This window comes from Manihot esculenta, chromosome 12 (assembly GCF_001659605.2).
Source record: "Manihot esculenta cultivar AM560-2 chromosome 12, M.esculenta_v8, whole genome shotgun sequence".
Taxonomy (NCBI): domain Eukaryota; kingdom Viridiplantae; phylum Streptophyta; class Magnoliopsida; order Malpighiales; family Euphorbiaceae; genus Manihot; species Manihot esculenta.
This window is the reverse complement of record NC_035172.2, coordinates 14769344-14841432: the sequence shown is the minus strand read 5'-3', so window position 1 is coordinate 14841432 and position 72089 is coordinate 14769344. Positions and strand designations below refer to the sequence as shown.

Below are 72089 nucleotides of genomic sequence, written 5' to 3'. Positions count from 1 at the left end.
TAGAGATAGTGTATATGTACAGTGTATAGAATAGTGCTTGACTTATAAGAATTGTAATCCCTTTGTGGAGTCACATGATCAGTTTATGTATGTTTCTTTATTGTTGTATGTTTATGAGCAAAACCAGGCTTAACATTATGAGTTTGATCCGCCTAGAGCCATGAGGAGCTCTAGTAGGGATTAGTAGAGAACAGAGAGAGTGCATGCACAGGTTAAGCCTTGGAATGAAGAAAAGTTTTATGTTTTTACAGAAAATGTATGATCATGTCTGGGATTTCACAGGTATACAGACAGGGTAGCAGGCTTACTACGGGTCCCGGCGACCTTAAGTCGATCTGGATCCTAGTGCCGGTGGCAGTTCGGTTTCCGGGCTGTTACAATGTATGGGATTGATCAGGTACACAGAGTTCAGTTTAGGCTTGCTACGGGTCCCGGCGGCCTTAAGCCGATCTGGATCCTAGCGCCGAGCAGTGTGGCCCGTTACAGAGGGGTATCGGTTTCCGGGCTATTACACTAGCAGGTGGTAAACCTGGCAGCTCGTCTGGGAAGACGTCTAGAAACTCTCTAACCACTGGCACCGAGGCGGGCTCTCTAACCTGACTGCTAAGCTCTCTCACATGAGTCAAATACCCCTAACATCCCTTCCTAAGCAACCTACGAGCCTGAAGAGCTGATATCAGACCTCTAGGTATACCCCTCCTGTCTCCCCTGAAGACAACCTCTGACCCATCCTGACCTTTGAACCTAACTACCTTGTCCCTGCAGTCCAAGGTAGCACCATGGGTAGATAACCAGTCCATCCCTAGAATGACGTCAAAATCTGTCAAATCTAGAACCACCAGGTCGGCGGACAAGCATCTTCCCTCAACAAATACAGGACTACACTGGCAGACTGACTCTGCCACTGATGGATCACACTTGGGTCCACTGACCCAGAGAGGACACTCTAACTCAGAGATCATCAACCCCAACCTCTGAACGGCTCTCGGAGCAATAAAAGAATGAGATGCACTAGGGTCCATCAAGGCAAACACATCTGAACAACCAATGACTAAATTACCTGCCACCACGGTGTTAGATGCATCTGCCTCCTGCTGAGTCATTGTGAAGATCCGTGCTGGAGTTAATGGACCTTTGCCTCTGAAACCCACTGAAGAAGAGGCTGCCCCTCTCCTTCTGCCTCTGCCACTGGCCTGAGTCATGGCTGGAGCTGCTGGCTGAGCCACACTACCAGAAGCTGTCTGCTGAGACTGTACTCCAAAAGCTACCCTAGGACACTCCCGAGCCATGTGTTCCTCTTGCCCGCATCTGAAACAGGCTGTTGTCCCAGATCGAAAAACTCCCCTGTGTGGCCTACTACACTTTGCACAGACTGCATTATCCGCACCAGAGCTAGAGCCACTCCCTAGTCCCAGACTAGACTTGACCTTGTTCCAAAACTTGTTCTTCTTGGGCTTCCTAGTGGTGTTACTCCACTTTTTGCTACCTGAAGCTGTTGCACTCAGAGAAGAAGAGCCTGGGGTCTTGGAACCAGAAGGCTGTGCCACAGACTGTCTGACTGTTCCCTGAACGATGGCACTGGCCTCCATTTTCCGGGCCATATCCACTATGGCATGGAAGCTCTCCCTATCTGCTGACTGGATCAAGGAGGAATATCTGGAGTGGAGTTTCATGATATACCTCCTTGACCTTTTCTAATCCGTGTCAAGGTTTTGCCCTGCAAATGGCAACAGCTCCAAGAATCTGTCTGTGAACTCCTCTACACTCATATCATCGGTCTGCCTCAACTGCTCAAACTCTATCATCTTCAGCTCCCTTGAACTATCTGGGAAAGCCCATCCTGCAAACTCGTTTGCAAACTCCTCCCAAGACATGCTGTCTACTCTGGGGTTCACATAATTCTTGAACCACTCTCGTGCCTTCTTACACTTAAGAGTGAACCCAGCCATCTAAATGGCTCTACTGTCATCAGCCCCAATCTCATCTGTGATCACCTTAACCCTTTCAAGATACACAAATGGGTCATCCCCTTTTTCATACTGAGGAGCACCCAATTTCATGTAGTCGGTCATCTTGACCTTGCTCCCACTGGCTGAGCTAGGTCTAGAAGGTTGGGTAGCTGGGGCTGTTGGTTCTGTAGGTGGTGGAGGTGGTGCAACATTTTCTGACGTAGGGTTTGGATAGTAAGGTGGGGGTGGATACATTGGGTATTGTGAATATGGTGGGTAGTAGGGTGGGTATGGCATCTGTGTGGGATAAGGGGTGAAGCTAGGGTAATCCGATGTACCTCCCATCGAATACCCGGGATTTTGTGAGAAGTGTGGGTAGTGGGGTGGCTGAACAAATCCCGAGGCCTGAGTGCCTCCTTGGGACTCTCCCATTCCCTCTTCTGACATGCTAACTCCCAAACTGCCATCCCTCCTCTGCTCTACATCCATATCATCCCCCATGTCTTCTGACATTCCTCCCTGAACTGTTCCTCTGACTGATCTGGTCCTACCCATATCCAGAGACCTTCTAGGGTCTCTTACTACTCTTTCTTTGTTAGACCTACTAGACATTGCCCTAGGCAATGTAGGAGGACGGGCGCTCATGCCCTCATCCTCAGGTGGCACTCCAGTCAATCTTGCTGATCTACGAGTTCTCCACATCCTGTTTTCTGAAAGGCAGCACATAACAAGCAAACATTAGCATCATATGGTTCATGTGGCCACACATGAACCCTCATCACATACATCACATATCATTAATGCACATGCATATAATCATGGCATTTCACATCATCAAACAAGACAGGACTCCACATCCTATCCTAGTGGACATGATCTTCCTATTGTGCTTGACCTTCTATAACATCTATGAGCCCGACACTCTAGGTCCGACCATATGAACCTAGGGCTCTGATACCATTCTGTAACGACCCGAAAATCGGACCGCTACCGGCGCTAGGATCCAGATCGGCTTAAAGCCGCCAGGACCCGTAGCAAGCCTGACATGTAACCTGTAAACCTGTTTAATCCCATACATGATCAACAATCATACATAAAAATTGAAACTTTTATGTCATTCATTCCTCATACACCAAACTCAACCTGTGCATGCACTAAACATAGCCGTAATCATAAACTTGACCCCTCTGTGGGATCTCATCAATGCCCCCAATGGGTGGCATAACAAGTGTTGAGTTGGCTTACATAAACATCATAAACTATCTAAGATCATGTATTAAAAAGGGATTACAATATACTATGGTCAAGCACACTTCTAAACCTCAATATCATTATACATAACATGACTATTCAATTTTACATCATTATACAATTTGTCATGTCCACATTCTAACTATTACATACATAAGACTTCATTACTCTTCTCGACTTCTCTGTCTAGCCCGTACCTGCAATCCTGGGGGATTAGGGAAAAGGGGTGAGCTACTAGAGCCCAGTGAGCAGAATAGTAGAAAACAACATTTAAATCTCATGCCATCATGTAATGCAACACATCACAACAAATCACATCTCGGATGGTATTGTCACCAATAGTCCTCTACATTCCAAAGTGTCGGGACGTAGAATGGGTACAACCGGTCTTTCTCTTAACATAACATATCATAACATACCAATGTGCCAGGGACGTAGAATGGGTACAACCTGGACTTTCTCTTACATAGTGCCAGGGACGTAGAATGGGTACAACCTGAACTTCCATACCATATCATGCCGTAACATCATCATGTCATATGAGGACTAAAGGGTCATCCAATAACCAATCCACATCAACATCATAAATGCAATGCAACATATTCGTGATTTCTAATGCAAACAACCTAATTTATCACATGGCATTCATGATGCATGAACATGCTCAACTGTATAATTCATTTGCTTTAAAAACATAAAGGTTTATTCTACTCACCTCTGGCTGAAGCTCTACTAACTCAGAAGCAGCTGAACTCAATGCTGGGGTCCTCGGTTCCTCGGGTCCGAACCTACACAGGTGGACTCAAATGAGGGACCAAACAACTAGAACATAACTCTAAAAACATCCCCCAAAAACCCCCTAAAACATCTCAAAACATCCATGCAAGAACATGCAAAGGAAGGCTGGACAGGGCACTTTCGGCGGCAGGTTCGGCGGCCGAAAGTCCCTCCAGAGCCGAAAGTCAGGCAGGTTCGGCGGCACCTTCGGCGGCCGAAACTCCCAGACAGAGGCGAAACTCATGCATGTTCGGCGGCACTTTCGGCGGCCGAAACTCCCAGACAGAGACGAAAGTCTCCTTTCGGGGGCAAGCTTCGGCAGCCGAAAGCTGCCTCCACAAGAGGGTTCGGCGGCCGAAAGTCCCTTCGGCTGCCGAACCTGGTTTCTCCCAAAGGGCAGAAACTTGGTTTAAACATGCACAAATGCCTCCAAACTCAAACCATCATGCATTTAGCTCAACCAAAACATGCATACAAGCTCCTAGGGGTCTCAAACTACCTTAAACCCCAACTACAACACATCAAACACACATTACAAGCCACATTGCTCAAAAACTCATCAAAAACCCATAAACTCAACATAAGCTTATTCATGCATTTTCTACCCCATGAACTTGCATAAAACTTGTTTAAAACATAATGTAAGCTAGAGATCGACTCTTACCTCTTGAAGATCGAGAGTAGAGGCGATCCAACTTGGAGTTGGGAGAGATTTAGCTCCTTGGGCCTCCAAGTCCAAAACTTGCTCAAAACTTGAAAATCTTCAAAGGAAAGCAAAAACTTGTGAAAATCTTGAAAGATCTGAAGGAAAAGACTCAAGATTGGTGAGGAACGGCGGAGAACTCACCTTGGCCGACAATGGGGAGAACTCACCTTGGCCGACAATGGGGAGAAAAGCTAGCCCATTTTTGGCTAAGGGACCCTTTTATAGTGGCTGGCCAGGCCACGTTCGGGGGCCGAACGTGCCTCTGCATGCATGCCATGTTCGGCGGCCGAACTTGAGGTTCGGCGGCCGAACCTGGGCTTTCCTCACTTATGCCTTCAGGGGCCTAAGGCTCACCCGAAGTGCATGCATGTTCGGCGGCCGAACTTTGAGTTTCGGCGGCCGAACCTGAGTTTTCCTCCAAGGTTGTTTTCATGCAAAAAAACTCATTTCCTTCTCATTTAAAATCATGAAAAACATTTAAAACATTTTATGAAAACATGTTTCTACCCTACTAGAGGCTTCCGACGTCCGAGATTCTACCGGACGGTAGGAATTCCGATACCGGAGTCTAGCCGGGTATTACAGCCCCCCTTCCTCTGCCTCTGCCACTAGCCTGAGTCGCGGCTGGAGCTACTGGCTGAGCCACACTACCAGAAGCTGTCTGCTGAGACTGTGCCATAGAAGCTACTCTAGGACACTCCCGAGCCATGTGTCCCTCCTGCCCACATCTGAAGCAGGCTGTCGTCCCAACCAGACATACTCCCTTATGCGGCTTCCCACACTTCATACATGCTATAATACCTACACCCGAGCTCGAGCCACTTCCTAATCCCAGACCTGACTTGATCTTGCTCCATAACTTGTTCTTCTTGGACTTCCGGGAGCCTCTGTCCCACTTCTTACTGCCTGAACTCAGAGAAGAAGGGTCTAATCTCCCCTCACCTGGGGTCTTGGAACCAGAAGGCTGTGCCACTGACTGCTTAACTTTCCCCTCGATGATTGCACTAGCCTCCATTCTCCGAGCCATATCCACTATGGCATGGAAACTCTCCCTCTCTGCTGACTGAATCAAGGAGGAATACCTGGAATGGAGCCTCATGATATACCTCCTTGACTTCCTCTGATCTGTATCCAGATTCTGCCCAGCAAACGGTAACAGCTCCAAGAATCTGTCTGTATACTCATCCATGCTCATCTCATCTGTCTGCCTCAACTGCTCAAACTCAATCATTTTCAGCTCCCTGGAACTGTCAGGGAAAGCCCATCCTGCAAACTCATTGGCAAACTCCTCCCAGGATAGACTATCCAACCTCAGGTTCACATAATTCTTAAACCATTCTCGGGCCTTCTTGCATTTTAATGTGAACCCAGCCATCTGAATGGCCCTACTGTCATCAGCTCCTATCTCATCTGTAATTGTCTTGACCCTCTCAAGGTACACAAACGGGTCATCACCGGTTTCAAACTGGGGAGCACCCAGCTTCATGTAGTCGGTCATCTTGACCTTGCTCCCCCCAGATGAGCTAGGCTTGGGGTCTTGGGTTACTGGGACAGTAGGTGCTGCTGGTGGTGAAGGAGGTGCAGCATCCCCTGGGGTAGGGTTTGCTGTACCTGGATGGTAGGGTGGGGGTGGATACATAGGGTACTGTGGGTACGGTGGATAGAAAGGTGGGTATGGCATCTGAGAGTGATAAGGGTTAAAACTAGGGTAATCCGATGTACCTCCCATCGAATACCCGGGATTATGTGAAAAGGGTGGGTAATAAGGTGGCTGAACAAATCCCAAGGCCTGAGAGCCTCCTTGGGACTCTCCCATTCCCTCTTCCGACATACTTACTCCAAGACTGACATCCCTCCTCTGATCCACGTCCATCTGATCTCCCACAACCTCTGACATATCCTCTTGTACTGTTCCCCTCACTGATCTACTTCTACCCAAATCCAAAGACCTTCTAGGGTCTCTTACTGCTCTTTCTCTGCTGGACCTACTAGACATTGCCCTAGGCAATGCAGGAGGACGGGCATCAGTGCCCTCGTCCTGGGGTGGTACTCCAGTCAATCGTGCAGATCGACGAGTTCCTCTCATCCTGTTTACTGAAAAACAGCACACATCACATAAACATTAGCATCAAATGGTTCATGTGGAAGCACATGAACCCGCATCACATACATCACATACATAGCATATCATTAATGCACATGCATAAAATCATGGCATTTCACATCATCATTCAAGACAGGACTCTACATCCTATCCTAGTGGACATGATCTTCCTATTGAGCTTGACCTTCTAGAACATCTATGAGCCCGACACTCTAGGTCCGACCATATGAACCTAGGGCTCTGATACCACTCTATAACGACGCGAAAATTCGGACCGCTACCGGCGCTAGGATCCAGGTCGGCATAAGGCCGCCGGGACCCGTAGCAAGCCTAACATTCATCCTGTGAACCTGTCTAATCCCATACATGATCAACACATACATAATAATTTTAAACTCTTCCTTACATTCATTCAATCTTTCAATCATTCACCAAACTCAACCTGTGCATGCACTATACATAAACATAATCATAAACATTAACCCCTCTTTGGAGTCTCATCAATGCTCCAATGGGGTGACATAACATAAATTAAGTTTGGTTTACATAAGCATCACTAAAATCATGTACTCAACGGAATTAACAACATACTAGGGTCAAGCACAACTATAAACCTCAATAGACATCATTACATTACATTTCTATACCATACTTTTACATGACTGTACTCAACATAACATATCAACATTTTTCATGTCCACACTAGCTATTACATGACCATGACTTCATTACTCTTGCTGACCTCCTGGTCTACCCTGTACCTGCAAACCTAGGGGTTAAGGGAGAGGGGTGAGCTACTAGAGCCCAGTGAGCAGAGTAATAAAACATAGTATTTAAAACATATGATATCATGGAATGCATCACAGCACAAATGTAATACCCGGCTAGACTCCGGCATCAGAATTCCTACCGTCCGGTGGAATCTCGGATGTCGGAAGCCTCTAGTAGGGTAGAAACATGTTTTCATAAAATGTTTTAGGGTATTTCATGGTTTTAAGTAAAATGGAAATGAGTTTTTGCATAAAAACAACCTTGGAGGAAAACTCAGGTTCGGCCGCCGAACATGCATGCCTTCGGGAGCACCTTTAGGCCCCCGAAAGCATAAGTGAGGAAAGTCCAGGTTCGGCCGCCGAACCTCAAGTTCGGCCGCCGAACATGGCATGCATGCGGAGGCACGTTCGGCCCCCGAACGTGGCCTGGCCAGCCACTATAAAAGGGTCCCTTAGCCGAAAACGGGCGAGCTTTTTCCCCATTTCCGGCCAAGGTGAGTTCTCCGCCACCCCTCACCGATCTTGAGTCTTTTCCTTCAGATCTTTCAAGTTTTTCACTAGTTTTCATCTTGTTTTGAAGATTTCCGAGTTTTGAGCAAGTTTTGGAGCTTTGAGGTTCAAGAACTCAAATCTCTTCCAACTCCAAGTTAGATCGCCTCCACCCTCGATCTTCAAGAGGTAAGAGTCGATCTCTAGCTTACTTTATGTTTTAAGCAAGTTTTATGCAAGTTCATGGGGTAGAAAATGCATGTGTAGCTTATGATGAGCTTATGGGTTTTTGATGTGATTTTGAACAATGTGGTTTGCAAATGTATGTTGGATGTGTTATAGATGGGGTTTTAGTTAGTTTGATGCCCCTAGGAACTTGTATGCTTGTGTATGAGTGTTGTAGAATAGGTTTATGCATGTTTGGTTGAGATTGTAGGCATAAATGCATAAGGGAGCTGAGTTTCTGCCATTTTGGGAGAAACCAGGTTCGGCAGCCGAAGGAACTTTCAGCCGCCGAACGTGCTTGTGGAGGCAGCCTTCAGCTGTCGAAACTTGCCCCCGAAAGGAGACTTTCGTCTCTGTCTGGGAGTTTCGGCCGCCGAAAGTGCTGCCAAACATGCATGAGTTTCGCCTCTGTCTGGGAGTTTCGGCCGCCGAACCTGCCTGACTTTTGGCTCTAGAGGGACTTTCGGCCGCCGAACCTGCCGCCGAAAGTGCCCTGTCCAGCCCTTTCTTGCATGTTTTTCTATGATTATTCTATGATGTTTTAGGGGGTTTTTGGGGAATAGTTTAGAGTTATGTTCATGTATGTTTGGTCCCTCATTTGAGTCCACCTATGTAGGTTCAGACCTGAGGAACCGAGGACCCCAGCAGTGAGTCTGTTGCCCCAGTGTCTGGTCAGAGCTATCCAGAGGTGAGTGGAATAAACCTTTACGTTTTAAAGTAAATCAATTGCAAGGTTTGAGCATGATCATGCATCATGAATGCCATGTGATGAATTAGGTTGCTTGCATTAGAATTCACGAATATGTTGCATTGCATATGTTAAATGTTGATGTGGATGAATGTTGGATGATCCATAGCCCTCGATCTATGATACGATGATGTGATATGTACGGTACGGAATGTAAGACCAGTGGGACCCATTCTACGTTCGCTGGCACTATGTAAGGGAAAGACCAGGACCCATTCTACGTTCTGGCACAGTTGGACACTGTTATGTTATGATATGTAAGGGAAAGACCAGGACCCATTCTACGTTCTGGCACAGTTGGACCATGTAGAGGGCTATTGGTGACAAGTTCATCCTTGATGTGATTAGCTGTGATGTGATGCATTCCATGTTATCATACGTTTTAAATGTTTTATTATTCTGCTCACTGGGCTCTAGTAGCTCACCCCTCTCCCAATTTCCCCAGGATTGCAGGTACAGGGTAGACCAGGGGGTTTACAAGAGTAATGAAGTCTGGTATATGTAATAGATAGTGTGGACATGATAGATGTATTAATGTTATGTAAAAGTACAGTTTCAGTCATGTAATGATATTAAGGATTAGAGATTGTGCTTGACTTTATGTATGAGGTATCCCTTTTAATACATGATTTTAAATCTTTGTATGATGTTCATGTAAGCCAACTCATCTTATGATGTATCGCCCATTGGGGCATTGATGAGATCCCACAGAGGGGTCATGATTATGATATTGAGTATGTTCAGTGCATGCACAGGTTGAGTTTGGCTTAAGAGTGAAAGAAAAGTTTTAAATTTTTTATGTATGTTGTTAATCATGTATGGGATTAAACAGGTTTTTCAGGTTGTATGTTAGGCTTGCTACGGGTCTTGGCGGCCTTAAGCCGACCCGGATCCTAGCGCCGGTAGCGGTCCGATTTTCGGGTCGTTACAACAAACATTTCACATCAAGGATGAACTTGTCACCACTTAGCCCTCTATACAGTCTAATTATGCCAGGGGCATAGTGCAGGCTCGCTTGGACTTTCATAGCATACCATACATATCCAGTCATGCCGGGGGCGTAGTGCAGGCTCACCCGGACTTCCGTAGTCTGTCATGTCATACCATATAAGGGCTAATGGATCATTCAACATTCATCCACATCAACAACATAATCTGCAATGCAACATATTCGTGAATTCTAATGCAAGCACCCTAATATATCTCATGGCATTCATGATGCGTGAATTATGCTAAAACGTTCATTATTTACTTTGAAAACATAGAGAGTTATTCCACTCACATCTGGCTAGCTCTGACAAGACTCGAAAGCAGCTATCTCACTGCTGGGGTCCTCGGTTCCTCGGGTCCGAACCTACACAGGTGGACTCAAATGAGGGACCTAACAAACATGAATATGACTCTAAAAATACTCCCCAAAAACCCCCCTAAAACACCTCAAAACATCCATAGAAAACATGCAAAGGAAGGCTGAACAGGGCACTTTCGGCGGCAGGTTCGGCGGCCGAAAGTCCCTCCAGAGCCGAAAGTCATGCAGGTTCGGCGGCACCTTCGGCGGCCGAAAGTGCCCTCCAGAGACAAAAGTCCATTTTCGGGGGCAAGCTTCGGCAGCCGAAAGGCTTGCCTCACAGACAGGTTCGGCGGCCGAAAATCCTTTTGGCTGCCGAACCTGATTTCTCCCAAAGGGCAGAAACTCAGCTCTTCACTGCACACTTTCCTCCCAAACCCTCCAAACAAGCATCCAACTCTCTCAAATCATGCATACACACATACATCAACATCTAGGGGTCTCAAACTATCCTAAACCCCAACTACAACACATCAAACATATAAATACAACACACATTGCCCATATAATCACATAAAACCTAACAAAGTTCAACTAACCTAAACATGCTTTTCTACCCCATGAACCAACTTAAAACTTGTTTAAAACATACTATAAGCTCAAGATCGGCTCTTACCTCTTGAAGATCGAGAGAGAGACGATCTAAACTTAGAGAACCAAGGAAAAGAGCTCATGAGTCTTCCAAGCCTCAAAACTTGCTCAAATGCTCAAAATCTTCAAAACAAAGTGAAATCTCATGAAAATCATAAAAGATTTATACGAAGAGACTCAAAATCGGCGAGGGACGGCGGAGAACTCACCTTGGCCGAAAATGGAGAGAAAAGCTCGCCCATTCGGACAAGGAGACCCTTTTATAAGTGGCTGGCCAGGCCACTTTCGGGGGCCTAACGTGCCTCCACATGCATGCCATGTTCGGCGGCCGAACATAAGGTTCGACGGCCGAACCTGGACTTCCCTCACTTATGCCTTCGGGGGCCTAAAGCACTCCCGAAGTGCATGCATGTTTGGCGGCCGAACCTGAGGTTCGGCGGCCGAACCTGAGTCTTCCTCTCAAGACCATTTTCATTCAAAACTTAATTTCTTTCTTGTTTAAACCCATGAAATACATTAAAACATTTTATAAAAACATGATTTTACCCTTCTAGAGGTTTCCGACATCCGAGATTCCACCGGACGGTAGGAATTCCGATACCGGAGTTTAGCCGGGTATTACATTTTTAATCTTCCTTTTATCTCTTAATTTTTGTTTCATTTTCTTTATTTTCTCTTATATTTTTTTCTTTCATTTTCTTCTATTTTCTTTCATTTTCTTCCTTTTTTTTTTATTTTCTCTTCCACTTTCTATCATTTTTCCCTACCTTTTTCTTTCATTATTCATTCATTTACTTTCTTTTCTCTCATATATATACTCTTTTTTCTTTCATTCTTTTCTATATCTTCATTTTCTATTTATTTTTCTTCATTTTTTCTTCATCTTTCTCTCATTTTCTTTTCTTTTTTTCTCTTTTTTCTTCCTTTTTTTTTCTCATTTTATTTAATTTCCCCCTTTTCCTTATTTTCTCTTCATTTTTATTATTATTTTATTTTTTTCCTTTTTTTCTTTTGTATCTCATTTTTTTCCATTCTCTCACACTTTTTTATTTTTTAGATTTTTCTCATGTAATTTTGTAAGAATTTTCTTATAAAATTAATAAAATTTAAAATATTAAAGTTAATATTTAATGTAAAATACAATGAAAAAATTAATAGTTTACCATAATTAAATTATTATTTAATGTAAAATATAATGAAATAAATTAATAATTTAATATAATTTTTTAAATATTTTTAAAAAATTAACCACAAATTTAATAATGGAATATAAATTTAATATATTTTTTTATTTTTTATTTTATCAAATTAGTAACGGATTAGTAATGGATTTCTATCCGTTACTAAATTTAGTAACGGATTTAATTTATATATATTTATATATTTTTTAAAATTTTTATTAAATTAGTAACGGATTTTGAATCCGTTACTAAATTTCATTATGAATCTGCTATTAAATCCGTTATAAAATTAGTAACGGATTGCTAATCGGTTACTATTGCATTAGCAATGAGGTTCATAGTAACGGATATAAGTCCGTTACTAATCCGTTACTAAACAAATTAGTAACGGATTTTTCATTGATTAGTAACGGAAAAATCCGTTACTAATCCGAAAAAATCTTGTAGTGTAATAGCCTCCTTCCAAAAAAAAAGTATCCCTTGGCTGTATTGCTTCTTGAAATATTTTAGGATCATCCTCTACATTTAATAAAATAGAAATTTTATTAAGAATATCAGTTCTATTGCCTTCAACTAGAAAAACAATAAACTATGAGGATATAAAATTCGAACGTTCTTTAAAAGTTCTAGCACGTTGACTTCTTCTAACTTCACTAGAAGGATTATTATTATTTTCAGTGGTACTTGAATTTGGTTCCAAATCAGTTCTTAGTTCAATAATAGAATTATTATTATTTATAGATTTTTTATTGAAATTTGAATCATTGTGGAATTTATTTTCAATAAATTCAACATCTCTTAATTCTATAATCACATTAGAACCTAAATCCAATATTCTGTAAGTTTTAAAATTTTTTGAATATCCAATAAAAACTCATTTCAAGGCTCTAGGACCCAATTTGATTTTCTTTAAATCAGGAACTTTATAATATGCTAAGTGATCAGTCCAAATTTAGACCATTTTATCATGATGTTATTAATGTTAATTTACACTTTTTCTGCTTAATTTTGTGGTTTTGATCTTATTTTGCAGAAAATGGTATAAAGAGGTAATTTGAAAAAATGCTCTTAAAACTGCCTAAAATAGGACAAAGGAGAATAAGCATGCTTGCACAAACCAAGTTGCAGCTAAAGAGAAGATAAATAAGGAAAGTGGTAAATAAGGAAAGTACAGTCAGCAGAATAATTTGAAATTAAAATTTCAAATTTTCAAGAAGTCTCTTCCTTATTGAGGAAGCCAAATCTCAAAGAGATGCACATTCAAAATTTAAAATTCAAAATTCAGCTTGTTCAAGAAGCCAAATCTCAAGAAAATGCACTTGCCTTTCAAGAATTCAAAATTTGAAATTCAAAAGAAGGCTCCACCTCATCAAGAAGACCTAGGGCAACACTTGCCTATAAATACATCTCCAAAGTGGCCAAACCTTGACTCGCGGTTGTCGAAACCGGTCAAAAATAATATTTCTGGTTATCAACAATCTTACAACTGCAGATAGTGGTGAAAGGATCGAATCCATAGGGAATTGAAAACTTACCTATCTTCCTTATCAAAACCAAGAAAATAAACTGAAAGCGAATAAACTGAAAGCGGAATAAACTGAAAGTGGAATAAAATAAACTGCAAGTAAAGTAAAAGGGGGGTTTTGAGATTAATGCAATTAAACTACTACTGAAAGCAATAAAGTAAAGCAAACCATAAAATAAAGGAATTCAAATATGAGAAAAGATCTAGTTGAAGAATTGGATCCACTTCAGTTGTTGGGATTGATCATCGATACTTAGGTTCTTTTGATTAATTCAATAAATTAGTTATGGAGATGGAAGAAGCTTCTCACCACCATGTCTCTCCTTAAGCATAAACCAATTAGGGAACATCTTCTAATTAATTACTAATCAAAAAGTTGCCAAGGAACGTCCTTGGGCCTTAGGCATCAAAACAACTGTCAATTGCATTAAGAAATAGAAAGACCTAATTCTAACTACCCAAACGCATGGTGATATCGCTAGATCATGCAATTTTCTTAGTTTTTACACCAAGTGTTCTTGTGTTTGAACAATTCAAGCAATTACGGACTTAAAACTATTCAAACTAACAATATATCAATTTACAATCAAGAATCAATTGGCCATATTGATCAAAATAACAAAGCAATAATGGAATCAAGCATGAAATTGCATAAATATTGAATAAACAAAAGTTAAACTATATGTGTTCAGATCTCCCAATCCATAAAACAACTAAAGTATCAACCAATCTTCAACTAGAAATAAAGGTTTCAGCCACTTATGGCTGAAACAAAAACCAAAAATAAAGAAAGAGATGAAGAAGAGATGTGACCACTTGCAATCCCGTAGGTGTGTCCAAGGGGGTGTTGAAAACGCATGGGGAGGTTCCTCATGTGTCTTTTTATAGTTGAAAGTGTTGCCCTAGGTCCTTACTTGCTGCCCAAGAGGCTGCTTACTGCCCAAGTTGTGTCTGAAAAGGAAGGAGGCGTGCGGCAAGGCTTTCAGAAGGAAGTAGGCGCACGCTTGTCTTCAAAATAGGTGTGGTGCGCGGCTAGGGTTTGCAGAAGAGAAGAGGTGCTGTCCAAACTTTCCTTTTTAGGTGGAGCCTTCCTTTGAATTTCAAATTTTGAATACTAAATGCATGAGAGGCAAGTGCATCTTCTTGAGATCTCGCTTCCTGAATAGGAAGAGCTGACTGCTGAGATGTCTGCACATCTTTAAACAAGAAAAGAAAGATATGCAAATTTGAATTTCAAATAATCTGCTGACTGCGCTTTCCTTATCTAACACTTTCCTTATTTGAAGCTTTCCATATCTGGCGCTTTCCTTATTTGACATTTTCCATATTTGACACTTTTTGGCAGTTTTAAGAGCATTTTCACAAGATTGTCTCTTTACACCTATCTTCTGCAAAATAAGATCAAAACCACAAAATTAGGCAGAAAAGGTGTAAATAAACATCAATAACATCATGATAAAATGGTCTAAAATATGCTCTATCAAACCTCCCTAGGCTCTTCTCCCTTCTCCCATTTGGCCACACAAGTCTCTTCTCCTTCCAAGGCCGCCTGCCACCTTCTCCTTCTTCCTTTCTTTTATTTTTTGGTTTTGTTTCAGCCATGAGTGGCTGAAACCCTTTTTTCTAGTTGAAGATTAGGTAAAACTTTGGTTGTTTTATGGATTGGAAGATCTAAACATACATTTTTATCTTTTGTTTTTCAATATTTATGCAATTTCATGCTTAATTCCATTGTTGCTTTGTGGTTTAGATCAATAGGGCCAATTGATTCTTGATTGCAAGGTAATAATTTGTTAGTTTTGATAGTTTTAAGTCCGTAATTGCTTGAATTATTCAAACACAAGTAACTCTTGGTGTAAAAACTAAGGAAATTGCATGATCTGGCAATATCACTATGCATTTGGATAGCTAGAATTAGGTCTCTCTATTTCTTAATGCAATTGAAAGTTGTTAGATGCTAAAGTCTCAAGGATGTTTCTTGGCAACTTGTTGATTAGTAATTAATTAGAGGACGTTCCCTAATTGATTTATACTTAAGGAGGGATTTGATGGTGAGAAGCGTCTTCCATCTCCATAACTAATTTATTGAATCAAACAAAAGAACCTAAGTGTCAATGATCAATCCCAACAACTACTTTAATTATTTGTTTTACTTTATTGCTTTCAGTATTAGTTTAATTCAATCAATCTCAAAACCCCCCTTTTATTTTACTTTCAGTTTGTTTTCTTGGTCTTGATAAGGAAAATAGGTAAGTATCAATTCCCTGTGGATTCGATCCTTTTGCCATTATCTGCAGTTGTAAAATTGTTGATAATCAAAAAGGTTATTTTTGACCGGTTTCGACAATCGCACAATCACTAAGCAATTCTAAACTCTAAGATAATTTAGGTTTGGTCTTCTATTCTTCCAATTCTCATATGGAGAAATTTTATATTTTCTTGAAGGAATTCTATTGTGAACATGACAAGATGTAAGCAACGCCTCATTCCACAGATTCTTTGGCAATTTAGAATTTATTAGCATAGCATTAAGCATATCAATTAAAGTTTGATTTTTTTTCTTTCTGCCAAACCATTCTGTTGAGGTTTATATGGAGCACTAATTTGATGAATAATTCTATTTTCTTCACAAAAGTTAGAAAATTCCAAAGGAAAATATTCACCACCTCTATCACTTCTTAAAGTTTTAATTTTCTTTTCCTTTTGATTTTCAACTTCAGATTTATAACTCTTAAACATTTGAAAAGCTTGATCTTTATTTTTTATTAAATACACGTAAGTATATCTAGATGCATCATCTATAAATGTAATAAAATATTGATTTCCTCCTTTGGTTAATATGCTATTTAACTAAAAAAGTCAGAATGCACAAATTCTAAGATTTCTGTATTTCTTTTAATTTTTGGAAAAGGTTTATTTATCATTTTTGCTTGAATTCAAACTTCACATATCCTTTTATCATCTTGTGTATAAGAAATTAATCCATGTTTAGACATATATTTCAAGGATCTAAAACTAACATGTGCTAATCTATTATGCCATAATGATAAAGGTAACTCAGCAATATAAACAGAAGATTCGGTCTTATTATGCTTAGTAGATAGTTTGAACATTCCATCACAGCCATATCCCTAGCCCATAAATAGTCCATTCTTGGATAAAATTATCTTATCAGACTCTAGGATATACTTAAATCTTTTCTTACTTAATATACTAGCAGAAATAATATTTTTTCTCATTTCCGGTACATGAAATACATTAAACAACATCAATTTCTTTCCAGAAGTAAAGTCCAACTCAACAGCTCCTTTGCCCATTACCTTTGCAGCATTGTGATTTCCTATCAAAACTTCTTGTCTATTATCTATATTTGTATAAGTCCTGAATCGGAATTTATTGTTGCAGACATGAACAGTGGCATTGGAATCAATCCACCAATAATTTACACTCTTAGATGGAAGCCATATTAAGTTATAGTTCTGTAACCATTCCAATGCGCAACTTAGATATCATTGCAATAAGATCTTCATTTTTTGTTCCAGTACATTTGCTTTGTTGGAATTTTGGGCAGAATTATCTTTCTTTGATTTCTTCAGAAGCCTGCACTCACATTTGTAGTGCCCTTTCTTACCACAATGGTAACAAGTTTTTCCTTTTTTTGAACTTTTGAAGTTTCTAGAATTGGAAAGACTTGCATTATAAAAAAAATTCCTCTTGTTCTTCTTATTGTTATTGTTATTCTGATTACCTTCAACAAAGTTAACCTTTGTTGCAGATTCAGTAACAACACTTTTAACAAGAATTCTTGTTTCTTCCTCCATTCGTAAGTATTTCTGAATCTGTTCCAGAGAAAAGTCTTCTATTGTATGCAATAGTTTTTTCCTGTAATCTTTCTAACTAGGAGTTTTACTATTATTCCTCCTACTTGTAATGCCTCAGGAACAACTATCTTTAAATCTTTCAATTTAGATACAAGGACATGCAATTCATGAACTTGATCCATGATAAAAACATTCTCAACCACAAAAAACTCAAAATATTTCATTATAAGAAATTTAACCACACCTTATTTTTCAATGTTGTACTTGTACTCCAATGCCTTTCAGATTTCTTTTGGAGATGATTCAGAGATGAACAAATTGTAGAGCCTATCTAAAATATTATTAAGAATGTGTCCTCTATACAACAATTTATCTTCTCCCGGTTTAGTACATTTTGCCTTGATTTGATTAGTAGCTTGAGGCGTTGGTGCAGGCAAATTAGGCAAGTCAAGATCCAATACCATGAGATCTTCAGAGCAATAAAAAAAAAGAGCATTTTGTCTTTCCAACGAACAAAGTTTGTTCTATCAAATCGGTCCAACTTTATAAATTCTTGATTCATAATAAAAATAACCTTTGATTTCATAATTAACTCCTGAAAATTGTTAGATCAATGGGTGTATAAACTAGTTTTGAGATGTGAAAAGAAAAACACTTTCTTTCAGGAGTTAATTGCCCCTCACTATGTTTGCTGCAAGGTTGTGGCAATACTCCTTTAGTATACAACAAAACTAAGAAAATCACAGACAATAATTCTGTGATTTTCCAGAAGAAATTTAGATTAAAGATTTAAGGGAGAATAATAAAGTATATATAGAGATTGAAGTAACTGTTTATGGTTGTTGGAGGTACATTTCCAAACAAATATGTCTGTATGTCTGTCAAGTATCAAATCTTTTATTTATAGATTTCTTCCAAAATATTTCTCCAAAATACTTTATATTTAAATTAATTTTTTTTACAATATAAATATTTGAAAAGTTTTGTAATCTTTTTATATTGAATTTTTTATTTTTATTCTCACAATTTATTTAAAACATGTTATTTTTATAACAATCTCTCACTTACCTTATTTTAAAAACATTAATTTAATATTTTCACTACACCTTTTACCACATCGGTAATGTGACTCTATTCAGTATTTATGGCACCGGATGGAGTCAGTGTGTTCCATACAACATTACAGACGAGTTTATTCCACGTTATTAATGTCAAATAAATTTTTCTTCAGAAAAAAATAATAAATTTCTTCAACATTTAAAATATCAAACAAATTTATTGACCACTCTATTCCGAAAAATATTTTTCGAGAACTTTTGATTTTCATATTATTTTTACCTTTCTGCATTATTTAAAAAAAAAAAACTATAACAGCCATTAGTGAGCAAAGGATTATTAAACCCTATCAAGCTGTGCATGTGGAAGGCATTTGTCAACTCTAATTTTTTTTGGTTTCAGTGCATTACTCATCCATTTATCGGACAGCTAATCAACTCGCTGATGGTTTGGCTAAAGTGGCCCTTCCTTCCACTTCCAAATGTGTTTGGTTGGAGGAACTACCTCCTTTGCTTTTACATTTGGCTGAAACTGATGTAGCTTTGCTCTAATTTCTCTATATGCAATATTTTATTCTAAAAAATATATAAAAATATCTTTTCATTGTATTTTTATAGCTTCTGAAACTTTCTATTGTGTAAGATACAGTTTAGGATCTGTTAAACAGTAAACGCACTTTACGCGCCCACATCCCGTTTACCTTTCCATCCTCTCGTTCCTATTTTCGCGCCTTCGCAACGCACACCTTCTCTGCGTCTCTTTCACCTTTCTCCTTTGCATCTCTTTCACAACACAATCCCTGAGAAAAGTCTCGTATTCCCACGCGCCGATCCCATGCAATGTCCTCGCTCCGTCACCGCAGTCCTCCTGGGCCGAACCGGTCCAACCGGGCACAAGAACCGGACGAGGAGCCCTACAACATCATCCCCATTCACAACCTCTTAGCCGACCACCCCTCACTACGGTATCCTGAGGTGCGCGCTGCCGTTAATGCTTTGCGCACCGTCGGGAACCTCCGGAAGCCACCTTATGCCGAATGGCATCCTTCTATGGACCTCCTGGACTGGCTTGCTCTTTTCTTTGGATTTCAGAAGGACAACGTCCGGAACCAGCGGGAGCATATTGTCCTTCACCTTGCTAATGCCCAGATGCGCCTTACTCCGCCTCCTGACAATATTGATACTCTCGACGGCACTGTGCTGCGGAGGTTCCGTCGGAAGTTGCTAAAAAACTACACTAACTGGTGCTCTTATCTCAATAAGAAGTCCAACATCTGGATTTCTGACAGTTCAAGTACTGATGTCCGCCGCGAGCTATTGTATATATCTTTATATCTCTTAATCTGGGGCGAGGCGGCTAATCTCCGTTTCTTGCCTGAATGTATCTGTTACATTTTTCACAATATAGCCATGGAATTGAACAAGATACTCGAGGATTACATCGATGAGAGCACAGGGCAGCCGGTGATGCCTTCGTTTTCCGGTGATAACGCGTTTCTCAATAGCGTTGTTAAGCCTATTTATGAGACGATCAAAGCGGAGGTGGAGAGCAGCAAGAATGGAACGGTGCCACATAGCGCTTGGAGGAATTATGATGATTTAAACGAGTACTTTTGGACGAAAAGGTGTTTTGACAAGTTGAAGTGGCCAATAGATGTAGGGAGTAATTTCTTCGTGATTTCTGGTAAGCAGAAGCACGTAGGGAAGACGGGGTTTGTGGAGCAGAGGTCGTTTTGGAATTTGTTAAGAAGTTTCGATAGGCTATGGCTTATGCTGATACTGTTTCTGCAGTTCTCGATTATTGTCGCCTGGGAAGGGAAGACGTATCCATGGCAGGCATTGGAAGACCGAAGTGTTCAGGTTCGGGTTTTGACTCTGTTCTTTACTTGGAGCGGGTTGCGGTTCTTGCAGTCTTTGCTTGATGCAGTGATGCAGTATAGTTTGGTTTCCAGGGAGACAATGTGGCTTGGGGTTAGAATGTTTTTGAAAAGTGTGGTTGCCGCTGGGTGGATTATTGTGTTTGGGGTGTTCTATGGGAGAGTTTGGAGACAAAAGAACAGTGATGGCCGGTGGTCTGTTGAGGCTAATAAGAGGATAGTCAATTTTCTTGAGGTGGCATTGGTGTTTGTCTTGCCCGAGTTGTTGGCACTGGCTTTGTTTATAATCCCATGGGTTAGGAATTTTCTTGAGAATACCGATTGGAGAATCTTTTACTTGCTGTCATGGTGGTTTCAGAGTAGGAGTTTCGTTGGTCGTGGATTGAGGGAGGGGCTTTTTGATAATATCAAGTATACTTTGTTTTGGGTTATGGTTTTAGCTACCAAATTTGCTTTCAGTTACTTTTTGCAGATTAAACCCATGATTAAGCCATCTAGGCAGTTGTTGAATCTCAAGGATGTGAACTACAGGTGGCATGAGCTTTTCAGTAACAGCAATAGATTTGCAGTAGGGCTGTTATGGCTTCCTGTGGTATTGATTTACCTGATGGATTTGCAGATATGGTACTCCATTTATTCCTCATTTGTAGGTGCTGCAGTGGGCTTATTTGCGCATTTGGGTGAAATCAGAAACATCCAACAATTAAGGTTGAGATTTCAGTTCTTTGCAAGTGCAATTCAGTTTAATCTCATGCCAGAAGAGCAGCTATTAAATGCAAGAGGGGTTCTGAAGAGCAAGTTGAAGGATGCAATTCATAGGTTGAAGTTGAGGTATGGGCTTGGCCGACCTTATAGGAAGTTGGAGCCTAACCAGGTTGAGGCAAACAAGTTTGCTTTGATCTGGAATGAGATTATAATGACCTTCAGAGAAGAGGACATTATCTCTGATCAGGAACTTGAACTGTTGGAACTGCCAGAAAATTCCTGGAATGTGAGAGTTATTCGCTGGCCATGTTTTCTCCTTTGCAATGAACTGCTACTTGCTCTTAGCCAGGCCAAAGAGTTGGTAGATGCTCCTGATAAATGGCTTTGGTATAAGATATGCAAGAATGAGTACAGGCGCTGTGCTGTTATAGAGGCTTATGATAGTATTAAGCACTTGTTGCTTGAGACCATCAAAATCAACACGGAAGAGCATTCAATTATCACAGTCTTGTTTCAGGAAATTGATCACTCATTGCAGATTGAGAAGCTTACTAAGACTTTCAACATGATTGCTCTTCCTCATTTCCATACTAAGTTGATAAAACTTCTTGAGCTATTGAATAAGCCTAAGAAAGATCTGATCCAGGTGGTGAATACACTACAGGCTTTGTATGAAATTGCTGTGCAAGATTTTTTAAAAGAGAAGAGGAGCACAGAACAGTTGAGGGAGGATGGTTTGGCTCCTCGTGATCCTGCTGCCATGTCAGGGCTGCTTTTTCAGAATGCAGTTGAACTGCCTGATGCCAGTCATGAAACCTTCTATCGACAGGTACGGCGCTTGCACACAATTCTTACGTCTAGGGACTCAATGCAAAATACACCCAAAAATCCTGAGGCCAGACGTAGAATTGCCTTTTTTAGTAATTCCCTGTTTATGAAAATGCCCCATGCTCCCCAAGTTGAGAAAATGATGGCTTTTAGTGTCTTGACCCCGTATTACAATGAAGAAGTGCTGTACAGCAGAGAACAGCTTCGAACTGAGAATGAAGATGGGATTTCCATAATATACTATTTGCAAACAATTTATGCTGATGAATGGAAGAACTTTATTGAAAGGATGCGGAGAGAAGGAATGGTGAAGGAAGATGAGCTATGGACAAGCAGGTTGAGGGATCTTAGGCTTTGGGCATCTTACAGAGGGCAGACACTGGCACGTACTATAAGGGGAATGATGTATTATTACCGTGCGCTTAAGATGCTGGCTTTTCTTGATTTTGCCTCGGAGGAGGACTTCAGGGAGGGTTCACAAGAACTTGGTTCAATGACGCGAGATGGTGGTTCAGATAGCTTTAATTCTGAAAAATCTCCTTTCAATGGTTTAAGCACGAAGTGTAGTTCGGTCAGTTTTTCGTTTAAAGGCCATGAATATGGTACTGCTTTGATGAAATACACATATGTTGTTGCCTGCCAGATTTATGGGACTCAAAAGGCCAAGAAGGATGCCCATGCTGATGAAATATTTTATTTGATGAAAACTAATGAGGCCCTTCGAGTTGCCTATGTTGATGAGGTGAATGCCTTGAGGGATGAGAAGGAGTATTACTCTGTACTTGTCAAGTATGATAAGCAGTTGGACAAGGAAGTTGAAATTTACAGGGTCAAGTTGCCTGGCCCCTTGAAACTTGGAGAGGGAAAACCAGAGAATCAAAATCATGCTCTCATTTTTACTCGGGGTGATGCAGTGCAGACTATTGATATGAACCAAGACAACTATTTCGAGGAGGCTCTCAAAATGAGAAATCTTTTGGAAGAATACAGGCACTACCATGGAATTCGAAGGCCTACTATCTTGGGAGTCAGGGAACACATTTTTACTGGTTCTGTTTCATCACTGGCATGGTTTATGTCAGCTCAAGAAACAAGTTTTGTCACCTTGGGACAGCGTGTTCTGGCAAATCCTTTGAAAGTTCGAATGCATTATGGCCATCCAGATGTCTTTGACAGGTTTTGGTTCTTCACTCGTGGTGGCATCAGTAAAGCTTCCAGGGTTATTAACATTAGTGAAGACATTTTTGCTGGCTTTAACTGCACTTTGCGAGGAGGCAATGTCACACACCATGAATACATACAAGTTGGTAAGGGAAGAGATGTTGGGTTGAATCAAGTTTCCATGTTTGAAGCCAAGGTTGCCAGTGGAAATGGTGAGCAAGTTCTTAGCAGAGATGTCTATAGGTTGGGTCATAGATTGGATTTCTTCCGGATGCTGTCCTTCTTTTATACTACTGTGGGATTCTATTTCAACACAATGATGGTCATTCTGACAGTATATGCATTTCTATGGGGCCGGCTCTATTTGGCTCTTAGTGGTATTGAGGCTTCTGCCATGGCCAGTAACAGCAGCAACAATAAAGCAGTTGCTGCTATTTTGAATCAGCAGTTCATCATCCAACTTGGCCTTTTCACTGCTCTTCCAATGATAGTAGAGAACTCTCTTGAGCTTGGGTTCCTCCAAGCTATCTGGGAGTTCTTACTGATGCAACTTCAGCTCTCATCTATTTTCTACACATTCTCCATGGGAACTAAAACTCACTTCTTTGGTCGAACTATCCTTCATGGAGGTGCAAAATATCGGGCAACTGGTCGCGGTTTTGTTGTGCAACACAAGGGTTTTCCAGAGAATTATAGACTCTATGCTCGTAGCCATTTTGTGAAGGCGATTGAGCTTGGGTTGATACTCATTGTTTATGCCTCACACAGCAGTATAGCCAAGGACACATTTGTTTACATAGCCATGACCATCTCTAGTTGGTTCTTGGTTGTATCGTGGATCATGGCTCCATTTGTTTTCAATCCGTCTGGCTTTGATTGGTTGAAGACAGTGTATGATTTTGATGATTTTATGAACTGGATTTGGTACAAAGGTGGCGTGTTTGTAAAAGCCGAACAGAGTTGGGAAAGATGGTGGTATGAGGAGCAGGATCATTTAAGGACAACTGGGCTTTGGGGAAAGCTACTGGAGATAGTTTTGGACCTCCGTTTCTTCTTTTTCCAATATGGCATTGTCTACCAGTTAGGCATTGCAGACAACAATACCAGCATTACTGTTTACTTTCTGTCTTGGATTTATGTTGTTGTTGCTTTTGCAATTTCTTGGGTGATAACATATGCTAGGGAAAAGTATGCAGCAAGAGAACATATATACTATCGTCTCATCCAGTTTCTTGTCATTACGTTCGGAATAGTTGTGATAGTAGCCTTGCTTGAGTTCACACATTTCACATTTATGGATATATTCACCAGTTTGCTGGCTTTTATCCCCACAGGATGGGGCATGTTATTGATTTCCCAAGTACTTCGCCCCTGTCTGCAGTCCACTCCACTTTGGGGGGCAGTGGTTTCCTTGGCTCGCCTCTATGACATAATGTTTGGAGTGATTGTTATGGCCCCTGTGGCATTTCTTTCATGGATGCCTGGATTCCAATCAATGCAGACAAGGATCCTATTCAATGAGGCATTTAGTATGGGCCTCAGAATCTTCCAAATTGCCTCTGGAAAAAAATCTAAGGTCGATGTGTGATTTGGGGTAATAAGTATTTTCCTTTTGAAGAAAAATTTCCTAGTTGTTTAATCATTCATTGTTTCTGATTGTCTGCTTGTTCTCAAGTTCACCCACAGAGAGTTGGTAATGCTAACATTTGAGGGGGGGGGGGGGGTCTGAAGTTGTTTAGTTATGACTGAAGTGGAGTGATTTAATAAATTCTTTGACTAATTGGTCACGACAATCTACATAGATTCAATATGATGTAATTCCACAATTAGTTTGCAAGTCTTTGTATCCACCTGGCATTTAAGATGCTCAACTCTCACTCCCCCATTTTGTTGTTAATCAAAGATTGTATGATATTAAACCCTATATCATGATTTTTGAGTTGTTTATGCTCTAGTTGCATCCTTGTGTACCTTGACTCGATTTTCCAATTGTTTGGACCTTTAGTGGTAATATGCCTATGAGAAATCATTGTATCAGCTGCAGTGCACCTTATTAATTTTCATTGGATGTACTTTCATGTGGTGGTTCATATACATCCCATAATTTCTATTTTTCATCTTTTAGGTGACCTTATTTCCTTGAGGACTGATGAAAACATGGTGCCTAGCTTTGGTTGTTAATAAGGCCTGTGTGGTAAAAGGTCAGCAACTCATCACTAATTATAATTTCCTTAAACTTATATAGGTAACATAATTCTTATTTGTAAGGTCAAAATTTTCATCTGATGTGGGGAAGTTGGAGTTGGATTCCAAACTTCTTTGAACTTGACATCATCAAAATGTTGAAGTTTGATATGCCCTGCAATGCCTTTATCAGTTTTCACCTTCCTCTTTATTATTTATCATAAAAAGAGAAAGGACTACAAGCTGGTGAGTTGAGTGGAGATTAGACATGCCATTGGGTGATGGGATGGTACTTTGTGATTTTATCCTAGAATGATATGATTTAATCTTGAAAATTTGTTTTTTACGTATTTTGTGATATGGGAAGGGGCCCTGATGTTATGTTGAAAGACATATTTTTGTATCTGTGTCAAGCATCAAGGAGTTGCTCTTTTTCTGTTTGTATCTTTGACCGAATGATGACTGCTGACTGAACCATTGAATACTATCTATCATCATATAATTTATTTAATTATAACAAAGCCAGGTTATATTTTGCAGCTTTGACATCAGGATGCCAGATTTTCTTTCAATTCTTCTGCATAAGCCTGACATGGGTATATATGGATTCAATAAAAAATCATGTACAAGGGAGTATATATTTTGCTGGTATTGCATTCAGGGATTCATCTTTCGTTGATGTTGTAACCGGTGAGATTCCTCTTGTCCTCCACTAATGTTTTTTTGGGGGACTTTTCTGGTTATATATATTGCTTCTTAACATTCCACATTTTTGAAAGAACACCACTTGTACTTAGCTTCGATTTCCTTATCATGTCTACTTACTGTAGCATAGAGAGACAAAAAAATGATGATATGGAAATTGGCTGACACCTTCTATGCCTTCTCCTCCTGCTTTTTTCCTGCCTTGTTCTCACTTCCTTGAAAACTACTTTATTTTTCTTTGGTTCTATGCTTGTTTGTCTTTGTGGTTTGAGGACCAAAAATGCATTTTGGGAAAAAAAGCACAATTATAAATGCTGTTAAAGAAACAGTTTAGGAAAAGCTGTTTTGTAATTTTAGTATTCTTATGACCTTAACTAATATATTTTAAAAGCGTTTTTCTCAATAGTAGTTTTAACAGTAATTTCAAACAGATCTAATTTGAGGATGAGCTATGAGTCCAAAAGTCCACAAGTGCAACACGTGTTTGGTCAAATTTATACTTATTTGACTCAGCTGGTTGAAACTATATTGGATATTCGGCTTTGGATATGCATGTACTGATGAACTGGATGATACTAGTTGCATGACTCTCATATTCAAGGGGGGATTGGTTTACAATCTCTATCTGGATAAATACATTAAATCTGAGTTACAAATCAAAAAGTGAAATGAACAGTATCTGATTTTGACTAGTTTTGACTGTTGAAACAATTTTATCCTTCCTAATGGTTGCTCAGAAATGCAGAAATCTGTCCAATTTTGCTTGTTTGTTTCCTTTGCTTCCTGCTACAGCTTTTGTGCGCCCATGTAAGTGTTAAATTTTCCTTAAACGCTCTGTGTCGGATGCTTTTTGACTTTTCATGGCCTTGCTGCTCCGTTCTTCACATTCTTTCTATACTCACCTAACCTTTAAAAATGCTAAAGTGTGGTCTTTTGCAAGTGGTGCTCTACTCTCCGTTGTCTTCCAATTTACTGTTTGAGATCTCTGATGAAGATACGCATGGATAGGATTAGATTTAGTTAGATTTGCCTCCACTACCTGCTAATTCTTCCTAAAGAAAAATATCTTGCAGCATCAAATTGTTATTCCATCATAAACACTATGTTCATCAGTGTCCTTAGACTCTGATGGTACCAAATTGGCTGCCAGAGGTTGCCCACAGCCGATGTGCATTCAGGTGGGCCTCCATTATCTGCTAGTTCTTCCTAAAGAAAAATATCTTACAGCACCAAATTGTTATTCCATCATAACCACTATGTTCATCAGTGTCCTTAGACTCTGATGGTACCAAATGGGCTGCCAGAGGTTGCCCACAGCCGATGTGCATTCAGGTGGGCCTCCACTATCAGCTAATTCTTCCTAAAGAAAAATATCTTACAGCACCAAATTGTTATTCCATCGTAACCACTATGTTCATCAGTGTCCTTAGACTCTGATGGTACCAAATTGGCTGCCAGAGGTTGCCCACAGCCAATGTGCATTCAGATGGGTTTACCGCTTCACTTGAAGACCCGTCGCACACAGCCAATGATGCATTCAGAGGGTTTGCTGCTCGACTTGAAGAGCCTTCAGGGGATTGAAGCTCAGGCTTGGTGACGATGCAGTAGAGAAGGCTGCTTCTCCCCCTGTTAGTTATGTACATCGAGAGACCGCAGAATGAGCTTGGGGCCTGTAATATCCATACCCTAGCCTCTGTTCTCTGCAGGTAATTGCTCAATCCATCAATCGATCAATTTATATTTGGTATTAAGATGTCGAATTGTTTTGTTATGTGTTCACTGAAATGTATTATATTTGTTTTTTAATTGAATTGAAGTGATGAAGCTGCAAGAGAAGCTCTGGTGTGCAGCTACAAGACCGCTGCAAGAGATTTCTCAGCCAAGCTAACCCTCGAGCAAGTTAAGCAAATATCAATTAAGTTTATTATTATTAATATTGTTGTTGTTGTTGTTGTTGTTATTTTCATTTATCTATTTCAATTTCCCCTTTTCCAACTACTCTTAGCCAGATTATTTATCAGAAGAGTGATTATCTAGCTATGTTTACTGAATTGTCATCGTGTTGTAAGAGTCATCTTTATGATTTGTATTATTTATATATTTGTTTGTCACTGAACTTATTTTATTTTCTTTCTGACCTAGAAAGACTAAAAGAAAAGAGCTTTGGAGTAAAGTAAGAGTAGGATCAATAAAGTAACGGATAAAAAATTTGATTGATGATGAAGAAAGATCGTTAAAATGATTACTCTTAATAAGCAAATAAACCTTATTTTCTCAGCTGCTGAGGTTTTTTTTCTTATATTTATATAAATTTCAGGGCTTTAGGTCATGTTTTTGTTACATTGCTTCTATGGAGTTCTTACATCTCTTGGATGACGGAAAAGCAGGTTGGTTATGATTCTTTTCTTGGGTTCTTAATGGTATGATATTTCCTGTCATGCTGTTTTAAATAACGGCGCTTATGTAATGGAAAATGGGAGTCGTTACATGTTACCCTATTAGTTAAAGGGTCTCCCTAATTTGCATGCATAATGGCTGTTATCCAACGATAAGTAAGGTAATAGCTGTTACCAATAATTCAATCTTTTTTTACATACCAAATATAATGTATTTTCAGATTCCATTGAGATCCAGCAATTCAAGTGTTATTTTCTTTCAAAATTTCTGTTTCTTCTCTCAAACAACTCATTTTTTTTTTCTACATAGCTATTATCTGTTATTTTCCTCTTTGATAGTATGTTTTTGTTTTCATTTTTCTTTAATAAATTTTTGCTTATTTATTAAGAGGAAATATGAATACCAACAGTTAAGTGATCATAGCTTATTTGATAATGCCTATACAGTTGTTAGCTTATTTCAGAAATGCAATGGACAAAGCTTTTAGCTTTTTGGCAGACTGCAGTAAATATAGCCCTGTGCAATCGGTCGGTTCGGTTCCGAACCGAACCGAACCGAACCGATAAAACCGAAAACCGATTTGTTGAAAATTTTAAAACCGAAAAAACCGATTCTGAAGGTATAACCGAACCGAATCGAACCGATAAAAATCGGTTCGGTTCGGTTCGGTTAAAACCGAAATTTTTTTTTAATTTTTTTTTATTTCAAAAAAATAATTTAATAAACATTCTAAACATTTTCAGATGAGAAAACTGACATACCAGAAAAAAGAAAGAGAAAAATTACAGTAATTTGTAATTAATTGAAGCAGAAAAAAGAAAATCCAGCTGCTACCCTCCATGCATTTTGGCGAGTCACTCCAAAAGGCTAAAATTGGCTGGCTGTCCTCTCCATTATTAGAGAGAGACCAGCAATACAAGGTCTAGAAGCGTCCATTATGATCATCTTAATTTGGTTATAGAGATAGACGAAAACAACCATGGGAACCTCAGCTCTTCTCGTATACATATGGAAGAAGGGAACCAGAAACATAGCATATAAGAGGAAAAGATTCTACTGTCAAGAAATTAAACCGAAAAGCGGTAGTACCTCTGCTCTCAAGAGATCAGTCCACGGTCGGCGGCGAAACTCACCAAATCGACGGGAAAGAGGTTGATGGTCGACGGTCAGCGGTCGGAGGTCGACGTGAAAGAGAAAGAGAGGCCAGGGGGAGGAATCGGGATTCGAGAGAGAGAATAGGGTTCGGGGGGGAATCGGGTTCAGGAGAGGAGACTGCAGAGGAGATCGGGATGAATGAAGGGGTTCAGGGGTTGGGCTGCTGAAGCGTACGATAGGCCAGGTCAGGGGGAGGGCTCGGGCTCAGGCATGGGCTTGGGCCTTGCCAAATCGGTTTTTCGGTTTGATCGGTTATTTAACATGTTTAAACCGAACCGAACCGAAAACCGATTAATTTTAAATATACTAACCGAACCAAACCGATCAGACCGATTAACCGAACCGAAAAACCGAAATTAATCGGTTCGGTTCGGTTTTTCGGTTTAAACCGAAAAACGCTCTCCCCTGAGTAAATATTGATTTTGTCTTTTATAAGAAGGAAGAATTTTGACACTAATTCTAAAGCATTCTTATATTGGTAATATACAATTGGCTTTGGAAAAGTGAATGATCTGCATCTCAAGGTTTGCAGAATACATGTACTATCCTGGATCACGTAAAATATGTCAGGAGGTAAAAGTAAGCCCAAAGTGAAGGTTGCTTTTTAGCTAAATAATTTTATTTTGTTTTATTACTAATTTAGGGGTTCCGTATGCAAGAAATGAAATTTGGTTGGGAAATTGTGTTCGATACTGTTTGGGTGATATTTCCAAAAGCCTAGCAAGTCTCATTTCATTTGGTTTTGTATGTTAAGAGATAACAATGAAGAGAAACGATAAAATATGCTTTTGGCAGCAATGAGAAAGAAGGTAAGCTTGCTGTTCTGTATCTAGAATTTGTTGTATGCTACAAGGACAAAAAGGTGAGTGATGGAAGGTAAAGTTTCGGATTAAGCCTGGGCTTAAGTATTAATACTATTTCTGAACCAAACCTGTGAGTGTCGACGGGAACACTTGGCATAATACAAAATTATTTACATCTTGAAACTGTATAGTCATCCTAAAAATGGCTAGATGGCTTCAAGGATCCGCCATTCCGTCATACTTATCCAAACTACGCAATTTGAACTTAGCGGGAAAAGTTTTCGTTTAGACCACTTGGGCGTTGGTCCTACGAATTAAGGCTACAAGACAATTTTAGCCAGGCTAGGTCATAAGGAGGTTTCCGCCAGACCACTTGGGCATTGGTCTCATGAATCAAGGTCATAAGACAACCTTCGCCAAGTCAGGTCACAAGGCGGTTCTCGCCAGACCACTTGGGCATTGGTCCCATGAATTAAGGCCATAAGACAAATTTAGCCAGACTAGGTCATAAGGCGGTTCCCGCTAGACCACTTAGGCATTGGTTCTATGAATCAATGCCACAAAGCAACCTTCGCCAGGCCAGGTCACAAGGCGGTTCCTACCAGACCACTTGGGCATTAGTCTCACGAATTAAGGCCACAAGGCAACCTTCGTCAGGTCAGGTCACAAAGCGATTCCCGCCAGACCACTTGGGCGTTGGTCCCGCGAATGAAGGCCATAAGGTAACCTTCGCTAGGCCAGGTCATAAGGCAGTTCCTGCTAGATCACTTGGGCATTGGTCTTATGAATTAAGGTCGTAAGATTTTTTATCCAGGTCAAGTAATGAGGCGGTTCCTGCCAGACCACTTATCAAGGCCACAACACAACCTTCGACAGGCTTGGTTATAAGGCGGTTCTCACTAGACCACTCGGACATTGGTCCCAAGAAGCAAGGCCACAAGGCAACCTTCGTTAGGCTAGATCATAAGGCAGTCCCTGCCAGACTACTTGAGCATTGAATTATGGCCATAAGAAAATTTTCACCAATTCCTCTAGAAGTTGCAGAAAAAACGCAAAAGTGATGCTTAGAGAAGATGATGGACCCTTATAAAAGTTGTTTCGACGGCAGACATTAAATATGACACGATAAACAGTGTAGAAGGTTCAGTAGGCAAAGCGACGTGAGTAGCAATGAACCAATCTTGAAGAGCCACGTATCTCGGACCTCAATAGGAGATATCCTTTTTGAATATGAAGAAATAAAGACTAGCAGAGGGACCTATGATGTTACATAATATTTTCCTAAAGTAAGCTATGAGCTATCACCACAAGAAAGGGGCTACGTGGCAAGAATTTGACAAGTGAAAAATGTGGTCTCACTACAGGAGAAGGGGACCTGGACACTTTAACACCCAAACTATTGTCAAGACTCGCCCTCCCCGGATAGGTCGAGTCTTGACATAGAATTACCGTTATCAGACACATTTCCATTTCATTGGAGATTGCGGGAACGTGAACCTAATTAGTTGACGATGTCTATTATTGAGCAGCTGACCATATCGTTGCTGAATTTTCAGAAAACACTATATTTATCTTTATTCTCTCACAATATAAAAGGAGAACGATCCCAGAGGCATTGGTACGCTATTCTCTAACACTAAAGTCCTAAGCAACTCGTATTGTTTTTTCTACTTGTCACGACACTGACTTGAGTGTCAGCATGGGCATCCACTAACACTTCACATTTTCTCTCTTGCAGGTTCTAACCAATCATAGCGTAGTCCCAGTTTGGCCACGTCATCGATTTAATCTCAGCTACATCACTAACTAAAATGACATACTTTATACCTAATATGAGTAGGAAGAAAGGGATTAGATTAGCTACATGTGGAAATACAATTATGTTCATTTACTTGAGATGTTGAAACATGATGAGAATAAGGACATTCATGTGTATGTTGAGTCTTTCAAAGGGAGGGATTCTCAGGGCAAAAACTAACTTGATGATCAAATTGTAATAGAGAAAGGGAAAAGAAAAGCTGAATGATGGTAATGCTTTAAGTCAGAATTGTGACCTTGTTGAAGTAAATGAAGGTAACGAGAATGAAGTAGCTCACGAATTGGACTCTAACCACGATTTTAAATTGCAGTCGTAGCCACATTCGTAGATAATGAAAATAAGTCTAACGGTCGTAATGTAACGGTAACAACTTAGCAATACACAAAATTTTTAACTCAATTTTCAAAGTTCATAAAATGACATGATATTGATAGATTGACATGATATTGATAAATTTAATTTAAAATAATGTATACAAATGCATAATAAATATAAGTATATCAAATATAGACCATTTAGCTTAAATTAAACATCATATTGAAAATTATTAATATCACTACCACTTAAGCAACATTATGAGCAGCTAAGGTTTTATAAAGCTGAGCTTTTGAAATCTAACAGGGATGGAAGGTTTGATTTTTTTCTCTTTATAATGATTGATTTTTTTTTCTTGATAATGATCCATCCTCGATACAACTAATATTCAGGAGATTTTATATAGGGTTTAGTGCATAGAGGAAAATTTTTTTGACGAATTACATATTGAAGATCTTTCATCAGTGATCAACAAAAGGTAAAACTTACTAATTTCCATAATTTTTATACCATTTAAGGAATTAATACTGTAACGACCCGAAATAGGACCGCTACCGGCGCTAGGATCCAGATCGACTTAAGGTCGCCGGGACCCGTAGCAAGCCTAACATACAACCTGTCATACCTGATAATCCCATACAAGATCATACATTTACATAAAAATTTTTAAACTTTTTCATTCACCAAGCTTGATCTGTGCATGCATCATAACCATAACATAAAGACCCCACACAAGAGCCCTCATCAAATGCTCTAGTAGGACATCATATCATACATCACGCTTGGTCTAACATTTCTTAACATTAAAACATTTTATAACGATCATGTACAAAAGGGGATTAACATAACATTAGGGCCAAGCACAATACTAAACCTCATAATATTCTTACACAATATATTACATTACATTATCTTTCATGTCCACAACTAGCTATTACAAACATGACACCTTTATTCTTGCTGACTTCCTAGTCTATCCCGAACCTGCAAACCTGGGGGTTAAGGGAAAGGGGTGAGCTACTAGAGCCTAATGAGCAGAATAGTAAATCAATATATTAAAATTCATGCTTTCATGAAATGCATCATATCACAAATAAATCACATCAAGGATGGACTTGCCACCAATAGTCCTCTACACATTCCAATGGTGCCAGGGGCGTAGAATGGGCCTCGACCTGGACTTTCTCTTAACATAACATAACATAATATAACATAACATTCCAATGTGCCAGGGGCGTAGAATGGGCCTCGACCTGAACTTTCTCTTACATCGTGCTAGGGGCGTAGAATGGGTCTCGACCTGGACTTCCGTACCATACCATAACATATCATATCGAGGACTAATGGATCATCCAATAACCATCCACATCAACATTATAGTATGCAATGCAACATATTCGTGAATTCTAATGCAAACAACCTAGTATATATCATGGCATTCATGATGCATGAACATGCTTAAAATTTATTTATTTTGAAACAATAGGCTGACTCTGAAAAGACTCTGAAGCAGCTATCTCACTGCTGGGGTCCTCGGTTCCTCGGGTCCGAACCTACACAGGTGGACTCAAATGAGGGACCAAACATACACTAACATGACTCTAAACACCTCCCCAAAAACCTCCCAAAATACCATAAAACAATCATAGAAAACGTGCAAAGGAAGGCTGAACAGGGCACTTTCGGCGGCCGAACCCCCTTCCAGATCCGAAAGTCGTGCACCTTCGGCGGCACCTTCGGCAGCCGAAACTCCTCTCTAGAGCCGAAAGTCCAACTTTCGGGGGCGAGTTTAGGCGGCCAAACCATGCCACCACAGGCAGGTTCGTCGGCCGAACATGGTTTCGACTGCCAAACATGGTTTCGGCTGCCAAACATGGTTTCGGTTGCCAAACATGGTTTCGGCTGCCGAACCTGGGTTCTTTCAGAAGGCAAAACCCAAGCCTCTCATGCACATTTTGCCTCCCTAATTCTCCAAACTCAATTCAACACATACAAAAGCATGCATAAACATATCCTTAAGCATTTAGGGGCTTAGAACTAACCTATACCCCAAAAACCTCTCATTTAACAAACAATAAACATGCATTTCAACATTTAACTCACATAAACCCTAACATTTACAACTAGCCTAAACATGCATTAAAACCCTCCAAAACCCCTCAAAACTTTCATAAAGTATAAAAGAAGGGTAGGATCTCCACTAACCTCTTGAAAAACAGGAGGAGAGGCGATCCAAACTCGGAGATGGGAGAAATCAAGCTCCGAGATCTCCAAGCTTCAAAACTTCGTTCTTAGCTCAAAAATCTTCAAAACCAAGTTAAAACTAGTCAAAACTTGAAGGATTTGAGGAGAAAACACAAGATCGACAAAAGGGGTGGCGGAGACTCACCTTGCCCGAAAATAGAGAGAGAAAACTCACCTATTTTCGGACAGGGGCCTTTTATAGGTGGCTGACTAGACCACCTTCGGAAGCCAAAAGTGCCTCCGCAACTCCACCATGTTCGGCGGCCAAACATGGGGTTTGGTGGCCGAACCTGGGTTTCTCCTCCAAAACGTTTTCTTTCAAAACTCAATTTTTTTTCTTGCTTAAAACCTTAAAATACATGAAAACATTTTAGAAAAACATAATTTTACCCTTATAGAGGGTTCCGACATCCGAGATTCCACCGAAAAATAGGAATTCCGATGCCGGGGTCTAGTCGTTTATTACAAATACCATTTTGACTTTTATTGGTATTGATTTAGGGCCTGATTAATGCAATTTATCAAGTAACATTAAGAATTGAGCACAAAATTGTGCTACTCACATATAGGTAAATTGAAAGAAAGTTTATGAATGTGAGAAGCTCAAGAAACTATTTTGGGATGCAGCTTATTGTACAAATGTCCCAGAATTCCAGAAGAAGTTGAAAAAAATTGAAGAATTAGTCCACTAATGCATATGAAGAGTATGGAAAAAGATCCAACTAAGTTCTTTATCACAAATTTCTACTGTGACAAAGACTAAAACAATTGAAAATAATATTTGTGAATGCTTTAATTCATTTATTTCAAATGCTAGGACTTTACCATTAGTTGATATGTTTGAAGAGATAAGGTCAATATTGATGAAGCATATGTATAAAAGTTTGAAACGCGTTAGCAATGTTGATAATGTTATATCTTAGAATTAGGGAGAAGTTAGAAAGTAATACAAGGTTTATACATCTTTGTACCTTGAAGCCAATAATTGGGGATAAATTTGAAGTATTGATAAATGATGATAGATATGTAGTTGACTTGATTGAGAAGCATTGCAAAATTTTCGTGAAGGAAGAATCGCGACAGCGGGCCTGCAGAGCGCCTAAACGAGACTTCGTTGGCGCAAAGCATTGCGCAGCGCGCAAGGCAGGCGCATAGGACTGGCGCGCATAAGGAGCCCAGACGGCCGCACAGAATTGCCATGGCGGGACAAGCACTGGTTGGCCTACGGAGCTACGCCAAATGAGGTTTGGGTCTGCGAAAGGCGTTGGAACTTGCTGGAAGGGGCGCGAGGCTTCCAGATGGGCCCGGGACGTGCGAGAATTGGCCAGAAGCATCTGGTAGGCCGCTGGAGGATTCTAGAGTAGCCTAGAACTGCCTAGAAACGCCCAGAATGGCCTGAAGACCACCAGATCAGTCCAGAAGGTTCTAGAACTCTACTAGAGAGCTCTGCCAGCCAAATCTAGAATTCTCCAAAGGATGTAAAATTACCAAAAAGCCCCTGAATGTTCTAGAAGGATAATTTTGTCCACAAATTAGGCAATGCATCTCCACCACATATCGAGGAGGTGGAATGCCTATAAATACCCCCATAGAGATTCATTTGTACAGCCTTGAAGTTTTGGCTAAAGCACTCACACTTGTAAAGCTCTCTTTAAGCAATACAATCTTTCTTCCTACCAACATCATTCTCTTGTGTTCACCATCAAGCCTTTTCTTCCCAATTAAGGTTTTCATTGCCACATTCACCCACTACAGCTCTTGTTTTGAACTACTAGACAGGCTGAACTTAGTTTCCAGCAACTAAGTGCTGTACGATTTAAGTGAATTTCAAGTATTGAAATACTTGGTCCGTGACACTACACAGGACCAATGATTCACCATAAACTTCTTCACTTCAGGTTGAAGATATATCACTTGCTGATGACATAGCATTGATTTTCTCACCAAAATGGATTGTTGATCTTGAATGAAGAAGTTGAAGGCTATTAACGGTGCCTTTGGTGAGATAGGGATACTGATAATGAAGGATTTGGGTTATAGGGTTTTTTAAATTAAGGGTAAGTTGGAGTTAATTTAGGAGTTTTAGGCGTGTGATGTGGCATTCCACGTGGAAACCGACGTGTTACTTTCGCTAGTTCATTAACGGTTAAATAGATAATAGGATACAATTAGTAAAATATTCTATGTATGGAGTTTAATTAATTAATTTTAAAGTTCAGGATAAATTGCAAAAATTTATAAACTATAAAGATAAAGTTACAATTTCTTCTTTAAATTAATGATTACAATAATTGTCTATTGATAGTAAAGTTGCCGGGTTTAATATTTAGTTCTATCGCGTTTACAACATCCATCTCGGTCGAGTAAGCTCTAATTAATAAAATAGTATCTAGTTTTCTTCTCTCTGCTTAATTGTAGATTTAATCAAAATAAAATTTGAAATAAAAAAATGAATTGAAATGATAGATAACATGGACTAGTAATCAAGCTCTTGACATTTTATAGTATTATGCTATTTTTCTCTATAATATATTTGCTCGCCTAATACAATTAGGAAGTAATATTTTTATTTAATAAAGGTTTGAACCATGAGTGATACTACTGAAATTTTAGATTGAGGTATTGAGTCAAATAAAAAAACCTAAGTGTCAATGATCAATCCCAACAACTGAAGTAGATCCAAAGTTTCAACTAGGCTTTTCTCATTATTGAATTCTCTTTACTTTATTATTTGTTTTACTTTATTGCTTTTTGTAGAAGGATAATATTTATCGTATATCACAATAGAGATTACAACCTATTTATACATGAGAGACAGTAACTAAACAGGAAGGAAAATCAAACCTATGATTATACAATCCCTAAGATTAAGGGACTGACCCATCTATCAATATTTACTTCCTATATTAACATATTTACTTTCAATAACTTATAACACTCCCCCTCAAGTTGGATCATAAATGTTAATCATGCCCAACTTGTTACATATATAATCAACTCGGATCCCATTTAGAGCTTTAGTGAAAATATCTCCTAATTACTCTCCAGTTCGGATATGTCCTGTTGATATTATCTTTTGTTGGACCTTTTCACGAACAAAATGACAATCAATCTCGATGTGTTTAGTCCTCTCGTGAAATACTGGATTGGAGGCAATGTGGATAGCTGCTTGATTATCACACCACAACTTAGCAGGCACCGAATTTGTGAACCCAACTTCTTCCAACAGTTGACGTACCCACAAGATTTCACAAACGGCTTGTGCCATAGCTCGATATTCAGATTCAGCACTAGAATGGGAGACCACATTTTGCTTCTTACTTTTCCATGAGACCAAGTTACCTCCCACAAAAACACAATATCCAGTAATTGACCTCCTATCAACTTTCGAGTCTGCCCAATCAGCATCACAAAAGCATTCAATATTTGAGTGTCCATAGTTACCATAGAATAGGCCTCTCCCTGGGACCCCTTTAAGGTAACAAAGAATATGTCCCAAAACATCCCACTGGGCAACAATAGAAGAAGACATAAACTGACTTACCACACTCACTGAATATGCAATATCAGGACGAGTTACCGTCAAATAATTCAGCTTGCCAACTAATCTTCTATACCTTCCAGGATCTGCAAATGGCTCACTGTCTTCTGTGGTAAGTTGAAGGTTAGGGGTCATTGGGGCACTACAAGGCTTAGCACCCAATTTTCCTGTTTCTGCCAACAAATCAAGAACATATTTTCTTTGAGACAAGAAGATGCCTTTCTTACACCGCATAACTTCGATTCCCAAGAAATATTTCAAGGAACCCAATTACTTTGTATGAAACTGTGTTTTAAAAAATTCTTTTAAGGATGTGATGCCAGCAATGTCACTTCCTGTGATAACGATATCATCCACATATACTACAAGCAGAATTACTCCACTATCAGAATTTCTATAAAACACTGAGTGATCACACTTACTCATCTTCATTCCAAACTGTTGGACCACCTCACTAAACCTGCCAAACCATGCCCGAGGACTCTGTTTCAAGCCATAAAGCGATTTTCGAAGTCTACAAACTTTACCTGGCTCCCCCTGAGCAACAAAACCAGGTGGTTGCTCAATATAAACCTCCTCCTGAAGATCACCATGAAGAAAAGCATTTTTAATATTCAATTGATGCAAAGGCCAATCATGAGTAGCCGCCAAGGAAATAAACAATCGGACAGATGCGAGCTTGGCAACTGGGGAGAATGTATCAGAATAGTTAACTCCATAAGTTTGTGCATAACCTTTGGCCACTAAACGGGCCTTGAGGCGAGCAATAGATCCATCAAGATTTACTTTCACTGCAAACACCCATTTGCACCCAATAGCTCTCTTTCCTGGGGGCAAGGACATCAACTCCCAAGTACCATTAGTGTCAAGGGCCATCATTTCCTCTTCCATTGCAGCATGCCAACCAGGATAGGACAAAGCCTCAATAACAGTTTTGGGAATTGAAATAGAATCTAAAGCAGTGACAAAACAACGAGAAGAGGAGGATAATTGATCATAAGAGGCACAAGATGAAATAGGATAAGTGCAAGTACGTTTACCTTTGCGAAGAGCAATGGGCAAATCCAAATCAGACAATGAAGGATCAGTAGGAGCATGATCGGTCGACGAAGAAGCGGGTAGCGGAACGGAGTCAGAGTCCTCTAAGCGTCTGGAATACACATGAAAGATGGGAGGGCGACCTGGCACATGAGCGAAAGGTGTAGGAGTAGTCTGAGGAGACGAAGAGCGTACAGTGTATAACAAGAGGTCATCTTCCTCCTCCTAGGTTTTATAAACAGATGATGGCGGAAAAACCAGAGTGGACTCAAAGAATGTTACATCCGCAGACACAAGATACCGATTCAGATCAGGAGAAAAACAACGATACCCTTTCTGACGTCGAGAGTAGCCAAGGAAGACACATTTGAGTGATTTGGAATCCAATTTAGTAACCTGTGGACGAACATCACGAACAAAACAAGTACAACCAAAGAGACGTGGCTCCATAGAAAACAAAGATTTAGTGGGAAATAAAATGTTATAAGGGATATCACCATGAAGGACGGAGGAAGGCATGCGATTGATCAAAAAACAAGCAGTGGATACAGCATCAGCCCAAAAACATTTAGGTACCTTCATTTGGAATAAGAGGGCTCTGGCTACTTCAAGAAGATGTCGATTTTTTCTTTCAGCAACTCCATTGTGTGAAGGAGTGGCAACACAAGAGGACTGATGAAAAATCCCTTTTTGTAACAAATAAGATTGAAATTCCCCAGAGAGATACTCTTTAGCATTATCACTTTGCAATATACGGATGGAAGTATTGAATTGGGTTTGGATTTCAGCATAAAATGCACAAAAAATAGAAAATAATTCTGAACGACTCTTCATTAAAAATAACCAAGTAGTACGAGAGAAATCATCAACAAAAGTAACAAAATACTTAAAGCCAGACTTAGACACAACAGGACAAGGACCCCAAACATCTGAATGGACTAACTCAAAGGGAGACGAAGCCCGTTTATTGACTCGAGACAGAGTAGGTAAACGATGATGTTTGGCAAATTGACAAGACTCACAATCTAGAATAGACAAAGAATGAAACTGTGGATATAACTTCTTCAAAACCGAGAGAGAAGGATGCCCTAAACGACAATGAACATCAAAAGATATTAAACGCGTGGAGCATACCAGAGATCGAGAAGATCGAGGTAGTTGCTGATCCAAGACGTAAAGACCCTCTGACTCACTTCCTCTACCAATAATCTGCTTCGTCGAAAGATCCTGAAAAACACAGTGATCAGGAAAGAATAAGACACAACAATTCAATGCACGAGTGAGTTTACTCACGGAAAGCAAATTAAATGCGAACTTATGGAGATATAACACAGAGGATACAGAAAGAGAAGGGGTTAAGTTGACATGACCAGAACCCATGACAGACGATTTAGTGCCATCAGCAAGAGTAACATAAGAAGGCGATGTATGAGACTCAAGATTGGACAAAAGGGTAGAATTACCTGACATATGATCGGTAGCACCAAAATCAATAACCCATTTGGAGGATGAAAACACAAGACATGCAGTAGAGTTACCTGACTCGGCAATTGCAGTGATAGAGGAGGAATTAGAAGATTTTATAGATGCCTGGTATTGGATGAATTGTGCATACTCATCTGCAGATATCAAAATTCCCTGATCGGAAGATCCATTCAATTTGTGTTCCGTGATTTGTCATCATAGGAATCACATCAGTTACGGTGGTGGTTTTAACTTCAGCCATAAGGACAACCCACCCAAAAACGATAGCAACAAAAGAAACACAGAATCAGAAAACAGTACCCGGCGTGAACAGTACAACGATGAACAGTACCGATGAACAGTACCACGTGAACAGTACCGATGAACAGTGCCCGTGAACAGTACCGATGAACAGTACCAAATAAAACACCTCCACCCAACACCCGAACGGCAAACAAACCTCAAATCTGACAAGGAGTCGGTGTGGTGACTCCATCGATGGTGAGATCCAAATGTTACCCTTTATGGATAACCCAAATGAACGGAGCCCTAAGTCTCCAAAAAAAATTTTTAAAACTTTATGAGAGAGAAAAGAGAAAAAAAATCTCTATGAGAAAGGCTCTGATACCATAAGGGCGCATACCATTCTACCAAAAGCTTAAATTGTTAGTAGAGGCGCTACTTTAATCCTATATGGCCCAGATGTTTACCCTTGTACACGGTAACGTCTCCATGTTAGGTGCCACTTTGGGGACTGGGCCCACTTCTGGCACTATCCTTGGCCATATTAAATACCCTTCCTTTCCCGTGGCTCGAACCCGCGACCTGGCTCTGATACCATGTAGAAGGATAATATTTATCGTATATCACAATAGAGATTACAACCTATTTATACATGAGAGACAGTAACTAAACAGGAAGGAAAATCAAACCTATGATTATACAATCCCTAAGATTAAGGGACTGACCCATCTATCAATATTTACTTCCTATATTAACATATTTACTTTCTATAACTTATAACACTTTTAATTCTAGTTTAGCTCAACAATCTCGAAATCCTCCATTTTACTTTTATTTTCTATTTATTTACTTGGTCTTGATAAGAAAAATATGTGAGTATCAATTTCCTATGAATTCGATCCTTTTACCACTATCTACAGTTGTAAAATTGTGGATAACTAAAAAAGTTATTTTTGACCGGCTTCGACAACCGCACAGTCAAAAATTGGTGCCGTTGCCGGGGAATTGATTTAACTAGTTTATTTTTCTTTCATGACTAGGGCTGGACGCAAAGAAACTCTACTTTACGATCCAAAAATTGAGCGCACATCAAAGCAACTAAGAAAGCAAGCCAATCCGAGGACCCAAGCCTCAAAGCCATCCTCATCAACAGCTGCTGTCCAAACAGCACCTGCTGAAGTTGTTGCTGTCCAAGAGACAGCACATACTGAAATTACCTCAACTGAACCAGTAGTTGCTGAACCAGCAACATCCATTGCAGAAACAGAATCAGCACCTGCTGAAACAGAACACGAATCTACTGAGTTTGCCCAAACAGCTGCTGAGATGGCTGAATTCAATATGCAACCTGCTGCACATGTCCGAAGACCAGCTGAACTTGCTGTATATGCTGAAATTGAACAAGAAAATCAAGCACCAAGAGAAAGAACACTAAGAGAATTGGCAACACCTATAGGTGATCAAGCACCTCTTCGCATCACCTATCCACCCTTGATAGCCCCTTTTGAGCTAAAAACAGGTTTGATACACCTCCTACCTAAATTCAGAGGTTTGGAGAATGAAGATCCCCATAAACACTTGAAGGAATTTCACATAGTGTGTTCTACCCTGAGGCGCAAGGCATATCTGAAGAGCATGTGAAATTGAGAGCATTCCCATTCTCACTTGATGATTATGCCAAAGACTGGCTATTTTATCTACCACTCGGATCAATCACTTCTTGGGATGGTATGGTAAGAGCTTTTCTGAATAAATATTTCCCAACTTCTAAAGCCATAGGCATAAGGAGAGAGATAAGTGGCATTAAGCAAAAAGAAACTGAAGATTTGTATGAGTATTGGGAAAGATTCAAGAGATTGTGCACTAGCTGTCCACAATATGACATCTCAGATAAATCACTCATAGAATATTTATATGGAGGATTGCTACCATCCGAAAGGAAATTCATTGATGTAGCATGTGGAGGTTCAATTGAAGATAGAACGCCTCAAGCAATTAGAGAATTGATTTCAATACTTGCAGCTGCATCTAGACAATATGGAGATAAAAGGCAACTGCCAAGGTGAGTTAATGAGGTAAGTACATCTGCTCTTATTTCTCAAATTTTTGAACTAACCTCTGCTGTGAGAAGTCTTATTATAGGTCAAGCCCAACAAGCTCAAAAACTTCAGCAAGTAAGGCCATGTGGGATATATGCACATGTGGGACACCCAACTGATCAATGTCCTACACTTCAAGAGGATGACCAGTAAATGCGATTGGAGGATTCAATGGACAGCCAAGACATGATCCATACTCTAACATCTACAATCCAGGTTGGAGAAACCATCCAAACTTCAGCTATGCTAGGGCTAACAATTACCAAAATTATCAAAGAAATTCAGCCCAAGCAGCACCTCAAAATTCCAATACGCACCTTGAAGAGATGATGAAGTCATTGGCCAACACTGTGCAAAGTCTCCAACAACAAATGGGTCAAATAGCCACCTCTGTAAGCAAACTTGAATCTCAAGGGAGGTTACCTTCCCAAACCGAGGCTAATCCCAAGCAAAATGCAAGTGCAATCATGTTCAGAAGTGGGAAAGAACTTCAAGATGTCAGGGCTGAAGATAGAGGCTCACAATTGTGAAGACACATTACTGAAGAAAATCTGCCAGAAAGTGAGCCAGGAAATCTGTTTGCCCAAACAAGCGGGCAAACAAGCAGACAGAGTGCACACATGGACAGGGACTGTTTACCCAAGCAATCAGAAAACTGTTTGTCCAAGCAGACTGGACAAACAGAACCAGTACACCAGCAGAAGGCAGACTAGCAAGCAACATTCAAGATTCCATCTCCCTTTCCAAAAAGGTTTGAAAAATCACAAAAAAAAAAGAAGAAAGAGAGATTCTTGATACCTTCAGGAAAGTGGAGATCAACATTGTAATACCTGGCTAGACTCCGGTATTGAAATTCCTACTGTCCGGTGGAATCTCGGATGTTGAAAACCTCTAGAAGGGTAAAATTATGTTTTTATAAAATGTTTTCATGTATTATAGGGTTTTAAGTAAGAAAGAAACCGAGTTTTGAATAAAAAAGACCATGGAGGCATTTACAGGTTCGGCCGCCGCACCTCAAGTTCGGCCGCCGAAAATGGGATAGTTTAGGGGGACAAGTTAGGCTTCCGAAAGTGGCCCAGGTTCGGCCGCCGAACCTCATGTTCGGCCGCCGAACTTGCATGAGTTTTGGAGGCACTTTAGGCTTCCGAAGGTGGTCTGGCCAGCCCCTATAAAAGGCCCCGTGGCCGAAAACGGGCGAGCTTTCTCCCCTATTTTCGGCCAACGGTGAGTCCATGCTCTCCCATGATTGATTTTGATGATTTTCCTCAAACCTCCTTTCAAGTTTTAGCGAGTTCTAACTTGGTTTTGAAGAGTTTTGGAGCTAAGGTCAAGTTTTAGAGCTTGGAGACCCAAGGAGCTAGATTTGTCCCATCTCCAAGTTTAGATCGCCTCCCTTCTCGATCTTCAAGAGGTAAGAGTAGATCCTTAGCTCATTTCATGTTTTAAACAAGTTTTATGAAGTTTATGGGGTAGAAATGCATGTGTAAGTTAGTTGTTTGTTGTTAGGGTAAATGTTGAGTTTTTGGGTAATATATGTTGTTTGAGTTGTTTTATGTGTTTGTGTTGGGGTTTAGGATTGTTTGAGACCCCTAAATACTTTTTGCTCGTGTATGCATATTGTAGAATAGCCAAATGCATGTTTGAAAGGTGCTGGGAGACAAATGTGCATTGTGGAGGCTGAGTTTTGCCCTTTGGAAGAACTTAGGTAGACGGAGGAAATGAGTGTAGATGAGTACACAGATAGGTTCTTGGAGCTATTGCCGTTTGCTGGGCAAAATCTTGACACAGATCAGAAAAAGGCAAGGAGGTATATCATGAGGCTTCATTCTAGGTATTCCTCCTTGATCCAGTCAGCGGAGAGGGAGAGTTTCCATGCCATAGTGGATATGGCCCGGAGAATGGAGGCTAGTGCAATAATCGAAGGAAAAGTCAGGCAGTCTGTGGCACTGCCTTCTGGTTCCAAGACCCCCAGGTGAGGGAAGGTTAGATCCCTCTTCTTTGAGTGCAGCAGCTTCAGGCAGTAAGAGGTGGGGTAATACCACTAAGAAGCCGAAGAAGAACAAGTTCTGGAACAAGATCAAGTCAGGTCTGGGATTAGGAAGTGGCTCGAGCTCAGGTGCAGATAATGCAGTATGTATGAAGTGTGGGAAGCCGCACAAAGGAGTATGTCGGTTTGGGACGACAGCCTGCTTCAGATGTGGGCAGGAGGGACACATGGCACGGGAGTGTCCGAGAGCAGCTTTTGTGGCACAGTCCCAGCAGACAGCTTCGAGTAGTGTGGCTCAGCCAGCAGCTCCAGCCGCGACTCAGGCTAGTGGCAGAGGTAGAGGAAGAGGGGCAGCCTCTTCTTCAGTGGGTTTCAGGGGTGAAGGTCCATCAGCTCCAGCACGGATCTTCACCATGACACAGCAGGAGGCAAATGCATCAAACACCGTGGTGTCAGGTAATCTCATCATTGGTTGTTCAGATGTTTATGCCTTAATGGACCCTGGTGCATCTCATTCTTTTATTGCTCCGAGAGCCGTCGAGAGGTTGGGTTTGATGGTCTCTGGGTTAGAGTGTCCCCTATGGGTCAGTGGACCCAAGTGTGACCCGTCAGTGGCAAAGTCAGTCTGTCAGTGTAGTCCAATTTTTATTGAGGGGAGATGCCTTTCAGCCAACCTTGTGGTTCTAGATTTGACAGATTTTGACGTCATTCTAGGGATGGATTGGCTATCTACCCATGGTGCTACCTTGGACTACAGAGACAAGGTAGTCAGGTTCAGAGGTCAGGATGGGTCAGAGGTCGTCTTCAGAGGAGACAGGAGGGGTACACCTAGAGGTTTGATATCAGCCCTACAGGCTCGTAGGTTGCTCAGAAGGGGTTGTCAGGATTTTCTAGCTCATGTGAGAGAGCTGGATAGTCATGTCAGAGAGCCCGCCTCAGTGCCCGTGGTTAGAGAGTTTTTAGATGTTTTCCCAGACGAGCTGCCAGGTTTACCACCTGCTAGGGAGATAGAGTTTGAAATTGAATTGATGCCTGGAACCAGACCGATCTCTATCCCTCCCTACAGAATGGCACTAGCAGAATTGAAGGAGCTTAAGGAGCAGTTGCAAGAGCTGATAGATAAGGGCTTCATCCGACCGAGTACCTCACCTTGGGGTGCTCCAGTGCTGTTTGTGAAAAAGAAAGTGTAACAGCCCGCATCACATCATACAGTCCATGTAGAAACACATGAACTCACAACACATATCATGGATGAGCTTGTCACCTACAGCCTACAACATAGCAGGACATGCCATGACCAACTGTGCCAAGGGCCACTCCTGGTCGCTCGGCTCATCTCATACATATCATGCCATCTCGCAGCTAAGGGACCATCAACATCCATAATACAAACACAAATGCACATGCATCATACATGGCATTACACATCATCGCGCAAGACAGGACTCCTCATCCTATCCTAGTGGACATGATCTTACTCTGAATCTTTCTTATTGTGCTTGCCCATCTAAAGCAACCTCTTTCCGATGTGGGGTACCTCTAATCCCTGAGCATCTTTGCTCAAAACACCGTACTCTTGAGGCCCTATGTCTATGTTGGATCCCTTAGACTTTGTATCGACTACAGACAGTTTAACAAAGTCACTACCAAGAACAAGTATCCGTTGCCTAGGATCGACGATCTATTCGATCAGCTAGCAGGAGCAGGTTGTTTCTCCAAGATAGATCTGAGATCCGGGTACTATCAGCTGAGAATAAGAGAAGAGGATGTGCCGAAGACAGCGTTCAGAACCAGATATGGGCACTATGAGTTCCTTGTGATGCCGTTCGGGTTAACCAATGCCCCTGCAGCATTTATGGACCTCATGAACAGAGTTTTCAGTCAGTATCTGGATCACTTTGTTATTGTCTTCATAGATGATATCTTAGTGTATTCCAAGAATGCAGAGAAGCATGCCCATCATCTGAGGTTAGTTTTGCAGACCTTGAGGGAACACGGCTTGTATGCCAAGTTCTCCAAGTGTGAGTTCTGGCTGAGGAGCATTTCATTCTTAAGGCATGTTGTGTCAGAAAATGGAATCGAAGTAGACCCCAAGAAGGTGGAAGCTGTAGCTAACTGGCCTAGACCCACTACAGTGACAGAGATCAAGAGCTTCTTGGGTTTGGCAGGTTACTACAGGAGGTTCGTTCAGGACTTCTCTAAAATTGCAGCTCCTATGACCAGATTGACTAAGAAGAACTAGAGGTTTGTGTGGACTGACCAGTGTGAAGAGAGCTTTGAAGAGCTAAAGAAGAGGTTGACGTCGGCACCGGTGTTAGCACTGCCAACTAGTAATGAAGATTTCACAGTGTTCTGTGATGCGTCCCGTGTGGGACTGGGTTGTGTGCTGATGCAGAAGGAAAGGGTGATTGCTTATGCTTCTAGACAGCTGAAGAAGCATGAGTTGAATTACCCTACACATGACCTAGAGATGGCAGCTGTAATCTTTGCACTCAAGATTTGGAGGCATTACCTTTATGGGGTTAAATGTGAGATCTTTACAGATCATAAGAGCCTGCAGTACATCTTGAGTCAGAGAGAGATGAACCTGAGGCAGAGGAGATGGGTAGAACTGCTTAGTGACTATGATTGCAAGATTCAGTACCATCCGGGTAAGGCGAATGTTATGGCAGACGCCTTAAGCCGGAAATCACTTGGCAGTCTATCCCATATCGCAGCAGAGAGAAGACCAGTGGTGAGGCAGTTCTTCGAGCTCATTAATGAAGGTTTGCAGTTGGAGTTGTCTGGTACAGGTGCTTTGATAGCCTAGATGAGAGTAATACCTGTGTTTCTAGAGCAGGTGGCTCAGAAACAGCACGAGGACCCGGAGTTAGTGAAGATTGCCAGGACTGTTCAGTCAGGCAAAAATGAAAAGTTCATATTTGACAGTAAGGAGATCCTCCACTATGGGAATAGATTGTGTGTACCAGATGAAGTAGGTCTGAAGGGAGACATTATGAGGGAAGCTCATAATGCCAGATACAGTGTTCACCCTGGAGCCACCAAGATGTACCAAGATCTGAAGAGAGTTTATTGATGGCCAGCTATGAAGAGAGAAGTGGCACAGTTTGTGTCAGCCTACGAGGTATGTCAGAGGGTGAAGCTGGAATATCAAAAGCCGGCTGGAATGCTTAACCCACTACCGATTCCAGAGTGGAAATGAGAGAATATTGCTATGGACTTTGTGGTGGGGTTACCGGCAACGTCTAACAGATTAGACTCCATATGGGTGATTGTGGACAGACTGACCAAATCTGCTCACTTCATCCCTGTCAGGAGTGGCTATTCTGTGGATAAATTGGCGCAGGTGTTTGTTGATGAAGTTGTCAGGTTGCATGGGGCTCCTGTTTCAATAGTGTCTGATAGAAGACCTCAGTTCACCTCCAGATTTTGGCGGAGTCTGCAGAACGCTATGGGTACCAGGTTGGATTTTAGCACTGCTTTCCATCATCAGACGGACGGACAATCAGAGAGGACCATCCAGACCATAGAGGATATGCTCAGAATGTGTGTGCTAGATTTTGGCGGTTCTTGGAGGCAGCATCTACCTTTGGTGGAGTTTGCCTACAATAACAGCTATCATGCTAGCATATGGATGGCTCCATATGAAGCTTTGTATGGAAGGAAGTGCAGGTCACCTGTCTGCTGGGAGGAAGTTGGAGAAAGGGCTTTGGCAGGGCCTGAGCTAGTAGAGATCACCAGCAGGGTGGTGCCCATAATCAGAGAAAGGATCAAGACGGCTGTGAGCAGGCAAAAGAGTTATGCAGATATCCGTAGAAGGCAAGTAGAGTTTCATGAGGGGGATTTGGTATTGTTCAAGGTGTCTCCGATGAAAGGGGTGATTCGGTTTGGGAAGAAAAGTAAACTAGCTCAGCGGTACATTGGACCCTTTGAAATCTTGCAGAAGATCGGGAATGTATCGTATAAGCTGGATTTACCTGTTTCTATGGAAAGAATCCATCCGGTTTTCCATGTTTCCATGTTGAGGAAGTTCATGTCAGATCTGGGCAAGGTTCTTAGCGAGCCTGATGTGGAGATCCAAGAAGATCTCACCTATGTTGAGCAGCCAGTACGGATCCTAGACACCCAGATCAGAAAGTTGAGAAACAAAAAAATTCCGATGGTGAAAGTCCTTTGGAATCACCACAACATAGAGGAGTGTACCTGGGAGACACGGGAGTCTATGCTCCAGCAGTATCCTCATCTCTTCTAAGGTTAGTGTTATGTGTTTTGTATGTATGTTCATGTTTTATGCTATGCATGCTTGTTTGGTGAACATTCGGGGACGAATGTTCTTAAGGGGGGGAGAATGTAATACCCGGCTAGACTCCAGTATCGGAATTCCTACCGTCCGGTGTAATCTCGGATGTCGAAAACCTCTAGAAGGGTAAAATCATGTTTTTATAAAATGTTTTCATGTATTATAGGGTTTTAAGTAAGAAAGAAATCGAGTTTTGAATGAAAAAGACCATGGAGGCATTTCCAGGTTCGGCCGCCGAACCTCAAGTTCGGCCGCCGAACATGGGATAGTTTAGGGGGACAAGTTAGGCTTTCGAAAGTGGCCCAGTTTCGGCCGCCGAACCTCATGTTCGGCCGCCGAACTTGCATGAGTTTTGGAGGCACTTTAGGCTTCCGAAGGTGGTCTGGCCAGCCCTTATAAAAGGTCCCGTGGCCGAAAACGGGCGAGCTTTCTCCCCTATTTTCGGCCAACGGTGAGTCCATGCTCTCCCATGGTTGATTTTGATGATTTTCCTCAAACCTTTCAAGTTTTAACGAGTTCTAACTTGGTTTTGAAGAGTTTTGGAGCTAAGATCAAGTTTTGGAGCTTGGAGACCCAAGGAGCTAGATTTGTCCCATCTCCAAGTTTAGATCGCCTCCCCTCTCGATCTTCAAGAGGTAAGAGTAGATCCTTAGCTCATTTCATGTTTTAAATAAGTTTTATGAAGTTTATGGGGTAGAAATGCATGTGTAAGTTAGTTGTTTGTTGTTAGGGTAAATGTTGAGTTTTTGGGTAATGTATGTTGTTTGAGTTGTTTTATGTGTTTGTGTTGGGGTTTAGGATAGTTTGAGACCCCTAAATGCTTTTTGCTCGTGTATGCATGTTGTAGAATAGCCAAATGCATGTTTGAAAGGTGCTGGGAGACAAATGTGCATTGTGGAGGCTGAGTTCTGCCCTTTGAAAGAACTCAGGTTCGGCAGCCGAAGGGACTTTCGGCCGCCGAACCTGCCTGTGGAGGCAAGCCTTTGGCTGCCGAACCCTGCCCCCGAAAGTGAACTTTCGGCTCTGGAAGGGACTTTCGGCCGCCGAAGGTGCCGCCGAACATGCATGAGTTTCGTCTCTGGAAGGAACTTTCGGCCGCCGAAGGTGTCGCCGAAAGTGACTGAGTTTCGGCTCTGGAGGGACTTTCGGCCGCCGAACCTGCCGCCGAAAGTGCCCTGTTCAGCCTTCCTTTGCATGTTTTCTATGATTGTTTTAAGGTATTTTAGGGAGTTTTTGGGGAGTTGTTTGGAGTCATGTTCTTATATGTTTGGTCCCTCATTTGAGTCCACCTGTGTAGGTTCGGACCCGAGGAACCGAGGACCCCAGCAGTGAGGCAGCTGCTTCAGTGTTTTGTCAGAGCTAGCCTGAGGTGAGTAGAATGACTCTTTATGTTTCAAAGCAAATAATGAAAGTTTTAGCATGATTCACGCATCATGAATGTCATGAGATATATTAGGTTGTCTGCATTAGAATTCACGAATATGTTGCATTGCATATTATGTTGTTGATGTGGATGAGTATTGAATGATCCATTAGCCCTCGTATGGTATGATATGATATGATGATGATATGGTATGGAAGTCCAGGAAGACCCATTCTACGTCCCTGGTACAATATAAGAGAAAGTCCAGGAAATCCCATTCTACGTCCCTAGCACATTGGAATGTTATGATGTGTTATGTAAGAGAAAGACCAGGACCCATTCTACGTTCTGGCACTAATGGAAATGTAGAGGGCTATTGGTGACAAGTTCATCCTTAAAGTGATTTGTTTGTGGTGTGATGCATTTCATGAAAGCATGAACTTTAAATATAATGTTTTATTATTCTGCTCACTGGGCTCTAGTAGCTCACCCCATTCCCTTAATCTCCCAGGTTGCAGGTACAGGATAGAATCAGGAAGTCAGCAAGAATAAGAAGTTTTATGTATGTAATAGCTAGTAGTGGACATGAGAAAGATTATGATGTAATGAATAGTATTGAACAGTTATGTAATGTAATGATGTTTATTGAGGTTTAGAGTTGTGTTTGACCCTAGTATGTATGGTTAATCCCTTTGTGTATGCATGATCTATGTAATGTGTTAATGATGTTTATGTAAACCAAGCTTAGAGTATGATATGTTACCCCATTGGAGTATTTGATGAGGGCTCCAGTGTGGGGTTTAATGTTTATGATTATGAGTTGTGCATGCACAGGTTAAGCTTGGTAAATGAAAGAAAGAAAGTTTAAAGTTTTTATGTAAATGTTGATCATGTATGGGATTAAACAGGTATACAGGATATATGTTAGGCTTGCTACGGGTCCCGGCGGCCTTAAGCCGATCTGGATCCTAGCGCCGGTAGTGGTCCGATTTTCGGGTCGTTACAAACATACCTTTGCTAGATGATGTAAAACAAATACCAAGGTACGCAAAATTCTTGAAGGAATTATGCACAAACCGAAGGAAACTTGCTGAAAAAGAAAAAGTAAGCGTAGGAGAGGTTGTTACTGCTTTATAAAGAGGAAACTTCTAGCCAAGTGCAAAGATAAAGGGATGTTCACTGTCTCTTGCAAAATTGGCAATGTGGGCACCAAGAAAGTCATGTGTGACTTAGATGCATCAATTAATATTATGCCTCTTTCTATTTATAATTCTTTGAATGCAGTTGCACTTAAGGACACTAGAGTGGTCATACAATTGGCTTACAGATCCGTGGTATATCCAAAAGGTGTTCTAGAATACGTTCTAGTCCAAGTGAATCAATTTGTCTTTCCAGCAGATTTCTATGTGATTGATATGGAGGAAGACAATAGCAACACTAGCTCAGACATCTTGCTTGGACGACCCTTCTTGAGCATGGCCAGAACTAAGATAGATGTGCATGATGGCACATTGACCATGGAATTTGAAGGGGAAGTAATACAGTTTAATGTTTATGATGCCATGAAATACCCCCATGACATGTCCCCTGTTTATGGTTTTGATATCATAGATTGTTTGTGCCAAGAAATTTTTGAAATGAATCAAGATGATATGCTAAACGATGAGTTTTGCAGGGAAGACAGCCAAGAGAATGAAGGAAGCTGAAAAGAGCTAAGAAGGACAGAAGCAATTTACTGCATACAGCAAACAGATTGTTGTCTGCCCAAACAGACAGCGGAGAAAAAGCAGGCAAGTTTCTGTTTGCCCAAACAAGCTCAGCATCCAACGCAGAGATATTATGGACTGTCCAAACCACTCCAGCAAAAAGAATTCAGACTGCCCAAACCAATTGAGCAAGTAGCCTCGACAGAATGCCATTCGCCCAAACAGCAGGAGAAGGCAGAGTCCAGTTCATCTAGGCTGCCGATACAGGAAAATTGTTGTTTGCCTAAACAGCAAGGAAAAAGAGAATTCAGCTTTTTGAAACGACAGATTTCAGAGCAGAAAAGTACATAACCAAATCTGAAGCCTCTTCCTGGACACCTGAAATACATGTACTTGGAAGCTGAAAAGACATTTCCAGTGATAGTGTCAAATCAATTAAGCCAACATGAAGAAAAAAGCCTCCAACAAGTACTGAAGAAATACAAAGGAGCAATAGAGTGGACAATAGAAGACATAAAAGGTATCTCACCTGCCACATGCATGCATAGAATACACATGGAAGAAAACTGCAAGCCTGTCCGAGATGCTCAAAGAAGGCTAAACCCTCCTATGATGGAAGTGGTGAAAAAAGAGATAGTCAAACTTCTAGACGCAAGAATCATCTACCCAACTCTTATAGCAAATGGGTAAGTCTTGTATATATAGTCCCAAAAAAAACTAGGATCACCATTGTTCCAAATGTTGAGGGAGAACTAGTTCCAACTCGTGTTCAGAATGGGTGGAGAGCATGCATGGACTATAGGAAGCTAAATGTAGCAGAAAGGAAAGATCACTTCCCCTTACCTTTCATAGATCAGATGCTAGAAAGGCTTACAGGTAAGTCCCACTATGCTAGAAAGGCTTACAGGTAAGTCCCACTATTTATCAAATTCCAGTGGCCCCGGAAGACCAAGAGAAGACCACCTTCACTTGTCCATTTGGTACCTTTGCATTTAGAAGAATGTCATTCAGACTATGCAATGCACCTGCCACCTTCCAATGCTATATGATGAGCATATTTTCAGATTATGTGGAGAAAATCATCAAAGTCTTCAGGTATTCAAACATTATTTAGATCATATCTGAAAGGAGTGTTTTAATTAAGTGATAAATATGATTTTTAGTGATTAGTAGTTAATCTTAACATGTTTAATGAAATATCTCCATAATATACACTTTTGCATGTGGTATATGTATGCCAAATATTTTGTTTTGCTATAATTGAATTTAATCAATTTTATTCTTTTAATGGCGAATTCTATATCACACAATTACATGTTTAAATTATTTTTTGATAGATGCAAATTATATGTTTATACTTTAAATATTAAACCACTAAACATGTAAATCAAACTAAATTGAAAATTGAGTTTTTTTTATTAATGGCACTAATCAAAGTTATTTTGTATTTTAAGCCTTTAAGAATGACTTATAAGATGAATTAATCAATGGTTGACCTAATGGATTTAGACCCAAATCCTTCATTAGGATAATTCTAAAATTCTAAACACAATTTCCTTTAATGGGCTTACACTAACAAATAAAATCGAAAATGTCATGATTATTATTGCTATGTATGATGTGTGTTTTGTGAATGTCATTGCATGGTGCACTCAAGGGCTTTATTTTGGGTTTGTAAATTAAATATGACATGCGTGTCATTTATTAATTTTGTAATGTACGTTAAATTTTATAGTATAGAATTTGAAGATGGAGTCTAAGTTTGGGGGCTAACTTATCTTGGCCCAATAGTTGTGAGCTAATTCATTTTGGCCCAACTAATTGGTGAGCTAATTCATTTTGGCTCAACTCGAAGAAGAAGACTATTTTGTAATAAGTCTTAGTTCACAGTTATAGGTCCATTGGCTCATGCATGACACATTTCTTTGTGCGCTTTATACTTAAAAATAAAGTCATGTAAGCCGATTTTCAAACAATCTCTAAAAATTAAGTCAATACGAATTGCCTTCCTAAATCAAAACTTGTCAAGGCATCGATCATCGAAGCGTGGGCTAACCAAAACTAGGTGCGTTAGATTATCTTTGTGAGGCAAGTGTTAGGGTAATTGTTACGCTTAACACTCGATTATAGGTTTAGACTTAACATGGGTAGTTAGATTTGCTCTTGGCCTTAGGCAATCTAAAATGGGTATGTGCTTGACATACGATGTTAATCTATTAAAACCAAGAATCATATAGGATATGATTAGAAAGAGTTCCTACCTAAATAGCCTAGTCTTGGGTGTACAAACTCAATTTGACTAAGACAAAGTGAAATACGGATCTTGGCCCACAATTTAATCACTAACAAACGAATTATTTATGGGATATTAATTCGAATTGTGGGATTATAATTTAACACCTTATCTAATCATATTTCAATTAACTTTGTAGATTGAATAATGACTACTAATAGCAATCAAATGTTTTCCCTGCGATCTATTCTTGAGAAGGACAAACTGAATGAAATCGATTTCATTGACTGGTCTCGCAATTTGAGAATTGTTCTCAAATAAGAAAAGAAGTTAGATGTATTGGATCACCCATTACCTGTTGAACCTACAAGAAATATCACAGCTGCTCAAAAGGAGGCGTTTGAGAAAAAGAAAAGTGACTCCAACGATGTGACCTGCCTCATATTGGCAACTATGACTCCTGATTTGCAAAATCAATTCATAGATCAAGAGGCCTTCACGATAATGGTACATCTTAAGGAAATGTTTCAAGAGCAAGCCTGTCATTGAAAGGTTCGTGACTATTAAGGCATTGACATCATGCAAGATGGCACTAAGAACTCCTGTTAGTCCCATGTACTCAAGATGAAAGGGTATCTTGATACTCTTAAGAAGCTTGATGTGCACATCAAAAGGGAGTTTGAAACTGACCTAATTTTGGGGTCACTTCCGGATAGTTATGATTCATTTATCATGAACTATAAAATGCATAGAATGGATAAATCAGTCACCGAGTTACATGGGATGCTCAAGAGTGCTGAAGATAACATCCATAAAATTAATTTCGTGCTCATGGTTTAAAAGGGCATTAGCAAAAAGAGGAAATGCAAGGGAAAGGTTCCACCTAAGCCCAAGGATAACAAGGCTGGGCCGAAGTCCAAAGGCAAGGGAAAAAATGCACCCAAGCCCGAGCCTAAGCAAAAAGAGAGCACATGCTTCCACTATAACAATGTTGGGCATTGGAAAAGGAATTGTCCTCTATACCGGGAAGAGTTGAGGAAGAACAAGGCTTCCACATCAGGTATTTATGTTACAGAAGTCAATCACCTTTCTATTTCTAACTCATGGGTATTGGATACCGAATGTGGTTCTCACATTTGTTCAAATGTACAAGGACTAAGAAATAGACGGGAGCTTGCAAAGGAAGAAGTAGACCTCCGCGTAAGAAATGGAGCAAGAGTTGTTGCCTTAGAGATAGGAGACTATCTTATTACTTTACCCTTTGGACTTATTATTTCATTGAATAATTGTTATTTTGTTCCTGCTATGAGCAGGAATATTATTTCAGTTTCATGTTTGGATATTGATGGATTTTATGTTATTATTCAGAATAATATTAGTTCAATTCGTCGTCAAGACATTTTTTATGGCAATGCCATGTTATATAATGGTCTTTATATTCTAAACTTAGAAAGCAATGAGCCCATTTATAACATAAATACAAAAAGGGTTAAAACTAATAAGTTAAACACTACTTACCTCTGGCACTATCGTTTAAGACATGTGAATGAGAAACGCATATCAAGACTCCATAAAGATGAGATTCTTCTAGCACTATCGTTTAAGACATGTGAATGAGAAACGCATATCAAGACTCCATAAAGATGGGACTCTTGGATCATTTGATTTAGAATCATGACACATGCGAACCTTGTCTATGTGGCAAGATGACTAAAAGACCATTCAACAAGAAAGGTGAAAGGGCAACTGAGTTAGTAGACCTAATATATACTGACGTATGTTGACCATTAAGCTCATCTACTAGAGGTGGTTTTAGCTGCTTCGTAACATTCACGGATGACTTTAGTCGATATGGCTATGTCTATCTGATGAAGCACAAATCTGAAACTTTTGAAAAGTTCAAAGAGTTTCAAAATGAAGTGCAAAATCAACTTGCCAAAAGTATAAAAGCCATTTGATCCGATTGAGATGGCGAATACTTAAGCCAAGAGTTTTACAATCATCTAAAGAGTGTGGAATAGTTTCACAACTTACCCCTCTAGGAACACCTCAATGGAATGGTGTATCCGAAAGGAGAAATCGAACTCTATTAGATATGTTTCGAACAATGATGAGTCAAGCTGATCTTTCAACTTCCTTCTAAGGTTTCGCCCTTGAAACAGATGCATTCCTGCTAAGCAGAACTCCAACGAAAGCAGTCGAGAAGACACCATATGAAATATGGATCGAGAAAAAGCCCAACATGTCTTTTCTGAAGATTTAGGATTGCGAAGCTCATGTTAAGAAATTAATATCAAATAAGCTATCTGCCAAAACTTCAAAGTGCTTACTTGTGGGGTATCCTAAATAAACTAAAGGATACTATTTCTACAATCCCGAAGAGAACAAAGTGTTTGTTACTCTAAAAGCTATTTTTCTAGAAAGAGAATTTATTCTCAAGAAAAACAGTGGAAGTAGTATACAACTTAAAGAAATTCAAGTTCCACAAACTCCTATTTAGGATAGTTTGGAAATGGAATTGGATTCATAAGAAGTTGTGGAGCCTGAGCCCATTACACAAGACTTGAGAAGGTCCAGTAGGATTCGTCATGAGCCTATAAGATATGGTTTTCTTATAATTGACGATAAAACTGTAGAGTTAGTAGATCAAAATAATCTGGTTATCTACCGAGAGACTATTGAGAGTCCTAACTCAAAAAGATGGCTTGAAGCCATGAAATCTGAGATGCAATTGATGTATGATAACCAAGTATGGACTTTGGTTGATCCACCTGAAGGTGCTAAGGTAATTGAATGCAAATGGATTTATAAACTCAAGGCTGATAATACCTTCAAAGTTAGACTAGTGGCAAAAGGTTTCAAGCAAACTCATGGTATAGACTATGATGAAACTTTTTTACTAGTGGTCATGCTCAAATCCATTAGGATTTTGCTTGCCATAGCTACATATCATGACTATAAGATATGGCAAATGGATGTTAAAGTGGCTTTCCTAATGGAAATCTCCTTAAGGATGTGTGTATGACACAATCCGAAGGTTTTGTCGATTCAAAGAATCCTAATAAGGTTTGCGAACTTCAAAGATCCATTTATTGATTGAAGCATGCATCCCGAAGTTGGAATCTTCATTTTGATGAAGCAAAAATAGAGTTTGGCTTCCTCAAGGACGAAGATGAGCCTTGTGTGTACAAGAAGGCTAATGGGAGCATTGTGGTGTTTCTAATCTTATATGTAGATGACATCTTGCTCATTGAAAACGACATCCTAACATTGCAAAGTTTTAAGCAATTGTTAGGAAAATGTTTCTCAATTAAAGACTTAGGTGAAGCTGAGACTATACTGGGTATAAGGATCTATATGGATAGATCGCGTCGACTCTTGGGTCTAAGTCAAGAAAATTACATAACCAAAGTACTGAAGAGGTTCAATATGCTAGACTCCAAGAAAGGGTATATACCTTTATCACAGGGAGTAACCCTTAGTAAAAGGGATTGTCCCTTTACTAGAGAGGATAGGAAATACATGAGTAAGATTCCATATGCATCTGCTATTGGATCTATCATGTATGTCATGTTATATACTTGACTTGATGTCGTACATGCACTAAGTATCACAAGTAGATATCAACAGGATCTAGGTATAAAACATTGGATTGCTATTAAAGGAATCTTAAAGTACTTACGAAGGACTAAATATCTTTTTTTAGTGTATGGTGGTCAGGAAGATCTAGTCATAAAAGGTTATTCCGATGCTGCTTTCCAAACCAGCGTAGAAGACTTTAGATCGCAAAGTGGTTATGTGTTTTGTTTGAATGGAGGTGTTGTAAGCTAGAAGAGCTCAAAGCAAGAAACTGTTGTTGATTCTACTGCAGGTCTGAGTATATTGCGGCTTGTGAAGCTGCTAAGGAGGCTGTTTGAATTAGAAAGTTTATTAAAGGATTAGGAGTTGTTCCAAGCATCCTAGATCCATTAGAGTTGTTCTGTGAAAACAACGGGACCATTGCACAGGCTAAAGAGCCCTGGTCACACTAGAAATCTAAACATATACTCAGAAGGTATCATCTCATCCGAGAGATTGTCAGAGAAGAGATCGTCAAGATAAGCAAGATTGCAATTCAAGACAATGTAGCTGATCCTCTAACTAAGCAGTTAGCTAGAGACAAACATGAGGGACATGTTAGATCATTCAGGCTTAGAGCTATGCCTGATTGAGACTAGTTCTAGTGGGAGATTGTTAGTGTGAGCCCTAGTCCCATGTACATTGTAAAGATATTTTATTTATAATAAATAAAGATGAGGCATTTATTTTATCACTTTGTTTATTACTATACATATTAAATTGATAAAATATCCTTAAATGTTGGGTCTGTTCAATTTATGAAGTGTGACACACTTGGTAGTAAAATCTTGGAACTTTAAAGAACAACATTCTAAACTTCACTAGTCAATCTTTGTCATGGGAGTGACATTGAACTAAGGCTAGTATGGCCTCTGTGAGATGATCATATTTTATTGGTCATAGGATATTGGATATTAATTAGAGAACATAAAATATAATTTAAGAACGTTTTATTTGGAAATGATCCACTTACGAGAATACTAGATGGTTGAAAGTCATAAATGTCTCTCTAGTGATACTTATACTAGAAGTACTTAGATTGTAAATCTCTATGAATTCCTAGATGAGTCCTCGTATGCTTTGATTTACACCTAACACATCCGTAAATGGGTTGGCAAGTATAGGTATGATTGGGTATGCCACGATTCATGCTAAAAAATATGAGAAAAGTGAAGGGATTGCCTCTCTCGAAGAAAGAGAAAAATATCATTGGCCACTTGACTAGTGAAACTGAGAAGAGTGTGGCCACATCTAAGTTGTATGATAAGAGTTATCATTAATTTGATTGATTTAGTATCACTAATAGATCTAGAAAAATGATTTACCAATGAATAAGGATGACTTGTTCCATGCCTTATGCAAATCATGATATCTTATGGCAAAGGATTGTACTAGTTCACTGGTAGGGTAATTTTCTGACCAAATTCATAACTAGTCAATTTGGGTAATTATAATATCTTACTAGAGACCAATTATAATTTATGGACAATAAAAATCCATTGTCAATATTGAATAGTCCTACAAGATTGCAAATGATGAAATTTAGATAAAGGGTATTTTTAGTCTTTTCTTATCGAGCTATTAATAAGTGTTTTATTTAAAACATTATCAATGGGCTCATGTGAATTTCGGCACACATTCCTAGGGCCACTTAATGCGGCTTAAGGTTTGATATAATTAATTAATTAAAGGGTTTAATTAATTAGCTAAAAGAGAGGGAGAGTCCTAATAGGATTAGGGTTTGTTTTAAGGAAGTTTATTTTGAATTAAATACCAATATCTAATAGGATTTGAATTTAAATTAAATCAAAATTTCTCTCCAGGTTTTCTACTGCTTAGCTAAATTAGAGTGGCTAAAAAAATAGAGGAAATTAAACCCTAATAGGACTCTAAAGATGTGATCACATATAAGTGAGAAAAAGGAGGGAGAAAGGAGACGTCTTCCACCTCCTCTCATTGGCCGAACCTATTAAAGAAAAAGAAGAGATTTTTCTTCTAATTGCTCTTAAGTTTTTGGAACTAAATACTTTAGGGATTGAAAGAGATCAGACCTCCAATCCTCTACCTAAGTCGAATTCACAAAACTGAAAGGAAGAGGTAAACATTCAAGGTGCTAGCACACTTCTTTTAGCCGAGAATTTCAGTGTGTGAAATCATAGAAGGGAGTTGCTTTTGGGCAATCCCTTGGTCACGTTTTGCTACTGGAGAGGAGATCAAAAAGGTGATTTTAATTTGTTTCGTTTTGGTCTAGTCTTGCAATCAATTCAGCAAAGGTAATTCTTCCACCTTTAATGCCATTATTATATGCATCGACTCTTGTTTGTTCTTATGGCTTAAAATTACTTTGTTTTCCACTGTACCAATCTGATATAAACTCATAAGGTTCCCAACATCAAGCTAAACCTTAAATTAATCCCTTTTTTTTGTAGAAATCTTTGAACCTAGAGCTTGCAAGCTGAATTGAGTAAATATGTTTTTGATGACGAAAGAAATCGCTTGTTGGGTGGTGATGGATTGTACTACCTTAACCTCTGCCCACTTGCTGAAATGATCTAACGCCATGATTATGAACTTTCTTGACTGAGTTGCCTTAGGGAACGGGCCAAGGATGTCTATCTCCCACTTAAAGAAAGGCCAGGGACTTCCATTGGCTTCTTATATCTTTCCCTGACTCCTTAGGATATTTGCATGTACTTGGCATTTTTGACACCTCTGGACAAGCTGCTTCGCATCTTCCATTATCATCGGCTAGTAATATCCTTGCCTAAATGCTTTTCAAGTGATCATTCGAGCTCCTTCGTGGCTTCCGCAATAACCTTCATGGATATCCTTTAAGATTTCCTAGCCTTCTTCCTCAGTAACACACCACAGCCATGGATGTGTTGAGGACCTCCTATACAACCAACCATCAATATTCGGAAGACTTCCTTATTACTTATTTGGCTGATAATTCATCGACTGAAAGATCATCTTGTGTTAAGAATTTGTATACTAGCGTCATCCATGATTCTCCTTCTTCTATGGGAAATGACTCTTCTACCTCTGTTGCTGGAGTGTGCAATTCTTTGAATCAAAATGGTCGGGTAAAGTTCTATTCACCCACCACCGCCATCTTGGCTAATAAATTCGCCTCTTCATTGTTGACTCTGGCCACCTAGCAAAATTCGCAGCTGCCCTGCTCATCTTTGATCCTGCCCATTAAGGATCGAACCTTCTCGTATCTGACAAGATTCGGTTCTCGGACTTTGAATTGTCCATGGAATTGATTAACAACCAATTGTGAGTTACTAAAAACAATGAATTTCTGTATACCTAATTCCTTGATGATTCTTAAGGCCATTATTACAGCCTCATATTCACCTATGTTCTTGGTGGCCTCAAAGGTGAGCTTGTCGCATATCGAAGCTTTATCCCAGTTTGAGATTGTAATAGGATCCGATTCCTGAACCCTTGGCTCCGCAAGGTCCATCTGCCCAGACCTTCCATTCCTCTATGCTTTCCTCCAAGGACCCTATAGGTTCTAATGGAGGAGTCATCTCTGCAACAAACTCGGCTAACACTTGGGCTTTCATGGCCTGCTTGGGAATATACTTGATATCGTAGGCTGACAGTATTACTGCCCAGGAAGATAACCATCCTGACAACTCTGATCTATGTAGAACCTTCCACAAGGGGTAATCCGTTCTAACTTCTAAGGTATGTGTCTTGAAGTATGGTCATAGCTTTGTGGCTGACATTAGAATTGTGATTGCCAACTTTTCAAGAGGAGGGTAGTGCAGCTCTGTCTTCTTCAACACTTGACTGGCATAGTGTACTTAGCTTTGCTCCCCATCATTTTCACGAACAAGCACCAAGTACACCATTTCCTTTGTCACGGATAAGTATAGAAACATAACTTTGCCTTCAATGGGCGGGCTTAACAATGGAGGGGACAATAAAAAAGTTTTCAAACTTTCAAATGCCTCTGCACAGTCTTCTTCCCATTCAAACTTGCCTTTTCCTTTCAGAGCCTTGAAGAACGGGAGGCACCTTCTGGCCGAGCAAGATATGAACCGACCCAGAGCAATGACCAGCCCATTCAACCTTTGCACCTCGTTAATGGTTTTGGGTGCTTCCATATTTTGGATGGCGCTGATCTTTTCAGGATTTGCCTCTATACCTCTTTCTGAGATTATATATCCCGGGAACTTTCCTGCCTTTACTCTGAAAGTACACTTCTCAGGGTTCAACTTCATACATGCCTTGTCCAAGATATTAAAAACTTTTCAGATATCTCCTGGATGATCTTCCAAAGATCGACTCTTCACTACCATGTCTCCACATACACCTCAATTGTTGATCCCACCATTTCCTTGAAGATTCCTGTCACCAGCCTTTGGTACGTCACCTTTGTGTTTTTCAATCCGAAAGGAATTACTTTGTATCAGTAAACTCCTTCGTCTGTTATAAATGTGGCATTCTCTGCATCCTCAGTATCTATCATGATTTGGTAATATCCTAAAATGATGTTAAGAAAGGAGACCACTGCGTATCCTGAGGTCGAGTCCACTAATCTATCAATGGACGGTAATGGGTAATGATCTTTCTAACATGCTTTCTTTAGATCAGTAAAGTCCACGCACATCCTCTAATTTTTGTTAGCTTTCTTTACTAGGACCGCATTGGCCAGCCATGTGGGATACTGGACCCCCTTTATCAACCCTGCACATAGAACCTTACCAACCTCTTCTTTGATCACTTGTTGCTGTTCTGGTGCGAACTTCCTTTTCTTTTGCTGGATCGGTTTGACAGTCTTATTAATGGATAACTTATGGGTGATGAGAGTCGGGTCTACTCTTGTTACATCTTTTGGAGTCCAAGCGAAAGTGGTTACTCAAATTTTTAATGACTCTATTAAATGATCCTTCATTTCTCCAGTTAATGTAGTGCCAAGCCACACCTTTTGCCTTTCCCTATCTAGATCTCCTAAATCGGATCTGCGAGTTCTAGCTTTATGTGAGATTCCAGTTTTTCCAGCAAGTCGATGGGCATAGTTGCTTTTTCAAGGCTTTTTGCAGGGTATCCCTAATCTTCTTTGGCCGATTTTGGACTACCTCAGACCATTGCTATTCCTCCGGGAGCTGGAAGCTTAAGACACATAGCACCCATGTTAATAACGATACTGTGGCTGTTCAGGACTGGATGTCCAAGTATCGCGTTATATGCAAATGGGATTTCTACCACCGCAAACTCTGTATACAACTCTTATTTATACTTTTCATCCCCAAGCACCAGGAAAACGTTGATCGTACCCAGTACTGCCACGGTCTTATCTTCTAACCCTACTAAGGGTAGGAGACTCTAACAAGATTATTTTTATCCAAGCCCAACTTATTAAAAACATTTAAGATAAGAATGTTAACAAAACTACCTGCATCCATCAGTACCCTCCTTACCTCATACCGGTTTAGGAGAATCTTAACAATCAGTGGGTCATTTTAGAAGAATGCGATCGCCTTGTCCGTAGGGCCGAACTTTACCTTTTGCCTGGTCCATGGCTCTTGATGAATAGATAGGACATCCTCTACTACCCGCTTTTTTTTTTCCTTTATCCTTATTAGATCCTCTGGTGATGACATGCACAATTCTGGCTATTTTCAAAAACAAGAAAGAAAAACCCCTTCTTTATAGAGAAAGAGAGAATAAGAGTCTGACGTAAACCTAAATAATAAAAAAAAACCCAATGGTTTTCTGAAAACGGAACCAAATGATGTTGCTAAATTTAGATTAATGACATGAATGGAAGGACGCTCTATTGTGATTCGATAGAACTGTGATTGGCTAGAACTTGCAAGAAAGAAAGCATGAGGTGGTGGTGGGTGCCCACGGCAGCCACTCTGACGCTCAAGTCAGTATCTCAAAAAATAGAGAGAATGTAATAGACTACTTAGAACTTGTGTAACATTAAAGATCGCTACATTTATCTCTACGATAGATTTTCTTTATATTGCAAAAAGATAGAAATAAATATAATATTTTTTGTGAATCCGACGATGATGTGGCCAGCTGTTCGATAAGGGGCATTGCCAGCTAATAAGTTGACAATTCTGCGATATCAGGCGAGATGGGAGCGTGTCTAATAACGGTAATTTTATGTCAATACTCGACCTATCGGGAAAGAGCGAGTTTTGTCGTTAAATCGGATGTTGAAGTATCCAGGTCTACTTTGCCTCAGGTGAGACTACATGTAACGACCCGAAATCCAGACCGCTACCGGCGCTAGGATCCAGATCGGCATAAGGCCGCCGGGACCCGTAGCAAGCCTGACATACATCCTGTATACCTATTTAATCCCATACATGATCAACATATACATAAAAAATTTTGAACTTTCTCATTCATTTCCAAACTTAACCTGTGCATGCACAACTCATAAACATAAACATCAACCCCACACTGGAGTCCTCAACAATGCTCCAATGGAGTAACATAACATGTATTAAGTTTGGTTTACATAAATATCATTAAAAATCATGTACTCAAAAGGGATTAACAACATACTGGGGTCAAGCACAACTCTAATCCTCAATAACATCATTACATTACATAATTGTTTAATACTATTCATTGCATTTCATTATTTATCATGTCCACCACTAGCTATTACATAACCATGACTTTACTCTAGCTAACCTCCTGGTCTATCCCGTACCTGCATACCTGGGGGATTAGGGAAATGGGGTGAGCTACTAGAGCCCAGTGAGCAGAATAATAAAACATTATATTTAAAACATATGATATCGTGGAATGCATCACATCACAAACAAATCACATCAAGGATGAATTTGTCACCAATAGCCCTCTACACATTCCAATAGTGCCAGGGGCGTAGAATGGGCCTCACTGGTCTTTCTCTTACATAGCATAACATAACATAACATTCCATTAGTGCCAGGGGCATAGAATGGGCCTCACTGGTCTTTCACAATGTATCATTACTGTCTCATAATATATCATGTCATAGTGAGGGCTAAAGGATCATCCAACATTCATCCACATCATCAACATATTATGCAATGCAACATATTCGTGAATTCTAATGCAAGCACCCTAATATAACTCATGGCATTCATGATGCGTGAATCATGCTAAAACTTTCATTATTTGCTTTGAAACATAAAGAGTCATTCTACTCACCTTAGGCTAGCTCTGACAAGACACTGAAGCAGTTGACTCACTGCTGGGGTTCTCGGTTCCTCGGGTCCGAATCTACACAGGTGGACTCAAATGAGGGACCAAACATACAAGAACATGACTCTAAAATACTCCCCAAAAACCCCCCCAAAACACCTTAAAACAATCATAGAAATCATGCAAAGGAGGGCTGAACAGGGCACTTTCGCCGGCAGGTTCGGCAGCCGAAAGTCCCTCCAGAGCCGAAAGTCATGCACCTTCAGCGGCACTTTCGGCGGCCGAAGGTTCCCTCCAGAGACGAAACTCATGCATGTTCGGCGGCACCTTCGGCAGCCGAAACTCCCCTCTAGAGCCGAAAGTCTACTTTTGGGGGCAGGGTTCGGCAGCCAAAGGCTTGCCTCCACAGGCAGGTTCGACTGCTGAACCTGAGTTCTTCCAAAGGGCAGAACTCAGCCTCTTTCATGCACAAATGCCTCCCAACCCATTCAACTCAAAACCAACTTCCACAATATGCATACACACATACATAAGCTCCTAGGGGCTTCAAACTATCCTAAACCCCAACTACAACACATCAAACATACATATACAACTCACATTGTTCATAAACACAACATTAACTAAAAACTCAATATAATCCTACACATGCATTTCTACCCCAAGAAACTTCATGAAACTTAACCAAAACATGAAAAGAAGTGAGGATCTACTCTTACCTCTTGAAGATCGAGCGGAAAGACGATCCAACTCGGAGATGGGGGAGATCTCGCTCCTTGGGTCTCCAAGTTCCACAACTTGCTCAAAGTTCACAAATCTTCAATAACCAAGCAAACACTTATTAAAACTTGAAAGATTGGAGGAAAAACATCAAAAACGACCATGGGAGAACTTAGACTCACCGTTGGCCGAAAATGGGGAGAAAGCTCGCCCGTTTCGGCCATGGAGCCCTTATATAGAGGCTGGCCAGACCACCCTTCGGCAGCCTAAAGTGCCTCCAAAACTCATGCAAGTTCGGCGACCGAACATGAGGTTCGGCGGCCGAACCTTAGCCACTTTCGGAAGCCTAACTTGCTCCCCTAAACTATCCAATGTTCGGCGGCCGAACTTGAGGTTCGGCGGCCGAACCTGGGAATGCCTCGATAGTCTTTTTCATTTAAAACTCAATTTCTTTCTTGCTTAAAACCATAAAATACATTAAAACATTTTATGAAAGCAAAATCTTACCCTTTTAGAGGTTTCCGACATCCGAGATTCCACTGGACGGTAGGAATTCCGATACCGGAATCTAGCCGGGTATTTCACTACATTTCTCACTTGATTTTTATCACGTGACCCCTATCCTACGGTTACAACTTATAATTTATTTTAGACGGATATTATGTAACATCGATAAATGTAAAATCAATCATTGAATTCATGATCAAACTCATTAATTTTTTTTTTCCGAAGGTTAATTTTGTTGGGACAGTCATAGAAGGGAAGTTGATCCAGAGTAATGGAGTCATTTTTGTATTTTTACTCGATTAAAAAAATAATATCAGGTAATATGTACACTCTTCCTCATAAATTAAATATTACAATATAAGACTTCTACTTTTTGGCGCTTGCCAACTAACGTATGTCTATTTGTTTATTATATTTTTTTCTTCTTTCATTTTATATATATATATATATTTTTACATACTCTTCAATTTCTTTTATTTCTTTTTTTTTCCACACGTGTATTTTTAGTAAAGACTGTTATTTCTTTTGTTCTTCACGAGTTCTTAATCTTCATCTCATATCTTTTATACATCGATCCCTTGTTTCATCCCTCTAATAAGAAATTTGATTTTAGCACCTGTTTCAAATCTCTAATAAGAAATTTGATTTTATCTCTCTCAAAAGAAATTTGATTTTAGCACCTGTTTCAAATTGGGCCCCTTTTACTTTATAATAATATTATTTTATTTTTAAACTTGTGAAATATCAAATTTATATATCTTTAGTTTAAAAAAATAATTTTACATACAGTAGAAATAAAATATTTTGTTATTGACTAAAAAACACATTATTATTCAATTTATTATATTAAATTAAAATCAAAATAATTAAATTAAATTTGATATTTTAAAATTTAAAAAAAAAAAATTTACACATGTAAACTTAGCGGGAGAGGAAGACGTTCCTCCCCTTTTATTTACTAGTGACGTCAAATGGTCTCTCTACTATAGTGTCATATGTCTCTGTCACTCAGATCCGTACGCACGGACGCGTCAAGGCCTCTCTCCACATCAGACAGTCATTAATTCTCCCAACGCGCATGCGGGTAGGGCTGCAAAGTGACTGAGTTTGCCTTGCCTACCTCCTATCACGTCACCGAGATAAGTTTTCAAAAAATGGACCCACGCTCGTGTCTGGTCCATCTGTTTCATACCTTCGAATCAGGAAACTCCATGTGGACTTGGTCTGTTCATGAAAAAAGTCTGATGGGTTTTGGACATGAGAGGAAGCCCGACGGTTATTAGAATTAAAATCAAAATAGTTAAATTGAATTAAATCATACTCTCTTATCTTAATTAAAATCATTAATTTTAATTAAGATCAACTAATTCATTTAAATGATTCATTCTTAAATAATTCAACTGAATTAAAATTAAAATGGTTTGATTGAATCGATTGATTTAAGATGGACTAGCTTAATTAAATCACGTAATTACTTTTTTATCCTAATAAAATTGAATTATATTTTTTTAAAAATAATTAAATTGAATCTATTTAATTATTAAATTACACATTTTTTATTAATTTAATTGATTCACTTCAATTGAAATTGAATATTTAAATTGAATGACATCTGAAAATTTTTATTATGATAAATTATATAAATTAGCAAAATAAATATGAAATGAATAAGGGATGTATCCGTAATCATCATAATATCCTACTCCAAATTCAATTTAATAATACCGATGTTTGGATCCGCATTAAACTTTATTAAAATTTATTTTAAATTAATAAAATTTATTCTAAATCTGATTATTATCTGAATTTATTTAATTTTATATATTTTAATTAATTATTTATATAAAATATATTTTATTAATAAAATTCATTTTAAAAATTAATATTTCTAAAAATAAAATTCTATTTTTTAAATGAAAACATAAAAAATTACAAATATTATTATAAAAAATATATTTTTATATTAAATTAATTATTTATATATACAGATTTGATAATATACATTCTAAATATAAAATCTGAGTTCATTACATGTATTAATTTTCAAAATTTATATCTGAAAAAAATTAAATTTGTTGACGTCATCTATAAATTGAATAAAAAATAAAAAATATTAATTTCTTAACATAGTATAATTAATATAAAATATTTTATATATTAATTAAAATAAAATTAATTTATCATATTCAAGTAAACAGTACCCTGTTGCTTTTACTCGCATCTTAATCAACAAATTTACTATGATTGATTTTTCTATTCAAGAAATAAAGAAAAAAAGTGCGGTGTAGAAAGAGATGAGAAGGTTTGTAAGGAATGAAAAATGTGCATGAGAGAGCGAAAAACGCGTATAAGAAATTAAGGTTTGTAAATTTTTTTTTTTTAATGTATAATTATTTATATCTTGAAAATGATTAAACGATTTATTATTAGCTGTAAGAAAAAGTAGTTTTGGGAAATTAATGGAGAAAAGAGTGCATAATTTGAAAAAAAATTACTTTCATAAATAATTTAGTAAATGATATTTTAGTTTTTGAGTGATATTATGATTAATGGATCAGTTTTTAAAATCGAACACTTAAACTTTTCTATTTTTATTTTGTCCAAATGCATAGTTCCGTTCATTTTTCTATTAGTTCAAGGTAAATGGTCGGTCAAATCTTTGAAAATTATTTTTTTTTCATACAATACTCTTATTGCACCATACAACACATATAAAAGAAATTTTTATATTTAAAAATTCAAATCTTCCTTTTTCCTTTCTCATTCTGCAATTTTTATGTATTAAGACAGATTAATTCTTAAATTTAAAATTTATAGTATTTTTCAAAATTTTCATCATTTTTAATTTTCTTATTATCAAATCAAACTAAATATATAATATTAACTTCTTTTTTATACACAAATACAAAATAATTTGAAATTCTCTGCCTTGCTGCTATTTTTTAAATTTTTTAGGTATAGAATTCAAATAATTATAAATACTTAAATACTTCAATTTTTATGTGTTAAAACAGATCAATTTCTGAATTCAAAATCTGCAGTTTTCTTAAAATTTCCACCATTTTCAATTTTTTTGGTATAAAATAAAACTAAACATATAACATTAACTCCTTTCTTTTTATATACAACACAAAATAATTTGAAATTTTATGTCTTACTGCCATTTTATAAATTTTCTAAATATAGAATTCAAGTAATTATAAACACTTAAATCCTTCAATTTTAATATATTAAAACAAATCAGTCTCTGAATTTAAAATTTGCAGTTTTCTCAAAGTTTCCACCATTTTCAATTCCTCCTATCTTTCACGGCCAAAGTAAACATTTCTGATGTCTGAGATCCAATAATGGGTATAAGCCCAGAGTATATGTTTGTAAGCTTGGTTTGTCTCTCCTTCTTGTTTCCTTTTATTTCTTTTCTCTTTTATTCTTTAGTAACTTGTAACTGCCCCTCGCTTGTGCCCTCCTGTCATATTCACGCTGACCATACATACAGATGTAATGCATCCTCTTCTAGCATCAGGTGGCCATTTAATTACATCCGACACCATTTGGATATGATTCCGGACATCATGGGGTTTGTTGTTCCACGGGGGTTAATGGATACTTGAGGCTAGGGCCCCATGGGTAAGTTTGCATCCAGCCCGGTTTGCCTAGATAAGCCCTGGGCTTGCATGAGGTGTAGAGCTGCGCATTGGGCCCTCCTGAGGCTTAGGCCCAGTCCTTCTAGCTTGGGCTTCACCAAGGCCCATGAGCTTGGAGTCCGGCCATCATCAAGTGCCCCTTTACCCGCTCATTAATTATTTCATGATTTATGAAAGGGTAAATTTCGAAATTTCAATTATTACCACGCGACTCTAGAAAAATTTTGTCAAAATGTCCTTTCTCTGCCTTTTCCTATTTCAAACTTGTGCTTTTTTTTTTTCGCTCGTTGCTTTGCCTCTTCCGCTGCTTCTGCCGTCTTGCACTTTCCCTTCACTGTAATCTCTGATTTTCCAATCCGAGGTATGTCTCGCTCCTCTCATGGCTTTTAATAGTATTCCTGAGGTGGTCGGTCTGGTATCTTCTTGTCAATCTTTCTTTCTCTCACTATTTTTCTCGCAACCTCGCTAACACCACAATTTTTAAAATTAGGATTACCTTGCCTAATGAGCGTATAGTTCTCCCTAACCCACCGCTGGTTGGCCTGATAGATGCCCAGCAAGGGTGTATTTTTGTCTTTTTTGTAAAGCAGCACGAGTTCAGTCTTACTTTTTCGTTTACTCCCTTTTTCATCAAGGTCTTCTGTCACTTTAGAGTGACCACTCGAATATTATCTCTGAACTCCATCTTGTTTATATGTTGTTTTGAGTCTATTTGCTTGTGTTGGGGTTTTGCCCCTTCCATTGAGTTGTTCTGTACTTTCTTCCATTCGGTTATATCTAACCACGAGTTCTACTATTTTGGTCTCTGATCTAGGTTGTCAATATTTATGGGGTATAAGGATTCCATTAAGGGTTAGGCAGAACAGTTTGTTATCATCGAGCTGAAGGAGAGCTCGGGGATTAATTAGGATATTAACCTCTCTTAGGGGGAGATTTCTCAGAGCTGTAACGAGTTTCTTATATTAACCCTAATAGATCAAATCTGCCTTCTTCGACTGACCTCTATAAGGAAGAAATATGATGTCGAGAAGTGAGTATACATGTCTAACCTTCGAGACTGTCAAGAAGCCGATACCTTTTGATTTTTCTCCTTTATGTTCTTCTTTTGTTATTTGAGTCTAATTGAACTAATCTTTCCTTTTCAGCTTCCGACGTGCCAATGGGTATTATTAAACTCCCTAAGTACTTCACCCAGTCTGTGGCTAATGTGACTCGGGAGGTTTTCCAGGCTACAACTCCCGTATCGTCAGCTCGCCCCTCTGATTGCGCTCCCACACCCTCCTTGGCTTTGGTGCCAGTGTCAGGGGGTCTTCATTTTGCGGCCTTCATGACATCAGTCCCTCCCAAGGCGTTGACTTCTTCTGAGGCTCCCCCTACTCCAAAAGAGGTTCCCAAGGAGCCTATCCTGGTCAATGAGTCAGTGGAGAGTAGCTCGAAAGAGGACACCAGGTCTTCTCCCTTGGTTGTCCCTCCCATCAGAGTTGTGGGCACCATTACCATCAAGGGCAGGGTTGCTAAATGTGCCAGGACTTCAGAACTCTTAGGAGCAGGCCCTTCTCCTCCCGTTGATAAGGGGAAAAGGATGGTGGAGAACTTATCTTTTGTCCCGAATAACGAACTACTGAATGCTACCGAGATGACTGCTGAGTCGACGCTAGCCTCCGTGGCTGAGATACTATGTGGTAGGATGTTTGAGGGGGGTCCCAGATGCTTCTGACCCCCG

General features: G+C 39.6%; 1 protein-coding gene and 1 non-coding gene across 5 annotated transcripts; both read left to right on the top strand.

Moving 5' to 3' along the window:
- Positions 1–19203: 19203 nt before the first annotated feature.
- Positions 19204–50753, top strand: LOC110607205 (callose synthase 12). Of its 4 annotated transcripts, XM_021746273.2 has the most exons (6): positions 19204–24705; positions 25237–25312; positions 25836–27706; positions 27818–27899; positions 28318–28387; positions 50703–50753. In XM_021746273.2, the coding sequence occupies exon 1, from the start codon at positions 19381–19383 to the stop codon at positions 24697–24699; it is 5319 nt and encodes a 1772-aa protein (XP_021601965.1). In that variant the 5' UTR covers positions 19204–19380; the 3' UTR covers positions 24700–24705; positions 25237–25312; positions 25836–27706; positions 27818–27899; positions 28318–28387; positions 50703–50753. The 4 variants fall into 4 exon arrangements, with proteins under 4 accessions (XP_021601965.1, XP_043818143.1, XP_021601966.1 ...); XM_043962208.1 differs by lacking the exon at positions 50703–50753 and having other exon boundaries at positions 28318–29000; XM_021746274.2 differs by lacking the exons at positions 28318–28387; positions 50703–50753 and having other exon boundaries at positions 25836–27332; positions 27422–27706; positions 27818–27992.
- On the top strand, positions 22340–22420 carry LOC122721421. Its single transcript, XR_006348100.1, has one exon. It is a non-coding gene; the product is annotated as a small nucleolar RNA J33 (small nucleolar RNA).
- Positions 50754–72089: the final 21336 nt, after the last annotated feature.

Excerpts from the sequence above, each read along its gene's own strand:
- LOC110607205 (XM_021746273.2), top strand. The coding sequence starts at position 19,381 with ATGTCCTCGCTCCGTCACCGCAGTCCTCCTGGGCCGAACCGGTCCAAC.